Genomic DNA, 72,089 nt, shown 5'->3' on the forward strand with positions numbered 1-72,089 from the left:
GCTTAAATTAAAAGACTTTTCACATACCATTTATCAATAACCATGGAGTCTTTCATTAAGGTATTTCTGAATTGGTATCATCATACCAATAGACTTACATGCTATTACATTTATGCCAAAAAAATAACCATATTTAGACTCCAAATTATGTTTTAAATCAAAATCGTATCCACCATGGGCATTTCAAAACCTTTTTATATTTTTATTAATTAATGCAATGCAATACTTCAAAAGATGAGTTAAACTATGTAAAATCCTTGTTTAAATCTGAGTTAACAAAGTGGGTTGACGTTCATGTCTATAACTTCATCCAAAATCTATAACCATTATGAAACTATATTTGCTAATTCCACCATTACCATGAAACACCAATTCAGTCCAAAATTCACCATTAAAAATCATGAATAAAACCATTAAAATAAGGAAAAATAATGCAAGTGTTCAACGCCCCCAAACCCCCAACCCTAATTTAATCAAACATTCATAAACACTTAAATAACAATTGAATTTTGTAATAATATAATATTTAAATTAGGGAGTATCCAACATGTCTTTTTGATGGGAGAAATACAGAAAAAGCTTGAATCCTTAAATTTGAAACTTGAACCCTAGCATGAAATCAATATAAATACTTGGATTCATTTTCGGTCCCTTGATGAAATTGGTGAGAAAGCATTAAGAAGAAACCATAATCTTTGACTTTTTCTTGAAAACTATAGAATAGGAGCTTGGATTTTTTTAGGAGAGAAGATGAATTAGGGATTTGGGAGAGATTATCATGCTTTGGACGAATTTGAGGATTAAAAATGGATAAGGGAGTTATATGGCGTGAAAGGACCATTTTTCCCCTAATTTAATTAGATAATAGCTATATTTTATGTCTGAAAAGTGGGTTCAAGTTGCCAATCGTGCACCTGGACAACATCTCACTAAAACGCCTATAACTTTTTACTCCGAACTTGAATTGATGAACAATCGATGGAGTTCAAAAGAAGACTCGAATAGATTTAATTTGGTATATAGTAGGCCAACCAACTCATTATAATATTAGAGTAATAGTCATTAGAAGGTGACCCAAGTAAAACATATACTACAACTCAATCGGTAGGAAAGTTCTCAACCCAACTTTGAGCTAGGAGATTTTTGTTACTTTAATTAATATTCAAATATGTTCCCACATGAAAATAATTGATCATACCACTTATATTTAGATAGAAATAATTGGCATTGAGTTTATACACATAGGAATGACAGTTCAAATTCTAGTCTGTAAATGTGGGGTGTTACATTATCTCCCCCTTGGAATAATTTATCCTTGAATGATGAATAAGAACTTGTTGAAGCTCTAGAAGTATGGAATAAAGGATGTATCTTGACATTAGTAATCCTCCCTCAACAAAACATACATGATCATCAAAAGAGCTTCATGACAATACCAAGTTAATCCTGTAAGTACGAATCATGAGATAACGAGATTCGACCTAGACATGATCTTGGACATGAGTTATGTGGAACATGATCATAACAACGTAAGGAATAAATTTTTAGGAACCATTGGCCTTATTAAGATTGATATAAGACATAATATAAGATTTTTTTGGGACATAAGAATAGGAACTTTCTTTACCTCCAATGATTCGTCTAATAGACCCTTAAATTTAGCACCGCTTCTCAACCAGGATTACAGCTACGAATACCATACTTCACCATTCCCAATCTTATAATTCCCCTATGAAACACATAACTACAAGAGCGTGAGTCTAACTGCATATTTCTTCCATGTTGAAGCCTAACCCAGAGTTAAAAGGTGCTAGCTTAAGTTATGGGACCTACACTCTACATCCTCCAGGAATACTACTCCATCTTATCACAACTATCAAACAACCTCATGTCTTAATCAATGAGTACTAACAATATAATACAATGATTTATGTATCTATCTATCACAAAATTCAAGTCTATCTTTGTTACACCCACTTTATGGATCTCCCCACCAAAAACCCATCAACTCCAATCACTATCACAAAGATTTTCACCACATTCCTAACTATTTTACATAACAAAGGTGCATCCCACTCTCCGCTCTTCGTCTATAACCTTAGCTCGAGTTGTCATACCACAACTATCACAATAATAAAAAACACTTACTCTCTTATCTAAAACATTACTATGCTTCTGTAACCACTATTATCCTATCATAAAGATGGACATTGAGGGATTAGAGTACAAGCAACAGAAAAGGGGAGTAACACTATTTAATTATAATTTATATTTATTGCACTACTCAAGGTGGAGCCTGTGATGAAAGATATGATCAAATAGGCACAATAGGCTTCATATACCAAACACCTAGATCATAAATAAAGGGTAAAAAAAGGATATGAGAGAATTCGGACCTTAGGCATATGCACTATTTGAATACACGAGACATTGGTAGAATGTCCTCTTAAATCGAAGTAGGAGGAATTTTCTAGAATAAGAATAGATTTATCATGACTCTTCCCTAAAACTCTCTACCATGAGAAAATTTAAGATCTGCATCATCTCCCCCTTAGCTTAAAGGTCACTATCCTAATCTTGCAAATATATTCCCTCATTAAATATATAAGCACAACACTCAGCACCATGGGGGTATCACTATACTCATGAATGCTAGATTCTCCCTGATACTATAATATGAAAATACTAAATTCTTTCTTGGACATCCACTTCAGGGATACTAATCTTAACTTCCTTCAGCCTCCAAAGTCATCATCTTATAAATAACACTTTCATGGAATACATATCCATGCTTCCTACTACATAACAATATATTTTCAACTCCTTAGTTACTAGCACTACACCTCTAACATCATAACTTTATAATTTAACAAAATTATAAACTATACCAAGAGTTCACATAGTCTATTTATATCTTCCTCAATTCAGCCCTAAAGAACACCACATAACAAATCCCTAGACTTCTCCATACTACGAAATTCAAGAACATGAACTAGGTACACATGGAACTTATAACTCAAGAAGTACACCTCATTCTTATAACCTAAGGCTCTCATCCCTCTAATGATTTATCCATAATTTCTACTTTAACACTAGACCTCATGTATATATCACAATTATCCACTCCAATATTTCATAAGTTATCAACCTAATATTTTTCACACGTCAAATCAAGCCTATTAATTTACTCCCACAAATCTCACATCACTATCTTCCTCAAGATAACATTCTTGTCACCACAATCAACATCTAAAGTTCAAACTTAGTGTCTAACAATAATTATGTAGCACCGGTGAAATATCCCGCATAATATACTAATCCATCAAATAGAGAAATCAACCTAAATTCCTTATTTAACTTAACTACGACCCACAAGCACATTCTTCTTTACAACGTTACTACTACACCTTAACATTCATCACACGTCTTCTCATATACTATTCTAGTTTACAACTATTAGAAAAAAAATATATCAACAGATATAGCCACATAATAAGGATAGTCAATCTTGATCTTATAACCCATTATAGTCTATAGAACTTCACCTCCCTCACATCGCATCCATTTACCCATGCCTACATCCCAACTACCTTTAAAATTCTATAAACGCCACTGAGTCCCCTTTTCTAAGATCTCCCCAAGTAAACGCTAAATTTATAAATTATTAGATGATCAATCCTTCCATTCACAACCTATGATTAATTTTACCACTACAATATCTAATCTTCATGAGCTTATTTCTTATTCAACTAAAGATGAAAATATTTTAACCAACCGCTCTTTTTCTATCGACTACCATAAGTTTGTTAATCTTGGTACACCTTAAACAATACCATAAAGAAATAACACCCCCAACACTCACTTAATGATTACGCAAATGAACTACCATTTTCCACTGAAAAGTTACCCTTACTTTGACTTCTAAAAATATGACTTCATATCGCTAACCTCGGGATCATCTTAATACTAATAGGTCATAACATCCCAATTTATATTACCTCTAGGATGGAAATACTATCCCAATATTCAGATACATATCTTTCCCCTTAAGCGAGACATCTGAAATAAAATTTTTGAAAAGGACTGAATACGTCTCTTACCTTGGGCTAAAGTGCACGATTCATGAGAATAGAGGTATACGCTTGAATCAATACACTTTGACGCACTAATAGACTCTTTTTAAGTCCTTGATCCATTTCATACTTTTGATAACTCATTCGAAAAAGGTCACATCATTAGGAAGCTAAGCCTTTGCACTTATATCGCCTAAATAATGAGACACAGCCTATAATTAGAGCAAGGAAGGGAGTTGGATAACTTTCATATGGACAACGTTATTGCACGATTGAGAGTACGAAAAAATGAAAATTATTTTCTAAATGCCTCATAGCCTCCCCCTTATAAGTGGAGCGTGCTACATACTCATAAAAGGGACTCTACTCGACACGACTTTGTGGACACCCAGTGACCCTGAACCATTCTCTGACACCAAGCTCATCATGATCCAAACCATGGCCTAACCATGACGGACATCCCAAGACAACAAGGCCGAAGATGACCCCCTTAACTGTATCCCAAAAGCACAATAATTAAATAAACTGTGGAAGCTAACCAAAATAATAAGAGATATATAATAATTAAAAGAACAAGTCTGTGAGTCAATATCAAATCCATAAGGAAATACCCCACTACTGTCCACAAAGCCTCTAAACTAAGAAGTACTAACCAACTCAGGACATTACCCCAACAATGCAAGAAGAAACCCAAAAAGAAGTACTGAAATAATAAATGAATAAAAGAAACCAGGCCTCCCGAATGAGGGAGGGCTTACCACTTCAAAAACTATCCAACAAGAGTACCAAACCACCTAATGTTGCACAGGGTCACAAAAAAAAATCCTTGAAACCTAAATCATGAAATGATGTACATTTGGGACGGTCAGTACAGCGAGTACTGACATGCAACCCAAGGAAAGGGATAAAACATATATTTACCAAAATTCAGTCATAAACCACATGCACAACAATTTATACATATATATAGAATGACGAGATAGGTCTAAGGGGCATGAAACATGATTGTTTGAAAACTTAAGCCTGGACTGTGTAGCTCGTACCGACCTAAAGACATCCACGGACTATATGGGTCTGGCTTCTCCTTTCGGAAGGGCTCCAGTCCATGTTATCTGCATGTAACAGAGACTGGATAAAGATACCAAGGCGATAGCCGTCCAAAACTAAACTGTATAAACCATTATACGGTGGTCATATAGACCCCCCAATGTCAAACATGATTTTCAGTGTTGGTCCCTACGAGACTACTCTTTCTCGCTAAACTACACAATTTTCTTTAAGCCCAAATTAAAATGCTTTTCACATACCATTTACCAATAACCATGGAGTCTTTTATTAAGGCATTTTCGAGTTGGTATCGTCATACTAATAGACTTGCAAGCTGTTCCATTTATGACAAACCATAACCATTTAATCATTTAGACTACAAATTTTATTTAATTCAAAACCATTGCCACCATAGGCATTCCAAAATCTCTTTATATTTTTATCAATTAATGCAATGCAATATTTCAAAAGATGAGTTAAACTATGTAAAATCCTTGTTTAAAGCCAAGTTAATAAAGTGGGTTGAGGTTCATGTCCATAACATCATACAAAATCCATAATCATTGTGAAACCATATTTGCTAATTCCACCATTACCATGAAAGACCAATTCAGTCCAAAATCTACCATTTAAAACCATGAATAAAATCACTAAAATAGGCAGAAATAATGCAAGTATTTAACACCCAAAAATCCTCAAACCTAACTTAATTAAACATCCATACACACTTAAATAACAATGGAATTATGCAATGAAATAATATTTAAATTAGGAAGTATTCAACGTGCCTATTTGCCGGGAGAGATTCAGGAAAAGCTTGAATCCTAAACTTTGAAGCTTGAACCCAAGATTGAAATCGATATGAATACTTGGATTTATTTTCCATACCATTGATAACGAAATTGGTGAGAAAGAATTGAGAAAAAGCTATAATCTTTCACCTTTTCTTGAAAACTATAGAATGGGAGCATGGGATTTTTGGGAGAGAAGATGAATTAGAGATTTGGAAGAGATTATCATGCTTTAGATGAATTTTAAGATTAAAAATGGATTGGGAGAGTTATATGGGATGAAAGGACTATTTTTCCCCTTATTAAATTAAAGAATAGCTAAATTTTTACAGCTTAGAAGTGAGGTCGCGTCGCCATTCGCGCACCTAAACAACATCTTACTAAAATGCTCATAACTTTTTACTCCAAACTCAAATTGATGAACGATCGGTAACATTGGAAAGAAAACTCGAAGAGATTTAATTTGCTATATAGTAGGCCAACTAAATCATTATATTTTAAGATTAATAGTCATTGAAATTTATCCAAGTAAAAATGTATAGTAAAACTCAATCGTTAGGAAAGTCCTCAATCCAACTTTTAGCTAGGAGATTTTTGTGACTTTAATTAAACACTCCCATATTATTAAAAGTTTCAAGTTGGAGAAAATCTTTTCCACAACTCATATGAGGTCTTGTCTAACTTTTTATGAGCGACTCTATTAAGAATATAGCTTGCAGACAAGGTAACTTCATTCTCCCCCCCCCCCCCCATATAGTCAGGTAGACCCGAACTTAAAAGCATACAATTTAGTATTTTTAAGGGTTCTATTCTTTCGTTTGGCTACATTATTTTATTGGGGAGTATAGAGAGCACTAACTTCATGGATAATGTCACTTTTTCACAAAAATCTTTAGAACTTTAGTACTATATTCACCATCCCTGTAAAATCTAAATCTTTTGATTTTTTTGGCTAATTAATTTTCTGCTTCTTCTTTAAATTTTAAAAATACACTTTCAGCCTCATCTTTAGACTTAAGGAGATAAACCTTAGTGTACCTAGGAAAGTCATAAAAAAAGATAATGTAATACTTCTTTCCACCTTTGCTAACAGTGTTCTTGAAATTTGCTAAATTTGAATGTACTAGTTCAAGCAATTCAGTCTTTCTACTAGTAACATATTTAAAAAGTTTCTTGGCATTCTTTGTTTTTACACACACAAGACATTTAAAATATCGTCAACATTTACTATATTATTGGTAGTAGTCTACCATGTCACAAATTAATAGACTCGACAATATAAGAAGAATTAAAAATACTTGCATTATTAGCAGTCTCTTGAACAGTGTCCAGTAGAAATAAACCCCCACTAAAGTAATTCTTTCCAACAAAGTCTCTAGCACGAGAAATAATTATTTTATCAACTTCAAAAATAAGTTTAAGGTCTACTTTATTAACAAGGGTTCCAGAAATTATGTTTCTATAAAAGGAGGAACATATAGAACATTCTTTAAGAATAATATTTTACCAAAAGTTAATTTATTTGAAATTTTTCCTTTACCCATAACTTCAGCAGTAGTGGAGTTATCCATATAGACGCACTCACCATCAGTGGATTCGACAAAATCATGAAACAACTTTTTATTGGTAGTGCCTTGAAGCGCCTGTGTCCAACACCCAATCAATCTTGTTAGCCACCATATTCGCCTCAATGACTACGGCAATGATCGCTTCATCACCCTCAACAAGATGAACTTGAACATTATTTTTTCTTCACTGTTTTGAGTTTTGCAAACTATCTCCTATTTCTTTAGCAGATTTGTAAGTAACAAATAAATCAAACAAAGTATTAGTCATATGACTCAATAAATGTCCACTAGCATTTTTGCTATCCTTTTCAAACTTCTTTTTAGCAGATTCATCAACAACCATAATAGTGGTCAAACCAATAGTAATTTTAGAACCATTAGTAGAAGGTTCATTTAACAAAACATAATCAACTTCTAATTGTTCTAAGAAAATTTAAAAAAATGTGACCAATGTTTAAGAGAATAGTCATTTATCAATATTGCACGTAAATAAACACTACAATGTTAATATAAAAATAAAATTAATAATGGTAAAAGAATAGTCACACATACTATGTCGTGGCAAGCCACTGCGTTGAAAGTGATTTTGGTGCAAATCCTCTAACCTGTCGCTCCCCAAGGTTCCGCAGCTACTTCCAAACACATGTAGTTGTGCTTAGAAGTTTGAAGGTTGCCTAAACTAATTACCCAGAAGTTGACAAAGAATAGAAAATCAAGATTGAGGCAGAGAATTGATGAAAGAGAGAGTATTTTATTTTCTATGTTTTCTACATATTTAGCTCACAAATAATACTCCTTAAATAGGTATATCATTTACATTTTATCCATCAAAAGAGTTAATGAAGACAAACAGAGTTAATGTACATAATGTAACATTACTTTTGAATTAATAACAAAGTCATAAAGGAAAGTAACTTTCAAGACTTCTGAATGTCTCTTCTTCACAAAGTTACATTTATAAGAAACTGTCATTTAAATGAATGTATTACATTTATGAAATAGTAACTCTCCCATCCTACAAATTCTTATGACTTATGGATGTTTACGCAGATTTATTTCAAAGAGTTACAAGATATTTTTATTCTTTGTATTAATTAAGAAGGAATTATCCTTCACTAGTTATTCACTAATTACTCACTATTTTTTTAAAGAAATTTATTAAGTAGAAACTACAAGTTTAAAGGTTCATTATTCAACATAATCTACTCTTTCAAATGAAAAAGATATATTTATATTAAGGAAATAAAGAAGACATTGTCTTTTCTATAATGTTGCCTTTAATGAGACAAAAGCCTTGTTTGATTATCCTCTTTGTGAATTCTTAAATTTAAGAGGTGGCCACTTGCACAAATGAATAGTGCTATTTATATTAAAATTCACTTCTCGCATGGTTGCACCCTTAAAAGTATTCCTATACGTTATATGTAGTTTATTTTTCATTTTCAGCTATAAATATAAGACTTTATTTGCTTATTCAATGATTTCGCACTCAATTTAAGTTATACATAATCCACTATGAACTAAGTTCAACATGACCTGTCAACTTATAATAAAATGATAGGAACCAAACAACAAGAAAGAGAATAAAGAAAAGGAATGTGAGAATTAACTCTCAAGCTATTGAAATTATGGGCAACAAGGGGCTAAAACACACACCTTTTAATTGATTTTAACAATTTAAAAATTAATCCTGTAAGAAATCAAAACAAACAAGATAACCATAAATGGGCAACTTTCGATTAATCACACCAAAAAGTTCATCAACAGTTTCAAAATTTCACACTAATTAATACCTAGTATCTACTGACTGGTTACTTACTAATTTTCTTAAGGAAATTTACTAAGAAGAAACTACATGTTTATAGGTTCAATATTAATTCTAATCCAAATGAAAAAGATCCTATTTTGATTTTTTTTAATGATATTGCCTTTAATGAGACAAGAGCCTTGTTTGGTTGTCTTCTTGATGAATTTTTGAACTTAAGAGGTAGCCACTTGCACAAATATATTTGTACGTCATTAACTTACCTAGAAATTAATTGATTGTCATACATCCCTCATCATTAAGGTGTTTATAGCCATCAAAATCGACTAACTTTTCATTTTGTATGTACATCTTCAAACTATGGGTAAAGATAATAAAAGAGTCTGCATATGAACAAATACACTAAACCAAGACCCACACCATCACTCTACGATCTCAATACTCGTTTCGTTGAACTAGTGACTTTAATACATATTGTTGCAATAAAATAATCGAAAGATCAATACTCTCACATGATATGTTATTGTCTTCTTTAGGAAAACAACATACTAACATTTTTATTCTTTACATAATTAAGAGTATCCGAACACCCTATTTGTCATTTATTATTTTTAAACTATCAATAAAAAATTTTGTTCACACATCTGACACTATAACCTCTCTCAGAATTTTCCAACAAGAAATATTACACACTAATTAATTGGACTAGAGGAGTATTAGGTAAATTTAGTCCATGAAAATATAATGGCAAAATTTCACATATAGTCTTATTAGAGTATCTATAACTAACTTCCTAGTCTAAATTTCATATTTACAATTTATAGACAAAATAAATGACAGTTTTATGTATATATATACAAAATAAGGAAAAGTCCATAAAAACAAAAAGAGTTTAAAAAAGGAATTTTAATGTAATAAATATCCTTAATTTTCTCCAACTTTTTATTTATTTCTCTGATATAACAAATCAATAAATATGAATTTATGCGTTAATTACTCCCTCAAAAGTTGATAATTTTTTTTAAAAAAAATTGTGATCTACAGGAGAAAGTTGGTAATTCGGACATAAAAAATTCCGGTATATACGATTTACGTAAATTATTTTTTTTACTTGAATTTATTTACTGAAATCTTTTTTTGAATCCAATACGCAATAAAAATTGATTCAGTTTCAACATAACGAAAATCGATTTTATTATTGGTTTGAATTAGGTTTTCGAAATTGAATGCATAATATAAACTTCAAACACTTTCAAATTGTCAATTTTGTAATTACTATTATTTTTGTATACAATAACTTCAATTGTAATTTTGTGTTTCAATTTTCGTATTCAATTTTTATTTTCATAATTTTAAAAAAAAAATTCACAGAAGTTGTTAAAAAGTTATAATCCTTGTTTGTGTTAGTTTTTTTTTTCCTTTCTAAATTCCATTTGTAATTGCAATTTGTGTGATATATTCATTCATTACTCTACTGCATATTTCATAATATACGTATTAACAGTCTTTTAATATTTTTGTATGTATATCTATTAATAGTATATTTGAATTTCTATATATCTGTTAACATAAGTGTATAATTGTATTTGTATATCTGTTTTAAAGGTTACAAAGATTGTTTTTATTATTTGTATATCTATTGTTTATATATCTATATATTAGTTTACATAAATTTGATATTTGTATATTTGATGTTTGTATATCTATATATACATATATGCAAATGAAGTATACATATATTCAAATCAAAACTGTTGTTTATTATTTGTATATCTATTGTTTGTATATCTGTATATACAAATTTGAATGTTGTTTGTAAATGATATTGCAAACGAAATATACATATATTCAAATCAAAATTGTTGTTTATTATTTATATATCTGTTGTTTGTATATCTGTATATACAAATTTGAATGTTGTTTGTAAACGAAATATACATGCAAATGAAATATTCATATTTGTATATCTGTTGTTTGTATATTTGTACATACATATATGCAAACGAAATAAACATATACATATATGTTTATTATTTGTATATCTGTATATACAAATTTGAATATTTTACATAATAACAAATTTGAATGTATATACATATATGCAATCTAAAACTGTATATATCTGCATATGCATTATTCTTCAAAATGTATATGTGAAAGTAAACTGTATATAATATATGTAAATTGTATATACATATATCAAAAATATAAACTGTATATACATACATACACTCTAACTCTGTATATATATGCATGTATTATTCTACAAAAAAAAAAAAGTATACGTATCTACATATATTGAAACAAAAATGTATATTGACCAACAATTCTGTTTCATGAGAATATATACAAGAAAAACCTCGTAATTATTGTCAACTTCATTGCTCCCCCTTTTAGATTTAGATACCTTAAAATATTTTTTCCTTTCCGCTTTGCTAGAAGATGCAAAATTCTTTCCTTTTTTTTTTGATAAATCATCCATAAAAAAAATGGGGGAGTGACTTACATAATATATAAAAATTTATATTATAAAATAAAAATCCGCAAAAATGAAAAAATTATAAAAATGGAGGAGTGCTCCCCCTTTTCTATTTTTTTGTAAAATATATAAAGAACAAAGAAATTTAACGACTAATTGACATAATATATAAAAATTTTAAAAAAATAAATCTAATGTCAATAAATATCCTAAACTGATTTTCTGTGGTGAAAAATCCGCAAAAATGATTTATCACAGAAAAATCAAGGATTATATTTTGTGATATTAGAGTGACTTTGAGAGAAAAATAAGGAGAAAAAAGTTGAAGAAGATCTCTTGAATAATCATGTATTATGATGTTGCCAATATTGTCATTTCTTTAATTTAAAACCAAGGATATTAGAGTGATTTTGAGAGAAAATTAAGGAAAAAATAGTTGAAAAAGATATCATAAAAAATGTTGTATTTTGATATTCCATTGTTGTCTTTTTTGAGTCAATAGGATAGAGAGATAATAGAAAGAAAATACCAAAAATAAATATATAAGAGAGAAAATTGATATATATACAAATCTTAATATATTTGTATATATGGCCCACAAAAAAAATATGACTTTTAACTATCAAATGACTATGAATTGTAATTTTTTAAAACATTAACCATATCATGTAATTAATATAGTATTTTGTCTATAATATGTAATTTTTTCAAATATAATCCTCCTAACTCATCGTATTGGCCCACTCATTTATTAGCCCAACTCATCAAAAATTAAATTTATATATAGCTAAAATTGATTCATAAAAAAAAATTTCAAAATATTTTTGAAAAGACATTTTTTATTTGATATTATATATAGACATAATTTTAAAAAATTATTAGATATTGAAAAGATAAAAGAACAAAAAAATAATTATAACTCAGTAACAATCGAGTGGGTTGGATTATGACTCAATTCAACTCAAGTCATTTCCAAGCAAGTAAATTCTGAACATTTTAACCAATTTAAATTCAACTCAACATTCATCTAATATCTCTAAATTTATTCACACAAAAACTAATAGAGAAATAAAGAGATAACAAATAAGCATGCCATTTAACTTGATTTAATTGTTATTTATGTCTTTTGATTTTGAATGTAGACAAGTAAACACTTTAAATTCATATAAAGTTAATCCTATGTGACATAATGAACATAGAACTCTAGGAAAGACATGAATTACCACGTAGGCGTCACATAGGGCGAATGTATCTTCTTATTTATCTTTATGATAGTTTAAGTGACGACTCCCTCCATTTTGTATAAGTTGACCTTTATGAACTTGGCACACCCATTAAGAAATTAATAAATAAAGATGCATTTAATTTATTTACCTTTTATGTCTTTTGTAACACCCTGGGACTACACCTTGGGCGTCACATGGTGCTTACAATCTCGAAGGACCACAAGCTAACTCATGACTGGCACCTGCTGTGAGCATTGGGTGATAATACTGAAAAACATATGCGAAAGTAAAACTGAAATGCCATAAGGTTCTCTAAATACTGAAATAATAATTGAGTGTAACTGATAATAATATCTGAAAACTGAAAAAAACTGACTGTGCTAGTCTGAAAGCCTCTAACTGTCTGAGTATGGAGTTGATGGGACAAACCCTCAACTAACTCTGACTGAAATAACTACTGAACTGCTGAAATACTAAAATAGATAAACTTTTTCCTCAAAATATAAGGACTCACCACTATATCTGCTGCTGATATCTTGAGCTGCTAAGTACGGTTAGGACCCTGAGCGTCCGAACCTATGATATGAGACATTATAGGATAAAAGAGAAAGTATGCATCGGTACGTAGAATATACTGGTATGCTAAGTGAGGTAAGGCTGATATACATGGGTTCATATGCATGAGATGATAACTGAATGAATGAACATCATGAAGTAACTGAATAAGAGTACATGCAAAACTGTAACTACTAAACATGCTGAATATATAATACTGCACATATAACGTCGGTTTGAATTAGACTGAAACTGAAGTACTGAGTTCTGATAACTGAATACTGATAACTGAAAGTTTAGACTAGAAATGAAGTACTGAATTCTGATGGCTAAGTAACTGATAATTAATAGCCATGGTTCTGCAGAACTGTCTGAGCTCTTTACTGAATACTGAGACAGAAACTGTAACTGTGGGAGTTATCATCTAATCGGCATACCCCAATTATAGACTGAGTTAGGGTCCAACCTGTGACCCAGTTGTAAGAGTGTTAGAACCTTGCCATGGGATACTAATAATTTTGGGTCAACCCTAATCTGGCAGAAAGACTTTATATATATATATATATATATATATATATATATATATATATATAGTCAACCCTAGTCTGGTAGGAGGAGGACTTACCCTACACTGGCTACGTAGTTCTGTAACACAGGGACTACTACTAAGGGTCAAACTCTCTGCTGACAGGAATGCCCCCATCTCTGAGTTTGCTCGGTGCTGAATCCAACTCCCAATTGAATCGACACTGAACTGATCACTAAACTGTACTAGGCTTAAGTGAACTGACACTGATCGTGTTGACTGACTGAACTAGACTGAGTTTACTGAGTACTACTGTTCTTGACCTTTATTGGGACTATTCTATAACCACTTCAACTAAGTAAACAGCTAGATTTCGGGTAATAAATACCCCCAGGACTCTACAGCATTAATAATGAAACATGACAAGCCTTGGAAACATAGCAATAGTCAATTGTTCACAATTCATTCATTGAGATATCTTGTCAAACACTTGGGGATCATGAACTTGTACATAAATGAGAACACATGGTAACATGTCATGATTACACCATTCAATTCATATGGATATTCTATCAAATACTTGGGGAGCATATTTAATGCACATGATAATGAGCAACATGTAAGCATCATGACTACAACTTAAATTTTTAATTTCAAGGGTTTTGACATGGGAATTACATCAAACAACATACATTCTATCTTATGTTCATGAAAATTATAATTAAATCTTGAATTGAAACCCATACAACAACACAAATATGAATACAACCTAATTTGTGCATGTAAATCATGAATATGAAAACTTGTAGTTTTAAAAAGGGTTCTTGAACTCCAAGTGTGGAAGAAAATCCAAGGATGAACACCTAACATACCTTGATTGTTGATTTTGTAGAAATTGTGGAGGATTTCTTGAAACTTGGACTTGAACTTGAAGAAACTAGAGTTTTGTTCTTGAGAGGATTTTGTGAATAATGAATGTAATTTGCCATTTTGGGGGCTTAATTTCATATTTTGGATAAATTGGGTGAGAGAAAAGGGACCTAATTGTCCTTTGAAAGTCAGATTTTAATGAGCAAAATATGTCCAGCGATGCAATAATTGACGTGCCGCATCGATGGTGTCGATGTAATTGCCGACGCACCGCGTCGATGCTGTCGACGTGATTACTGACGCGTCACGGCCTAATTACGTCGATGCACTATTTTGGGCATCCAAACATGACTTTAACGATGTCCGAAAATTCTAAAACTCACTCACTATGATCTATTGACATCCTTGAGCATGAATCAACCTAAAAATTGACATCCTAAGGTCGTAAGAATCGAAAATAAGATCATCTAATTATGAAGGCTAAAAAGGCTTCTAAGTCTTAACACTTAGCTAAATTTTTCTAAGTCTGGGACCTCTTTTAGCATGCTATATAGGACTGAAATGAATATAACTTTTGCGGGGTCTTACACTTTTAAAGTGCAATAATCAATACAATGATTAAAATTAAAGTTTAGTGCACATTACTTCATCCCATGTATTACGTCTAGAACATTGGATATTTATAATTGAAAATAGTAATAATCATTTAATTTTGATTTAGAGAATTGAGATTATTTATGCACCATTCAATAATTTTGAAAACTGTAAATGTATTTAGTATTCCTATCAAGGATATAATGGGAAACATGTGTATAAAATATTCTTGATTTTAGAACTTGAACAATTAAATTGAAACAAACATTTTTAGAAAAAAAGTCAACTAATACAAAACAAAAAGAGTTTTTCAGGACACCAAAATTAAAGTGCACAAATATTAATTGAGCCCAAATTAATTAACACATTTATATATTATGTGGAAATGAAAAGAAGATATATCTGTAGGAGTGTTCATGTCGGTTTGGATTGGTTAAGGTCAAAATACAAATCAAAACTAAAATAATATCATTATATTTTTAAAATATCAAGGAAAAAATCATAAATAACATATTTAAGACCATAATTATCAGATCCATAGCAACACTTTCATAATTGCTTAAAATAGCAACTAGTATTTTATATTTGAACAAGTTATTGCTATATAAATACATATACAAATCATTTACTGTCCCCTTTTAACTCAAATTAGTTGAGTTAAATATGGTATAATTATCATGAATTAAATGTAGAGATTTCCTTTCCACTAATACCTCTTAGTTAACGTGATTTTCGTTATTTATTACCAACCGATATCAAAATTCAAATTTCAGTTTCACATTATCATTTTCATCCAAAAAAAAATTAAAATCAAATTTAACTAAAGCTTCTTCTGTTTATTATCTTCAAAAATTCAAATTAAACCATTACTATTGTTGAAGGTATTGAATCGTAATATTGCTTTCTTATATAAATTTTATCATTTTTTTTAAAATCGTTCAAAAAAATTTTGATTTCGAATTTTTTTGAACCATTACTGTTATTTTGTTCAAATTTTTTATTTGCTCATTAAGTTATTTTTGAATATATTGTAAACGAATTTTGAAAAAAAAATAATGCAACAGTAAATTGAACTGATCGAACAATATAGTGATCAAAATTAATTTTTCAACCTGCTCAAACACTAATTTTTGGAGTTCTGATTCTCAAAATGTAATATATAATCGAATAGTATATTTGTATTTTCGTAAAGTTCGATTATGGATATTTTGGTTGTGTTTGAATATGGATGTTGTGGCTGTGTTTGTATTTTACGTTGTACAAATATATTGTAATTATATTTTTGGCTGGACACTTTGGTTGTGTATGTATATATTGCTTACGTTTATAAATGTATATGTTTGTTTGAATTTTTTATGTGTAATTGTATATTGTAATTATATTGTACTTTCGTTTGTATATTTGTTTGTAGAATTCTGTATTTTCTGTGTGTAGTTGTATAATTATAATTTGAATTATTTATTTTTGATTGATGGTTTTATATTTTTGTATTTATACGTAATTGTATATGTATATTATAAGTATTGATTGCTTACTTATATGTATTTTTTTTATTGCTTACTTATATGTATTTTTTTTATAACATTTTTTAGTTGAAAAAAGATTGGCAATGGGAAGCATTCTAGTTCTTGCGAAGCACTCTGGAAGATGGACATATGAAAAAAATTATGAAAAGTACATTATTGATGCAATATTCTTGAGCAGACAGCATCGTACAATCAACTATACAATCTTTTGGTATCTCACATTAATGTAGATTTGAACAGCAAAAGTATTCAAATTAAATATCAAATCACTGATAATGTAGGGCAAATACAAATACATAATGATATGAGTTTAGAGGTGTTTATTTTGCAAAAAGAAAGAGATGCAAGACATGAATTATCTTCCTTTATATGTAAGCATTTTGGATAAAGATGTTGTGAGCATCTTTGTAAGTTTATTTGTATGTGTTGTTGAAAGAAGAGACGTCTGTCACAATTTGCATCAAGTGGTAAATATAACTAATGAAGGTGCATTGGTCATTACTGATAATCCAACATCATTAGATGTATTTGAAATGGATACAGTTCAGGTGATTATCTCAGACCTACATCATAAGAATTTTGAGGTAGATCAGGTATACTTGTCGAAAAGTCAGTCATGAAGATTATACAATTAGGGAGAAGTTTCAAACACGAAGTGAAAGGTAAAGTAAAAAATGGTAAGTACATTCTAGATTAATTTGTTCACATTTAAAATGAGTTTAAATATGTATTTTGATTGTATTTAAATTTGTTGGATGCAGTTATACATTGGTGTGAAAATCAGGTAATTGTGGATTCTTAAATCGTGTCTCCGATATGAGAGATTCTGGGATGTTCAAAATTAGAGAATTCATAACAAAACATACATGCCCGATGAAGGACAAAGTTTAGCCCAGGATGCATGCTACAAGTATGTTGATAGATGGTATGGTGAAACAAAAACTAAAAAATCACAAATGAAAATACAATGCAGCTGAAATCAAAAGTGACATGAAGAAAGAGTTTGATATTGATTTGACATACAGTTTATGTTGGAGGTCCAAAGAAAGAGCGTTAAAAGAATTGAGGGGGAAACCATCAGCATCATACGATAAATTCTAGCATATTATATATATTGAACAATACTTATCCTAATTCACATATAAGAATGAAGAAGACGGGTGAAAATAAGCTCTTATATGTATTTATAGCTCTCTGTGTATTCATCAAAGGATTCGAACATTGTAGATCTATCGTAGTTGTTGATGGTAGTCATCTAAGAGGAATGTATACTGGTACATTTGTAGCTGCCAATGGAGCAGGTAAGCAACATTTTATAATATATTTGATGTTTCAAAAAAAAAATATATTCATATCTCTAACTAAAATGCTTGTGTGCTTATATGTATTTTTGCAAATGTATGTAAATAAAACATGTAGAGTTGATAATGTATATGTGTGTTGTACAGTTAAATTTTGGTATATGCATTTGAAACTCTGTTTGAAAAATATATACATATTTGTAGCTATATTTGTAATAAATACATATACAATTACTATATGTATTTATATATAACTGCACAGAATGTGTTTATATATGAAGGGCATATATTTTTTTTGACATATGGTGTGCTTGATTCAGAAAATGATGCATCTTGGACTTGGTTCTTTGAGAATCTGAAGGAAACATACGGGGGAAGACTACACGTGTGTGTTGTTTCAGATCGGAATGCAAGCATCATAAATGTTGTTGGTGATGTGTACAAAGATGTACCACATTATGCATGTATGTGGCATCTATGGGGTAACGTGAAAAAACTTTATAGAAAGTCGCATGATGCATTATCGGAGATCTTTTATACAATGGCAAAATCATATTCAAAGTCTAAATTTCACAAGTTAATTGAAAATATAAAGGCAGTTGATATTAGAGTGAAGAAACACTTGAAATTGGTGGGTTACGAAAAGTAGGCTAGGTCCTATGCAACAATTCATAGAGGATGGACTTTGACATCAAACATTGTTGAGTCAATAAATTTTGCACTTGTATCGGCCAGAGAAATAGCGATATATAATTTTCTAGAATAAGTTCGATTGATGTTTGGAAGATGAAACTCAAAAATGGACAGAAGGATTTATATACATTCACAACTCTCATTGAAAAATTTAATGATATACTTAAAGAGAACGAGACAATGTGTACTCATATGACAGTATGATCATTTACATTTGTGACATTGTATGTATAAATAGCTATGGACGTATGTGCTTTAAAAAATACAAATTTAAGGTAATCAATGTTCTCTGTTATGCCAAAAAATACATGTGCAGTAAGCAATATGCAGTAATCAATGTTCTCTGTTAAATACATATGCATTAATCTCTGTTATGAAAAAAATACATATGCAGTAAGCAATATATATATTTGTGGCATTTGTTGGCATGAATGAATTTATTTGTAGTTGTGTTTATAAGCAAACATATGCAGTAAGTCAAAAAATACATATGCAGTAAGCCATATGTCTATTTATATTTTACAGTTGTGTTTTCAAAAAAATAAATATACATTCTACATCTGTTTGTAGAAATACATTTATATATTTGTGTTTGACCTTTTTTAATTTATTTTTTAAAAAATAATACCAGGTTGTACCAGCCAGAAGTATGTCTACACGGTGTATGATAAAGAAAAGCATTTTATTATTTGTTTCAAGAAAAAAACATATTCATGTCACGTATTCCAACTGGATGAAATACTATGTGCACATGCTTGTGCAGTCTTGGATAGCAAGAATTTCACCAAGGGACCATATTAATGTGATCTGTATAAGCCAAAAACAGTCTTGAAAATGTATGATGTTTCAATTTATCCTTTACCACACAGATGATTGGATAATTTCAAATAGCATACTTAGTGAAATAGTACCGCCTCCAAAATACAAACGACCTCTTGGAAGACCTGCAAAGAAAGATCGTGAAAAATTAGGAAGGGATATGTTTGAAAAGAAGAGTATTAACTCATGTAGTAGTTGTGGGTCTAAGGGTCACAATAGACATTTGTATAGGAAATATCGTAAATGATATATTTGTTCTAATATTTTCTTTCTTTATAATTTCTTTTACACTTTTCATAATAATGAACTCATTTGTTAAATGTGTTTAATTACATTTATCTTCCATTTACTATAATACATATGTCTTTTTTCCATTTACTATACAGTTATGTATTTCTAATTTTTTGAATGAAAATACATATGCTTTTGACATGACTCCTAAATACTATAATGCATTATAAATGACAATACAATTATGTATTTCTAAATTTTAATGAAAAACTTCAGATGCTTTTGCTTTGAACAACAACAACAACAACAACAACAAACCCAGTGTATTCCCACCTAGTGGGGTCTGGGGGGGGTAAGATGTACGCAGTCCATACCTCTACCTCTGAAGAAGTAGAAAGGCTGTTTCCAATAGACCCCCGGCTCAAGACACGAGATACCACACAAACACATAGTAAAGCACAGCACAAGATTACATAACATAAATACGACACCCATAAGTAATATAAAACAGAGGAAAGCACACAGATTTATAATAAAACATGGAACACGGACTCCTAACAAGAAAAAAAACCCCACCAAGTAATTCCCTACACTAGCGACTCAAACTGGCCCTAGTCCTCTGCCCTAATTCGCGTCCTCCAGACCTTCCTATCTAGGGTCATGTCCTCGGTGAGCTGTAACTGCTCCATGTCCCGCCTAATCACCTCACCCCAGTACTTCTTCAGCCTATTCCTACCCCGCCTAAAACCATCCAACGCTAGCCTCTCACACCTACGGACCGGGGCATCCATGCCCCTCCTCTTCACGTGTCCAAACCACCTCAATCGGGCTTCCCGCATCTTGTACTCCACTGGAGTCACACCAACCTTCTCCCGGATGGTCTCATTCCGAACTCTATCCCCTCTAGTCAGCCCACACATCCAGCGCAACATCCGCATTTCTGCCACCCTCATCTTTTGGATATGCGAGTTCTTAACTGGCCAACACTCCGCTCCATACAACATGGCCGGACGGACTACCGCCCTGTAGAATTTGCCTTTAAGCTTGGGCGGCACCTTCTTATCACACAGCACCCCCGATGCGAGCTTCCACTTCATCCATCCCGCCCCAATACGGTGCGAGACGTCCTCGTCAATCTCACCGTTACTCTGGATCACGGACTCAAGATACTTGAAACTCTCCCTCTTACCTACCTCCTGTGATTCCAGCTTTACTACTACCTCATTCTCCCGCCTCACGTCATTAAACTTGCATTCCACATACTCTGTCTTGCTTCTGCTCACCCTGAACCCTTTAGACTCAAGGGTTTGCCTCCACACCTCTAATTTGTCACTCACACCCCGTCGAGTCTCATCTATCAGAACTACATCATCTGCAAAAAGCATACACCACGGCACCTCCCCTTGAATACGCCGCGTCAACACATCCATCACCAATGCAAACAAAAAGGGACTAAGAGTAGATCCCTGATGCAACCCTGTCCGGACAGTGAAATGCTCTGAGTCTCCTCCGGCCGTCCTCACCTTAGTTTTCGCTCCATCATACATATCCTTGATTTCTCTGATATATGCCAGCGGTACTCCACTCACCTCCAAGCATCTCCAAAGCACCTCCCTGGGGACTTTGTCGTAGGCCTTCTCCAGGTCGATAAACACCATGTGCAGGTCCTTCTTCCTCTCCCTATACTGTTCCACCAACCTCCTTACCATGTGAATTGCCTCCGTCGTCGAGCGGCCAGGCATAAATCCAAACTGGTTTTCTGAAATAGACACTATCCGTCTCAGCCTCACCTCGACCACTCTCTCCCAGATCTTCATAGAGTGGCTCAAATATTTTTGCTTTGAAAAATACAAATATTTTTGGGTAAATGTATTTAATAGATGTGTTGTTATTCAAATATGGTGATCTAAATGTATTTACTTAAAACGGTATTAACTCTTAAATCATAATCGCAATTTCACATAATTATTTACAAAAATTATCTATTCGAAAATACATTTGTCGCCTCTATGTATTTCAACCTCTATTATAATATTTACTTGTATAGTTGTCTATTTTCTTTAGGCGTCACGGTACCACATTGTAAACTATATAGTATATGAACACAGAGTAAAATAGATATATGACGCAACTTAAAGTACATATATAAAGTGCATAAGTATATGTGAAACCTTATATGTATTAAATATGTGTATGTAATGTAAACTGCATATGTATTTTGAAGAGAAATTTGAAAACTGCATATGTATATCTTGAAATGTAAACTGCATACATATATATATAACTGTACACTTGAATAAAAAACATACAATATAATTATCGAAAACATATGCAACATAAAAGACAAAAATTAAATAACTGTCATTCACTTCAAAATGAATAACTTTCAATCACTTCAAAACAAAAAATAAGTTTCAAAACTACTGCACTAAATTACTATCAACATCCAGTTAAATCTTGTCAAATATAAAATAGTATAAAATCATCAACCATCAGACCTCAAATACTTCTGTGACACTTGTTATCTTGCTTTCTCTAACAGGCCTCAATGGTGTTTCGTCGTCACTTTGAGCTTTTGCTTCTTATTTTCCCATATCGTAGTTTCACAATAGTGAAACATATCTTGTACGAAGTATACTGAAATTAAACTCAACCAAAGGAACGTCTTTACCATGAGAAAGGCACTCTGCATATGTAACCATATATAGTCCACAGTTCCTACATAAAAATATTAAATAATAATTAAAATATATTTTGAACAAACTTACAAACTTTATATATGTATAATTAAAATACTTACATGCTTTCACTTTATTGTTGAGGCAAATCCTCTAAAAACACACATAAAAAAGGTTTTGCATATCTTTATCTTTGTATCTTGGATGATTATCAAGAACAATACCTTTATTTTCATAGAAATTACAAGCCTAGAAACATAAAGGGATAATCTTGATTTCAGCAAGAACAACAACATCATGATCAAAAGTGGAGTATGAATCATACATGAATATGCACCTCTCTGAGAACGTTAAACTAGCAAGCACCCAATAATGTTTGTCCTTTAAATTGACAAAAATAAGAACATTATCAACTGTATGCCATGACACTGTAGCATGCATACAGAACACATTAATGTATTCATTAAGATGATACTCCTGTTCTCCTGCATTAAGAGTTGGATCATTCAACAAATAAACTGTCATCACATTCTTAATTATGTTCATGAAGTTACAATCTACTGTGTTGTATTTGTATGTGTTGTGGGGATCATACTTTGACTTCTTCCGCAAGTAGTAAAAACAAAAATTAATTTGCTGCAATAAATAATACTACAAATCTAAGAACACTTATACAAGTTATATATAAAATAATAATATGTATGTAATGTAAACTACATATGTATTTTTAGGTTTAATCTGAAAACAGCATATGTATATATTGATATGTAAAACTGCATCTACATATATACATACAATGAAAAATAGATATATGAAACAGTATATGCATTTCTAAAAGAGCATATGTATATTTAGAAAAATATTATAAAATACATATATGAAACAACATATGTATTTTTTAGACGGTATATGTATTTTAGGTAACATTATATATATTTTAATTTATATTAGAACTCTAGACGAAAATACATAATGACAATCGACTTACTGATTCTGTCCATGACTAGCCAACAAAATTCATAATGTAGAATCAATTTTTATCCTCAACTGTCTGAACTCCAAAATGCATAATTGGTATGATTAACTTGCTCCTCTTGTAATGTTCCTCTTTGTCTTTCCTGTTAATTTACTCAATACATTGTTAAATCGTAAACATAAAAAAATTAAAAGAACAATATAATTCAGTTGAACAGAAATACCTTTTTGCATGACCTTTAAGAAGGTCCATTGAAATCCACTCTAAGAACTTGTTGACAACTTTAGTGTCCTCTATTCCATGAATTGGGTGAGAAATAAAAAGATGCTTTTGAGAGAATGTATATAGTCATCCTGCTGAGCTTTCTTTGAAATTAAAGAATACAAAAAAATAAATGAAAAAATGTATTTACAAAAAATTCTACCTTTTATTTAAAATATAAAGATAGTACAAACATATGACAGTAAAAAATATATATATAAGTTATCGTACTTATCAGCTGCTGAACCAAACTTAATTGTGTATGGGGACTCCTTGAATCTATACGATCGTTTATTCCTTATGATTAATTGAGGAGTTTGTTTTTCACGATTTGCTGATGGATGTACGATGATGTTTTTTCTGGATTCAGGTAGGCATTGAGACTAGGTAGCAGCTCATCGAAAATTGTGATTTGTAAATCAGACAAAATTGATTCATTCTTTTTTCATCGCTGGTAAACAAATGAGTTTGCGTTGGTGTCCTAATTTGCTCCTCTGAATAAGTTTTAGCCACACCATGATTCGATGTATTTGCACTCATACCTACATTCTCTTTATTGGTCTACAAAAAATGAAAAAAATAAAAATTAGATTGTTCTAGCCATTATAAATGACATAACCTCAAATATATATTCATTATACATACTCGACAATCATCTTAAACAACCGGATTAGAATGTATATAATTCAAATTAATGCTTTAGAGAAGCTCATCAAGTATTAAAAATTGAGAATCAGGTGCATCTTTTCTTTGGTCTAACTGAAAATCAGTAAATCCCTTGCAGACAAATAAAAAAGATAAAATAACATTAATCAGTCATGAAATTGTATATCTTTACATACATATATATAAAAAAATATATAATAGAAGTATAAAAATACATATGTACACTATATATGTTTTTTACTATATGAAAGTGTAAACACATATGCATATATTCATATATATAACATATAAAATAAAACAAACATAATGAAATTAGATTCAAGAGTATTTATAAATAAACATATGGAAGTTAAATATTTTATCATTTTACCATCAAACTTCTTATCCGAACTCTGAACCACATTGGGACTGAATCGTTGTGGTGGTATTTCTACACCAGCATCATGCGTATGTGGCTGATCAGGTTCTTTCTCTTTAGTTTGTTGCTACAAATACATATACAAGCACATTCAACTATTAACATAAGCTTCACATTTGTATACTGCATATGTATATGTCAATCCACTAAAAATATATATTTACATCAGATATGTATTTTTAAGCTTATTTGAATAATAAATATTTTATCTTTCTTTGATCGATTGCTTTCATAATCAGATCAAACTTTATCTCCACTAGAGTACGAATTTCTTTCAACACTTCACAAACCCGTTTTCAAACAAAATCAATTATTAATTTATTTTTAATATGCACACGTATTTATCAAAAAATTTACCTCACTGCAGAATGATTCAAACACTTTCTTTGAAATAACTGCTTCTTCGTCTACAAAACTCTTTGACTTTGACTAGATCAGAGTAAAAATTATCCTCGTTGGTTTCTTTATATTCTGTCGATTTGAAGAAGTTGTGTGTCGTGTTTGAACCGATCTAAAAAATGGTGTTTTCAAAATAGGTACCTTTGCAGCATGAGGTGGTGGTGTCCTCTTTTGTGTATGCTTATCAACAACATTGTGTGTTTATTTCTTCAACGATTTCTTTACTGGTGAGGTTGATGAATCAACCTTTTATTTTTTTTTGGAGCTTTTATAAGTTTGTTTTGGTGGTGGATCCTGAAAATCATAATCTGAATCAACTGAAGGTTTAGCTACAACTCCATCCTGCTGTGGTATTTCAAACTTTGAAATTTCCCTTCAGTTGGCTTAATGTTCTTAAATACAATCTAAGAATATACAAAATGTATGTTAAAGTATTTGTAAAACAATTGTAAAGCAAATGTATATATGTAGACTATATATGTATATGGAAAATACATATTCATAGAATACATATTAATACATTGTATTTATTCAGTACAAATCTTGTCATCTCCATTAAACATAGCGGCCATTAGATGCTCAAAGCGTGGTCGAGGTGTATTTATTTTTCAATTTAATAATCGAAAAATTCGATTGTCAACTTTGGAAGCAACCTTTCGTGAAACATTCGAACAACACTCATAAAGTCGCACTTGAATAGCAAGTGGCATTCCTGTAGCAAATAAAATTGTCCACCTGCTTTCAACCTATTGTTCAAACTTTTAGCTACATCCTCGAATGATAAAATTTCCCACAAAAATTTCTTATATCGACTACTTTTCATCAAATCAAAATGGAGTCGTGGTATAACAATAGTATCAATATTCGATAAAATAAAATAATAAAGGAAATACAGAATTGCAAACTTCTCTGCATCCTCATCATTGTTCTTCCCCCAAACTTTGTCCGAGACTGCTCTAAACAAGTATCTTTTTTGTATACAATTGGAACCATTGAAATACTGCTCAACAATCCTATTTGGTACCTCCTCGTCAAAAATGAAGTCGTACTTATTACCAACACAATTCAACCTAGTAATAATAGCAAATTCTCTAGGAGTGAAACATAGAGAAGTGTCATTAGCCCGAATAACTATTGCAGTAGTAGAACTTCCCTTTGTCTCGAGGGACATAACACATCTGCATTTATGTGCTTGAACTACACAGTGTTTCTTCCTAATGAAATAACGAAAAATTTTACTGTCACAAAAATATTTGTACTGCTCCCTGATTAATATTGTCTGTAAACTTCCCTCAATATCATTATCACTATGGCAGCACATACGTGGTGCCAATCTTGAAAGTTTTTTTGCCATGAATATTTCATCACACGGAACCTATACAACAAAAAATTATACCTTATTACACTGTAAAAAACAACAAACACAATCAACACATCACAAAAATACATATAAATATACATATGTATATTGAATAGAACAAAAATACAAAACCATCACTACAGATAAATACATATGAAATTAGATATGTATGTATAAAAATACAAATGTTTTCATATACATTAAATGTATATTGAACTGAACAAAAATATAAATGAGAGCGCATATGTATATATAAAAATACAAAATACTTTCATGTACCTTAAATGTATATTTAGTCAGTCAATTTGTATATATGCCAAGCCTATATATACAGTATTGAAAAAATATTTGAAAATGTATTTGTATTTCAAAAAAATACAAATACATCAATAACCCCAACTGAATGTTTAAACAAATAGAATATCCAAATGTATATTTCAACATTTCAATATACTGAAAATACATAACAATTATATATAAATATATTTTTTACACATGTAAATTAGCATATGTATTTAACATACAAATACAAATGAATACATATTACCCCACAATGTTTATTTAAACTATCAACTTCACCAAAATACATATCAATAAATACATATTAGCTTCACCAAAATATATATTAACCCAAAATGATATCAGTTTTACTGAAATCCCTAAATACATATCAATAAATAAAAATATCTCTTCTTCCTCAACCTCTTTCGACTCATGACCAGAAGAGTTTTTACCATCATCATTTACAATATTGCTTGACTCTGCAATTTCTTTTGCTTTCCCTTTCTTCTAATATTTTTATAATTTTATGGCTTTGGGAGAAGAAGTTTTTTTCAATAATTTTTTTTAAATATCAGTCATCTTCGTTGGATCGTTACGAAACTTGAATCTAAGCTCCTTCGTACTCACTGATTTCTTCGACTGTATAGGAGTAGAAAAAACTTTAAATATTTCGTCTTGAGTTAATACAAGACTAAATGATGGCGCATTATCAGATAACAAATTAATAGGTAGTATCCCTCATTTATTCGTATTTTTGATGTGTGTTCTACCATTAGAGTATAAAAACCTCAAACTCGAAGTTGTTAATGATTTACGGTGCAAAATATAAAAAATAAAAAATTATGAAATAGATAACATGCAATAATTGAATTTATTAGTTACCTGAAATTGTGGAACGCTATCCTTTTCAAGTTATGAAAAAAAATGAGAAAAGAAAACGTTTGAAAGAGAAATCTGAGAGATTTCAAATAATAAAAGATAAAGTAATTTTTAATTAAAGGAAAAAGAAAAAGAAGTGGCGTGAAAAAGACAACCTTATATACGGTAACTTTTAACCGGCGATAAATGAGAGACCCCATTTAAAAAAATATTATTTTTATTACAATATAATTTTATAAAAATATTGCTATTTTTCATAATTTAAGTCTTAAAATGCTATTTGCTTTAGCCAAATATCAAACCAAATATAAATGGATTCGGATCATTTCTAACCAAACCATGAAGACCCATACGGTAAAAATCTGATGCGTAGTCCACTTGGTCGCCACATGGGCACTTTAAGATCTGAGGAAAATATCATCGCCACGTTTGCATTCCCAAACACAGAGTTAAAGATCTTGTTTCTGCTCCATATCTTTTTCTCTTTTTAAAACCTCTGTCCTCCTCGTATTATTCTTCTCCAAAATCTTTTTCCTTAAAAAAAATAAATACTCTTCAATTAATCTCACTCAAAATCTATTACCAGATTTACACACAGTTTTCAGAATTCCCATCTACGGTAATTTCCTAAAAAATGAAAAATCTTTTTCCCGTTTCTTCAAATAAATTTTCTGTAATAATTTTTTTCTTCTTAATTTTGCTTTAATTTTAGAAAAAAAATTATGCCCATACTCCTATGTTTATTTGTGCTTATGTTTGTTGAGCTGTATTTTTTTGGTAAGGTTAAGAACTTTTAAAAATTGATAATCAGTTTTATTTTTCTATTTTCGAAGTGCTTTTTTTTTTTTTCAGGAATAAGAAACAGTAAATAATTGGATAATTAGCTGCACTTCTAATTTTACTTGATAATACTCTTTTTAAGGTTAATTTTGGATTTTTTTTTAATGATAATCAGTTTTATTTTACTATTTTTCTAAGTTTTTTTTGTTTCTTTTAGTAAAAAAAGGTATAAAATCGGAGAATTGGCTGCACTTCTAATTTACTTGATGATCCCTTTTTTTAAAAATTGATAATCATTTTTATTTTACTATTTTCGAAGTTTTTTTTTTATTTTAAAAAAAGTATATAATTGGAGAATTAGTTGCACTTCTAATTTGCTTGATAATACTTTGTTATTTATTTATTTTTGAATAATTTGTGCAAGTGATAATTTTCTAAATGAACTGCAAACGTTTTTTCTGTTTATGAGAAAAAAATGAAGAAAAGTTATTTTTTGTTAACCCTTTTTATTTATAGTTTTCAAAAGGTACTAATTTCGTTGTGCATATTTTTAACAGTTTGAATTTATTTATTTATTTATTTTGTGTGTAGGATCAGGGGGTATATTACTATTGTCTTCTTATTTTTAAATAGCGAAATTTGGTGTGTTATCATTGTTATATTACTGTTAAAATAGTGAAATTTACAACCGCCATAAGCTGGTTATAGCTTGGAACTCTAAGGTGATTTTTCTTGATAAGGGAACGGGACAATCCTCGGATTGGGATCCAAACTAAGTTGCAGGGACTCTTCATTTTTGATGCTGCACCTGGATTCTCCAAAAATATGCTACTTTTGGAGAATCCGACACAACACTCACGTTGATATTTTTGAAGAGTCCGAGCAACGTAGGATTCAAATGTGTTGAATTACAGTATTTTGATCCTTGAATGGTAGAGGTTGTAGTGGTGTTGATGGTCAGTAGTTTCTCATATCAATAAAATTCTTGGATTGTCAAACAGTTATATATGGCTTCTGCAAGCGAAAGGTGGATTGATGGTCTTCATTTCTCCTCATTATTTTGGCCTCCTCCACAAGATGCACAGCAGCGGAAGGTGTGCGCTCATCTGCTTCACTACAATATCTTTGTATATTTTTATTTTTTTTTGGGTTTGTTAGGGATATTTTAAACTAGCTATTGTGACCTTTTGCGCTAGCAAAAGAACAAAAAAGAGTGGCCTCTGGCTTATTAAGAAGCATATAAACAACGTACTAAGCAGAAGTAAGAGTTCCGCCTTCTAGGGAGTAATAAAGATAAAATGACTCTGATCTTTCCTTCTATGAAGTTGGATGTGAGCCTATTGCCTACTGATCTTACTCAAAAAGTCAATGGGAGTAAACTCATCAATAGCAGCAGACCTAGAGGAAGAAATCCTTGCTCCTCAGGCTAAGGTGCTAACTTTGCCGTGGAAAAAGTAATGAGAGGAAAGCCTTGACCTTTCGACTTTTCTTTTCCTTTCCTGTGAACGTGTGGCTATCATCAGTACTCTGTGAAGAGATGCTCACTCCTTAAGAACTTGGATATAATATGGATAACAAAGTAAAAAAGATAAGCACTTCTTCTACGGAAATTTGGAAAAAATATCATCTCGGCTAATACTAAGTTGCTGAACTCTCATATTTGTTTGGATATTTTGATAATTGAAGAAAACGTATGATTAGGAAGAAGGGTATACAAAGGAGGAATACAATGTTGCCGAACCTGTAACGTACTGTTGCATGTGACAAAAAAGACCCTCCAATCTAATTAAAGATAGATTGAGGGAATATCATGTAAAACGCCTATTGGTTTGCTCCATTATAGAAGATGGACAGATTATTTTCCCCAAACATGTTTTTTTTTTTTAAACAAATGGCTCTCAGAATGTTGAGGTTTTACTCTATCCATAGACCACACCACAACTAACGGACCATGCAGCCAAATAATAACACTCTGAATGTGATTAGAACCCAAATGTTTAACAATCACAAACTAATGAGGTATAGATAAAGTTACAATAGACTCCTCAAACTGTACAAATAATCTTTGCTGCAACTCTCATCCGAAAAAACTTGCACTTAGTGCTACTATTTGGATTTATCATTTTGAAAGACCTTCTTAGTTGAATTTATAATAAACGTTATCTCTTGTTCCAACACCAAGTAAATGCCTGGATACTTGGTGGAAACTTTATCTAAAGGGATTCTCTCCAAAGGTGGTGACAGAATTTGGTTATAAGATTTGAACTGTTAAGAATGTCGATATGTCGATGATATTGAGAAGGTTTTGCATGTGAAACTTTTTCCTGGAGTTGGAGACAATGACGATATATAACCTAAGAGCTTGGGGTAACATTTACTTTTTTATAATTAAAGCCCATGAAGAAAAGGAATCTGAGAGAAAGAGTTACTTTTCTGGTGCTTAAGTGATGCAGTGGGAATATAATAAGTCCAATGCTATTTGTCTTGACTTGGATGGGTTGAATTAGTCTCACTGCATTATCATCTTGAATCTTTGATGTCTGAAAGACTTCTTGCTTTATTTGCTTATTTTCTACAGATTACATTTTGTATTTTCACTCATGACAAACCTTCTTTTATATTCTCTTTATAGGCTCAAATTACTGCGTACGTTAAGTACTTTGGCCAGTTCACATCAGAACAATTTCCTGAAGATATAGCCGAGGTATTCAGTAAACTCTGTAACTATCTCTGTTTATAGTTTTTCTATATCTGCACTAAGTTTTGTCATTCTTCCCCCTAAACTAACTGCATGTGTTACAATTGGCAGCTCATACGGAACTGGTATCCATCAAAGGAGAACCGACTTTTTGATGATGTTTTAGGTATTATTATTTTTCTCACTTATTATTTAGCATTTATAGTATTACTTCCCACCTACTTGTGATGCTTGATGAGTTGTTTCTATTTTTTGTTGTTTGTTACAATTGCCAGCGACTTTTGTTCTTCATCACCCGGAGCATGGGCATGCTGTAGTTCATCCAATTATTTCATGCATCATTGATGGTACACTGGCGTATGATAAAAGTAGTCCACCTTTTGCTTCTTTTATATCATTGGTTTGCTCAAGCAGTGAGGTATTCTGATTCTTTAACCATTAATTTAACTAATCTTATCATGCTTTTTTACTCTATGATTTGTTTAAAGCGCAGCTTGAATATGATCCGAGTGTCCCTACTAATTATTAACCCTTAAACACAGAAGGAATATTCTGAACAATGGGCTCTTGCATGTGGAGAGATTTTACGAATCCTAACACACTACAACCGCCCGATTTTTAAAGTTGATCGTCAGGACAGCGGAGCAGATAGAAGCACCAGTGGAAGCCACACTTCAACAAGTGAATCTGCCTGTAGTGAACCTGGTGTGCCTTCTATACAACATGAGAGAAAACCCCTGAGACCATTGTCTCCATGGATCACTGATATATTGCTTGCTGCACCACTAGGGATTAGAAGCGATTACTTCCGTTGGTAAGCATCTCTCAATGTTTCTTATGGGTTAGATGTTCCATTACACTTCAAACTTCATCAGGATTGCAACAAAAATTCATTAGCATTAGTTGATAGGAATATTCTGTATCCGCATTTCTTGTACTTCAGGCTTTCTGAACAGTGGGCGTTTGCATCTGGTTGTCTTTGTTTTAGCGCGCTGTCCATTGATTACTTTAAAGAGTTTCTGGACAATGTTGGTTTTGGTTAAGTTAGGAATAAGACGAATTTTTGAAAGTGCAATTCACTTCAACTATGTTTTTTAACTCTATTCTGGCAATGCAAAATTGTTCTTTATTTTTTGATTCCTTTCGACGAAGCTTCGCAATTTGATCATTCTTGTCTTCTGCTGTTTTGTTGTCTTTCTTATATATGCTTGGGCTTGAGGCCATATTCCCTGTGGCCTATGTTGCTCGGACTCTTCAAAAATATCATCGGGCATGTGTCGGATCCTTCAAAAGTAGTGCTGGTTGGAGAATCCGACACGTGTGCGGCAACATTGTTGGAGAGTCCGAGCAACTTAGCCTGTGGCTGGTATGCAATGTCAATCAGGCTCTTTCAGTATTTTTAGCTATTACCATTTAGTGGGGACGTGTTTTGAAATGTACCTTGTGCTCAGTTATGTACTGTTAACCTACATTGCCCCTTAAAAGACCACTTAGAATCTATGTTTACCTTTGTTTGTTGTTTCTTCTCCTGTTTCATCATGTATGGTTCCTTTTCGATAGACATACCACATTGGTTGATGCTGGTCTGTGCATAGATTCAAGTTCCTCAATGGAAGGCATGCTTGCCAATGCTTTTCCTGTTATGAATAACCTTCATAAATACTTGTATTCATTCCTTGTGCATGGCTCATTAAACTACAACAACGACATCATCAAACTCAAAAGACCCACATGGATCTAAGTAGTACCACAAAAACAATGGTGGCTTCTGCTTTTGAGTACTGTTGTCAAAGACTTGCTTGCAGAGAGCTAAGCTCTAAAACTAGGTGCAAAATAGGTTGTGCGCTTCGCCTCACTAAATCAGCGCTTCGGTGCAAGCTCCAAGGCATGCGCCTCATCACCCATGGGCTCTGTCTGGAAGAGAGCAGTTCTAAACAATAAAAAACTTCACCTAATTGCATCTTTTTCAATTCTTTTGTCAAAATAATTGTGGTTTGGGTTGTCTTGAGTGTGTGTGTGTGTAATATTTCCCTTTTTTTTTCTCCTTTCTTTGGTAAAGCCCACACTTTATCAGTGCCACTGCTTTGTGTTCAAAGCCACTTGTAGACTTCAAAAAGCTTCTTTTTTCTTCACTTTTCTCCTTTGGAAACACTGCGTTTGACTCCATTTGATTCCTTCAGAACTTGCCTCAGTGCGAGTCAACATTTATCTTCTTTTGGTGCCCTTCAATCTACTGAACTTCAACACTGTCATATTTTTCATTGACATTCTCTAAATTGGTAACCGGAAACTACACTATCCTGCTAAATGCTGTTAAATCTTTCATGTTTCTACAGGTGTGGTGGTGTTATGGGAAAGTACGCTGCTGGAGAACTCAAGCCCCCATCAAGTGGTATGTCGACTTTCATTTCCTGAAATATCTGCTTCTGTTTATGGCTCTAGATCTGCGCTTCCAATTTTTAGTTTTTAACACCAAGTGGTGCAATTGCTATGGACACAAACAACATGCTTGAAAATCAGTGTGACAAGTCTTTTCTTACCCAGCTAATTAAAAATGGTTATAGATTATTGACATCATTTTATTTACTTTGTTGTATAGTCATCATCTAGCTAGTGAAAATAATGCTCTGCACTCGTGTTTCTTACCAAGTATTGCAAAAGAAATACAATCTTCCTCACAATAACATTATTTCCTTTTCTTTCTAGATTATGTTTCTTGAAAAGAATAAGAAAGAGGAACAGTTGTTCCTGAGCGCCACTGTAATTCTCTACTAGTTTTGATTATGTGAGAGAATCTAAGCTTTCATCCCTAAAACCTTAAGGCACTGGGATGGAACCTCCAAAATCTTTGTACATTTTGGGAGCCATATAGCTGAATAGTCAGTACCTTTCTGCCCATATAAGATTCATACATCAACTCTAGCGCGGACTCAGTAGTGGGTGAATTGGCTTACCAAAGAATGTGTTTTATACTATATGTGAATCTGAGTATCCAACTCAAACTCAAAATCTTAAGGCTATGGGTTGAATAGCTAAAAACCATTATAAATTTATTGGGAAGCTCTTACACAATCTATGTTCGAAAACTAATATAATTCAAACATAACTCAACAGGCAACATACATTTGCTTTGCTCCTCTTCATTTTCTTCCACTTGTCCCTCTTATCATTAATAAGAGGATGGTCATTTTTAAGTGTTTTCGTATGTTGGAATTGCAAGAAAACTGTTATTGACTTGAAATTTTATTTTAGCTGCTTCTCGTGGTTCTGGGAAGCATCCACAACTATTGCCTTCAACTCCAAGATGGGCTGTTGCTAATGGTGCCGGTGTTATTTTAAGTGTTTGTGATGAGGAAGTTGCTCGCTACGAGACTGCTACCTTGACTGCAGCCGCTGTTCCTGCACTTCTGCTTCCACCTCCAACAACGCCTATGGATGAGCACCTCGTTGCAGGACTACCGCCACTTGAGCCATATGCACGTTTATTTCATCGGTGAGACTAAGAGCGTGAAATTATCTTATAGAGCTTTGAATTAAGGAACTCATTTTAACTTCCATTTTCTGGATTAGATATTATGCAATTGCTAGTCCAAGTGCAACCCAGAGGCTTCTTGTTGGACTTTTAGAAGCTCCACCATCTTGGGCTCCGGATGCACTTGATGCTGCGGTACAACTAGTGGAACTTCTGCGAGCAGCTGAAGATTATGCATCTGGATTGCGTGTAAGTTAAAAAAAAATTCGTCGAAGTATTGTCATATGTGAGAATCAATCTGCTATATGTCTAACATCTTAGCCATTCTACTCATTTTTATTCATTTGTCTGTTTTCTATGTGGTTCTTTATACAACTGTAAGCTGTACTGTTTAACCATCTATGCTACGTTGGAACACATAGGAGGAGTAAATGGAAAAGAAAAGGAAAATGGTGGACTGGTTGAATGCTGAGTTATTACCCAAAGGAAAGGGTTCAAATCCCACTTAATAATCTTGATCAAAAAATTATTAAGGAACTTTATTGATTCTGTTGCTCGAGTACACCTGTCTATCCTACACTAGTGGAAGTTCTTTTTATCGCTCCCTTTCTTAGAATCTCCTATAGAATTCCTAACATTTTATATATTGCCAAAGCTTCCTAGGAATTGGATGCATTTGCATTTCTTGCGTGCAATTGGAATTGCCATGTCCATGAGAGCAGGAATTGCTGCCGATTCTGCAGCAGCTTTGCTTTTCCGAGTACTTTCTCAACCTGCTTTGCTTTTTCCCCCCTTAAGGCAAGTTGAAGGAATTGAAGTTCAACATGAACCTATGGGTGGCGATATTTCATGTAATAAAAAGCAGGTACTTCTGTCAGTTATGATTGTTGAGCTTATCAATGTGCTAGGTCTTCCGTTCTGTGGATTTCTTCTTTTTATTTGGATATATATGTCTGGCATATGTGATTACCATTGTTCGTATGCTTCAGAGAGAAGTGCCTGCTGCAGAAGCCACAGTAGAAGCCACTGCCCAAGGGATTGCATCAATGCTTTGTGCACATGGTCCGGAGGTTGAATGGAGAATATGTACCATCTGGGAAGCTGCGTATGGCTTGATTCCTTTAAGTTCATCTGCAGTTGATCTCCCTGAGATTGTAGTTGCGACCCCTCTACAACCACCCATTTTGTCATGGAACCTGTATATACCCCTTCTTAAGGTTCTAGAGTATCTTCCTCGTGGGAGTCCATCTGAAACTTGTCTTATGAAAATATTTGTTGCAACCGTTGAAGCAATTCTTCAGAGAACGTTTCCGCCTGATTCGTCTAGAGAAGAAACCAGAAAAACAAGATATGTTTTTGGCTCTGCCTTCAAAAATCTTGCTGTGGCAGAACTGCGAACCATGGTTCATTCATTGTTCTTGGAGTCATGTGCCTCTGTTGAGCTTGCTTCTCGACTTCTTTTTGTTATTTTGACAGTATGCGTCAGTCATGAAGCAAAACCAAAGGGGAATAAAAGACCTAAAGGTGAAGATTCTCAGCCACCTAGTGAAATAAGGGTAGATACGCTGGCAACAGTCAGAACACAGAGACAGATTGAAAGTAAAAAAGTGAAAAAACAAGGACCTATTGCAGCATTTGATTCTTACGTTGTTGCTGCTGTCTGTGCTCTTTCTTGCGAACTTCAGCTCTTCTCTCTGATTTCAAGAGGGACTAATCATCCAGATCCAAAAATCATCATGGACGAAGCAAAGCCTGCAAATGATTCATCTATTGAGCTACGAAATGGGATTCATTCTGCCGTCTCTCATACTCGGAGGATATTGGCAATTTTAGAGGCACTTTTTTCTCTGAAACCATCGTCTGTTGGAACCTCATGGAGCTACAGCTCAAATGAGATAGTTGCTGCAGCTATGGTAGCTGCTCACATTTCTGATCTGTTTAGACACAACAAGGCCTGCATGCAAGCTCTTTCTATTTTGATACGGTGTAAGTGGGATAATGAAATTCATTCCAGGGCATCGTCACTTTATAACCTAATTGATATTCATAGCAAAACTGTTGCATCAATTGTCAACAAGGCTGAACCATTGGAAGCTTATCTAATACATGCACCAGTTCTAAAGGAGCGGCCTAGATGCTTAAATGGGAAAAAACATTATAAATACACAAGTCGTAATTGCTTAACATCAGATCAACCATCAGGGCCTCTGTGTAAAGAATCCTATGATTGTAAAGCTTCACTCGTGTGTGAGAAAGCGTCAGACTCAAGTTCACTCTCACGGGAGGTTGCTGGGTGCACCATCAGCAAAGTGTTTGCAAATTTCTCCTTGGATGCTTCAGATTTGGCCAATTTTCTGACAAAGGACAGGCATTTTGGATTTAATTGCAATGCACAAGATCTTTTAAAATCAGTACTTGCGGAGAAACAGGAATTATGTTTTTCTGTTGTCTCATTGCTCTGGCACAAGTTGATTGCATCACCTGAAACACAACCCAGTGCGGAAAGCACTTCCGCCCAGCAAGGATGGAGACAGGTACCTTGTTACTTCATGTTAATTGCTTTTAATGAATTAATATTTGCTGTGGCAATTGTCTGGTAAGAAACAAGATAACATCCTCAAATAAGAGGCAACATACTTGAAGCATATGCTACGTGCAATGCCAATGCATAGCTTGGTATCCCAGTTTGATAGTTTGAAGTTGAGTTTTCTGTAAGTATTCTCGCTTGAAGTTTCAAAAGTGGTTGGTCATTAGTTTTTGCGCTGAAGATGTGAAAACCATTTTTCTTGCAGAACAAGCACCCCTTAAAACAACATTATTTGGTCACTCGCCTTCAATTTGAGTACAGGGAGATTTTCCTCTTCTTTCCATCTGCAGTCCAATGCGATTTCCTTTCCTACAACATCCACCTACCCTCTTTCTCTCTGTACATGGGATATTGGTCTTTGCTAGGAGACTCTTGTTTGCTTAACTTACTCTGCTGGCTGAATTTTTTCCTTTACAAAAAATATTGGCAATTCCAACTTTACCTCCCTCAACATTTTTGTAAAAGAAAAAAATTAACAAATGCCGCCTCCTTCAATTCATGTTTAAGATTATGCCAAAGGAGACTGGAGAATGATACGGACTTCTCTTGTTTGGTCGTGGTAGCACCAATCTCTTCTTCTATTTAGGTTTCTCTATGAATATGAATTTGATACCTCAAGCCATTCACTCATAGCATGGGCAGAGCCACCTTAGGCAAAGGGTAATCTGGTGTGCACTCTTCGCCGGAAAATTATGCGGTGTACAAAGTTTAAATGTTAGTTATTATGTGTAAATATTTAATTTTTTACGTCCTGAACACAACTGAAAAGAAAATTTGCACTCTCTTACTAAATTTCTGGCTCCGCCACTGCATGGGCGGAGCTACCATGTAACATAGGACGAACCCAGTAGCTTTTGTGTGGACCCTGTATTTCTATAGAAAATCCAGTATATATACATAATATTTTATGTGTGAACCCAGTTACAAAAACAAGTGGATGGTTCAGGGTAAGGAAGAGAAAACCAAAGCCCTCTGATTCCCGAGATGTGGGTCGGAAACTCACTTGTGTCAGTTTCTTTTCCTTTTTAGCTAGAGACTGGTCTCTTTTTAAAAGAAAACGTAAACCTGCATTAGTTTTTCCCTTTGTTGCATGAGTTTTTTCCTTTTTGCTATATGCAGATTTTATTTTAGTAAGTTTAATTTTCAAAACCAAACATAAAATTAACAAATGAAAAAACCAAAAACACTTCCTCTCTAAAACAAGAAGAGACTATTATTTCTTCAACTGTCTCACCAATGTAAACCCAAAATCAGATTTCAAAGAAAGTTGGGGTTTGTCCCTCTTTATAAATATATGTTGAATATTGGTACTCGTTCCGTAGTTTGTGGTTTTTATAGCCTGTGGTCACTTTCCTAATTTCAGAACCCATGAAACTCAAATCCTAGCTCCGCCTATGCTGATGCACTCCATCCATAAAACTATGTACATCCAAATTGGCAGAAACTACCAATAACCTTAATGAGAGCTGTAAAGGCAGTATAACAAGCAAATCATTGAACTGTTTTGATTAAAGAGGTGGAAAATGTTATGATAGTAGAAACTGAACTTGTTAGGTTGGGAGTCAAAATGAGACAAATGTTGCTTTTACGATTATTATGCAGTGATTTTATGATAGCATGAAGAATGTCCATAGAAAAGTTGATCAGATGTTGCTTTTGCATTATATATTCGAATTCACAAGATATTTAGTAGTTTTTTATATGGTGCTAACAATATTTCATCACTACAGGTGGTTGATGCACTATGCAATGTCGTATCAGCGTCGCCCGGAAAAGCTGCAGCAGCCATTGTTCTTCAGGTCCAGATTTCGCTTTAACTGTATTTGGTCAAAACAGTAGTATGCAAAGTTTCTATTTATTTGGATCCAAAAGGTTTAACAGATACACCTGCTATTTCAAATAATCACATGATTTTCTAGGTAAAAGGAACAAGTTTGTCCTTGTACTATCCGAAATTGAGAAACTTCATCCTCAGAGCAACCTATATACCAGTTTCAGTGAGTACACACAAATGTTACCTTCTCAAAATAGAAAAAAAAAAAAAAAAACTTCACCCTCCGTTAAACTTTTGGTCTAATATTACCCCTGCCATTAGGAAAAAAGTCTCATTTTTTTCCTCGAATCCTAACTAAACTCCAACTTGAGGGTAATTTTAAACAAATCGTAAGACGAGGGGTTGGACCTTTTTTCTCAATGAATTTGGACACGTGAAGTCCACCTATTTCATGTTGGAGCTCCATTAATGGAAGAGCAAACATAAGACGATTTGCTTACAGCAAGGATATTAAATACTAATTGGACCCAAAGTGTAAGGGACAAAATTGAGCAATTTCAAATAGTATAAGGGTAAATTTTGAAAGTTCTCTTTTTTTTTCTGTCATATTTTTGGCCTCATCACATGAGAAATACATCTTTATAAGTTTATGGGTACAGTACTCGTCTAGGTCCAGATCTTCTTAGACTTGCATGCATTAAATGTTATCATAACTTTGCTTCTAGGTGTAAGTAGATCTTCATCACCATATTTGTTTGGTCACTTTCTTGCCAAACTTTACTTGTCAGGCTGAGAGGGAATTGCAACCATGGATTGCTAAAGATGATGATCTTGGTCAGAAAATGTGGAGAATTAACCAGCGTATAGTAAAATTGATCGCAGAACTGATAAGGAATCATGATATAGCAGAATCTCTGGTAATTCTGGCTAGTAACCCAGACCTTCTCTTACGGGCCACAGATGGGATGCTTGTCGATGGAGAAGCATGCACCTTACCACAGCTGGAGGTAATGAGACTTTTAGATTTATGGTTTATAGGTAACATCTTTTATAGTTCTCGTTTTCTTACCATGATGAATCTATGATTCAGAAAGCTAAGACTTCCTGTATGTTCGCGAGTGCTTGAAGATGTCCGAGGATGATTGATTCATCATATTTAATATCTTCTGCATTTTCTGATAAACTTACATACTTGCTCTTTGAAAATGTCGAGCAGCTTTTGGAAGTGACAGCTAGAGCAATTCAACCAGTGCTTGACTGGGGAGAATCTGGACAGTCAGTTGCTGATGGCCTCACAAACCTATTGAAGGTGATACTCTTTGCTAGACTTGGTTCAAATTGGGGAACAATAAGACTCAGCAAAAGTCATACTATATTCTTGAATTTTACTTTAGCACTTGATGACGATAAGACAAACTTAGTTTACAGTATTAACTAGGTTCCTTTGGGTTGATACATTGCAGTGTCGCTTACCTGCTACAGTTCGCTGTGTTTCTCATCCAAGTGCACACGTCCGTGCTCTCAGCACATCGGTTCTTCGTGACATTATGTATGCTGGTTCAGTAAAACCAGGTGCTAAACAAGCTGCAGATTTAAATGGTATCCATAATCCTGCTTATCAGTACCTAAGCATAAGCATCATTGACTGGAAAGCGGATATTGAGAAATGTTTGATGTGGGAAGCTAATAGCCGGCTTGAAAATGGAATGTCTGCTCAATTTCTTGATACTGCTGCTAGGGAATTAGGCTGTACTATATCAATCTAAAAACTCACTTTTCTGCGGCATATATTAGGTCTCTCTCTACCTATATTGTAGAAGTCACCTTTAATTGGCTCGAGGATGAGGAAGGGACAGTAATATAAATGCGTAAGATATTTAGTTAGGAAAATGATATTTTATAGTGTCCTTTTAACCCATCCATGATTGATGTATAATTGCATGTAGATAGTCCTCTTGTTTTGTTTTTCATTTGGTTCAGATTATGGTTGTTGTACGTCCGAATACAAACATGATTGTGGAAATAAGTAGATGTAGCAGTATAATATTTGAGTGAACCTACAAAAGGCTGGCTCAGCTTTAGAGTTTTTCCTCCAATATAATAACCATGTCTTACTTTTGTATTGTACATTCAGCAGATGAATCATCTATGCAGTTTTGTATTTTGTTTACCTTTCATTTCCTTGTTGATGTGGTGTCTGATTTAGATAGCTGATGGTTAGGTGAATGGCCTTGAAATCTGGTCATGGGAGTAACTTTTGTGCCAACTAGTCTAGCTGATTTAACATGTTTTTGTGGGTGCTACATTCTTCCATTTATTGATGACCTAGGAGTCCCTCCCCCCTGGTTTATGACTATAACTGAAATCCTTTTTATGTGGCAGTAACTTGGAACTGCATGTATCTAAAGCACCTTTTACCAAAGCCAATGTAGTTGTAGGTAAACCAAGAGCAATAGCATGGAATCAAAGTGTCTTCAGGATCTGTTAAAAATAATGAATTACTATCTTCATTTACTACATTTAACCAAACAGTTGCTTCAATTTGCGTTGAATGCAGGGTCACTAATTGATGATAAAAGTACATTGAACTCCGAAGTTTTACCCTTCGAGGATTGTATCGATTTAGCAAATTTGGTTCAATCAAGGATTTGCTTCTGCGGATTCCATTCAATAATGCAATTTACATGGATTAATGCCAAGCGCTCATCATTTTGTGCATCTTGAATCATTTTTTTCAGAATTTTTTTAATTTTTTTTTACCATTTGATATGATAATGATATACAACAACAAACCCAGTATATTCCCACATAGTGGGGTCTGGGGAGGGTAGAGTGTACGCAGTCCATACCACTACCGCTAACGCGGTAGAGAGGCCGTTTCCGGACCCCCGACTCAAGATAAAAGGCAGTATACAAAAACATCAAAAGCATAGAACATGATAAAATAACATAGATACGACATCCACAAAAAAGAACATTGCCAAACAAAGGACACCACAATTCCCCTATCTACTGACTACAACTCAACCACACCCTTAGCCCTCTCTCCTAATGTTTTTCCTCCATATCTTTCTATTCAGGGTCATGTCCTCAATCAGCTGTAACTGCTCCATGTCACGTCTAATCACTTCTCTCCAGTATTTCTTCGGTCTACCCCTACCCCGCTTGAAACCTTCCAAGTCCAACCTCTCACACCTACGAACTAGGGCATCCGTGCCCCTCCTCATCACATGACCAAACCATCTCAACCTCACTTCCCGCATTTTATCCTCCACTGAAACCACTCCCTCATTCTCCTGAATAATTTCACTCCTAACCTTGTCTGCCCTTTTAAATTCACACATCCAACGCAACATTCTCATTTCCGCCATCTTCAACTTTTGGATATGAGAATTCTTAACCGGCCAACACTCCACTCCATACAACATAGCAGGTCGAACTGCTACTTTATAGAATTTGCCTTTAAGCTTGGGGGCACCTTCTTATCACATAAAATTCCTAAAGCGAGCCTCCATTTCATCCAACCTGCCCCAATACGGTGAGAGACATCCTCATCTATCTCTCCATTCCCCTGAATCGTAGACCCAAGATACTTAAAACTATCCATCTTGCAAACCGCCTGAGAATCCAACTTTACTACCACCTTCTCCTCATGTCTCGAGTCATTAAACTTGCACTTCAAGTACTCCGTTTTGGTCCTACTCAACCGGAAACCTTTAGACTCCAGGGTTTCTCTCCAAATCTCCAGCTTATCATTAACCCCTTGTCGCGATTCCTCAATCAAAATAATATCATCCGTGAAAAGCATACACCAAGGCACCTTGCCTTGTATATTTCGCGTCAGCACATCCATCACCAAAGCGAATCAAAACGGACTAAGAGTTGATCCCTGGTGCAACCCTGTCAAGACTAGGAAATGCTCAGACTCTCCTCCCACTGTCCTTACCTGAGTCTTCACCCCTTCATACATGTTCTTAATCGCTCTGATGTACGCCACCAGAACCCCCCTCGCCTCCAGGCATCTCTAAAGAACCTCCCTAGGGACCTTGTCATACTCTTTTCCAAGTGTATAAACACCATGTGAAGATCCCCTTTCCTCTCTCTATACTGCTCTACCAGTCTCCGCATAAGGTAAATTGCCTCAGTCGTGGAGCGACCAGGCATAAAACCAAATTGGTTCTCCTAAATCGACACAATCTTCCTTAACCTCCGCTCCACCACCCTCTCCCAAATCTTCATCGTGTGACTCAACAACTTAATACCCCGGTAGTTGTTGCAACTCTGAATATCACCCTTGTTCTTATATAGAGAAATCATCGTGCTCCATCTCCACGCCTTGGGCATCTTTGCTGACTTGAAAATATTGTTAAACAAGTTGGTCAGCCACCTCAACCCTGACCCGCCAGAGAACTTCCAAAAATCCACCGGAATCTCGTCGAGCCCTGTCGCCCTGACCCTTCGCATCTTGCGAATAACCTCACTAACCTCCTCTATCCTAAATCGCCGACAAAAGCCAAAATCGCGACACTCCCTGGAATACTCTAACTCTCCTAACACAACCCCTCTGTCCCTCTCATCATTGAAGAGCCTATGAAAATACGACTGACATCTTTTCTTAATGAGGGCGTCTTCAACCAAAACTCTGTCATCCTCCCTCTTAATGCACTTCACCTGATCCAAATCACGACCCTTCTGCTCCCTAACCTTGGCAAGCCTAAACAACCTCTTCTCCCCGCCTTTCTCCTCCAACCTCTTATACAAACTCTCAAAAGTTATTGTCTTAGCAGCCGTAACAGATAACTTAGCCTCATTTTTAGCTACCTTATACTCTTCCCTGCTCACTCGCTTCTCTTTCTTCATCCTTACTCTCTACCAACTTAGCTTAAGCCGCCTTCTTCGTCTCCACCATTTTCTTAACATCTTCATTCCACCACCAATCCCCCCTATACCGGCCAGACCAGCCCCTCGAAACACCCAACACCTCTCTAGCCAACTACCTGATGCAACCAGCGGCCCTATCCCACATACTATCCACGTTCCCTCTGCACTCCCACACTCACACACCCCCATCCCGTCCAACTTAGCCCCTATCTCCAAAGCACTAACCGGAGTCACCTAACACTAGGTACCCCGACGCAGCTTACCCTTCTTGATAACTAAGTCCATCACCAGGAGTCTATGCTGAGTCCCAAGATTCTCACTCGGATATGATAATGATATGAACGGAGAAATGAGGAGTATAGTCGACTCCAGCGTGTTTGGGCTCAGATTTACTAAGCTATTAGTCAGCTTACCGATAGTGTAGCTGGGACTCAACGTCGGAATCTCCACGTTAACAATGGTAAATGTTCTGCATTTCAATAAATGAATGGCTGGTCTAAAAACAATTTCTTTAGAAAAATAAATTTCGTAAAAATGAGCGAAAATAACTTTCATGCAAAAAATTAGAGAAAACAAATTTCGTAAGTTCTTTCTTATCCTCCAACGCACCACCTTCCCATCCACCACCCCACACCTCTACCCTCTGCCCCATCCTCATTTTGTGTCTTCTGGGACTATTTTCTGCTTACCTAACGACCACCAGAAAACAAGTAAAAAAATCACTTTTTTTCAAGTAGTAGACATTTTCCTTCCAACCAAACACACCCTCAATGTCAACCATACTAATTAAGAAATCCCTTTCGAGGAGAAGTTGTTCAAGGTACATACTGAACTAAATGTAGATATTAGCTTCAGAGAGAAAAATGCATATATATACTGAACGATATTAGCTTCAGAGAGAAAAATGCATGGAAAGAAACTCACCACTCACTATAAATTATTAATCAAATAAAGAAAGGAGAATGAGAGAAACCAAGCTCTATACCCAAGTCTCAAATCTCTTTTGACTGATGTTATATTATCAAAGACGAATTATAAGATATAAGAAAAATCTAATTCGATTGAACGAGGTGTGTATGTAGAGTCAGCTGACTATAAAAGTTCCTGTTTTTTTTTGCTATCTCTTCTGTTCCAGCTCCAATGCTAGAAAATCTTACACCTTATCATTGAGTTGTGACGAATCTGATCCATGCTTAATTGAATGGCTACGACGCTCTTTCCCACCAGGTTTAGACGAGGCATTTCCATACCAGATCATTCCGAAAACTGCTATGATCATGCCAACGACCACTTGTATATTAAGACCTTCTTTCCCGAAAAACAAAAATCCCAGTATCAAAACGAGGATCGTTTTCATATGGCCAATAACTTGGAATGAAACAGCAGTGAATCTGCCAATGCATATGAATTGGCTGAGATTGGTGCCTACAGCTATAGTGCATGAAAGAATTATGAACACCTGCAGAAAAAAGAGAGCGAGTTAACTAAGTGTAAGCAATAGTGCTTTGAGAAGCTGACAACTACACCTACAAATGCTCACCATTTTTTGATAGAATAAAAGGTGCATGAATTAGAACCCACACAAAATATTGCAACCCCCAATCCCCCCACCCCACCCCACCCCACCCACAGTCAGTTTTCTATCAAATCATATGAGGTCCATCATCCACTTTCAGAAATAAAGAGATGCACGATAGACTGGGAAGAAAGGGAGCCCTAGAGTAACTGGTTAAGTTGCTGGCGTGTGATCACTGACCAAGAGATCACGGGTTCAAGTCATGGAAACAACCTCTTGCCAAAGGTTGCATACAATAGACCCTAGTGGCCTGGCCCTTCCCCCAACCCTGCACATAGCGGGAGCTTTAGTGCACTGGGCTGCCCTTTTTTTATGATAGACTGGCAAAATACGATGTTTGAATTGATGGCAAAAATTAACTATAATGCTCGGATCACATGAAACTAAGCACTAAAGCCTTTTTTTTAATAAGGTATACATTGGTGACCACTAAATCCTATCACTTGAAAACAAAACTAAACACAATAAAGCAAGTTAAGCATGAGATGAACATTGTTCTGAAAGTTCTATATCAGCTTTACAACAGTACAAAATCTGGAACCTGTTCATACAACTTCTTTTTGGGTTGAAATAAACCAACTCATATAACAATTAACATCGGACAGAAGCATCCTAAAGCCGTAGTTCATCAATACATCAACGTATCGTACAAGAAAAGCATATACCTAAGACTGTTCAAGCTTTCGAATTGTATCAAATCCAAGGACTATAGAAGCATTTCAGCGCGTATTACCAACAACATAAGAATTCATTTTTAATGAAAAACATAAGAATCACTTCTCAGCGCCATTGATTCCTGAAGAACTAACAAATCACCAGAAATTCAAGAGCGAAGTACTAACCAAAGCTGGAAAATTGAAGGCAAATTTATCAATCCTCTTATTCGTCAACCAATAATCCACAAGTGGGCCTAATATCAGCAGACTTCCAGCCTGAACTGGTGCAGTATGTCCCAGCAGATTGAAAGAATTAAGGGAGTATTTCCTTTGAAGGTAATGAACATACTGCAGATACAAAACCAAGTGAAATTTCAGGTTTTAACCATGTGCAATTACATCCAAAGAGGAGCTTCAGAAAATTAGAAGACTCAAAATATGGTGTACAATATTATTTTCAGATCTAAGTCAAGTACAGAAGTGACGAGTTGTATACAATTTCTCAGAAAACAAGTTTTCCATTTCTAAACAAGGCTTCGATTTTGTTTGATTTCCTGACAAACTTTGTATTATCAATAAAAACGTCTCATTTTACTTATCCCAAAAAAAATTGACTAATATAGTGTGATTTCCCACTTTATATCACTAATACCACTCCGCATTGCTAATTTGCTAATATAACCTTTGACTTGAGGACTTTATGTCAAGTTTAAATTTTTTTTAAAAAAATGAATAAAAACAATGCTAAGAATTCTTACAAAATTTTTAGTTTTTAAACTAAAAGTCCATACAAGTATACTATTTAATAGAAGTAATCTTGAATTCAGTATGTATGATTATTGTTGCATACAGTTCCATTGTTATAATCCTTGCATGACTATTTTTTTACAATGGTTGTCTCCACCTTAACTTGCATGCAACACGACTAATCCACTAACCTGCCTGCTACAACCACAAATATAGTTTCCAAGTAAACCTACGCGCTTAATAAGACAAGAATAGATGGGCTCACACCTAGTAATGTAACTGGATTTGAATCCTAGGATCTCCAGACTGTAACTCTTATACCTCAAATACTCAACCGACCCCTTCTGCTATAATACCTGGATTACTAGTCTGGTAATCAAATGGCACCTTATTGATGGCGCATCTATTCCCTTGGTCTATTATTTAGCTGATCTGACAAAGCTTTTCAAGATGGCGTAAGATATTAAATTGCTGAGACAACTTACATACTGTTGCAGAGCAGTGCTCCATACAGCTACAAAGGCAGCAATGAAGCCCTTGGTATTAACACTCACGTCCGTAACTGTGCAAACAGCAACACCTAGGAGTACCACAACAATGCTCAGCTTTGTGTCCCTTGAGTAACGGATCTTGTCAAAAGCCACTTCTAGTAAGCAGGAGACAGGGATCATACTCAACTTTGCAATCTGTGAGGGATAATAGAGATTAGTATTTGTAGTCCTCAGTAGAATCAAAGAGCAGGGTGAATGTGGTGAGCATAGAATTACCTGGTAGAATCCCACCGAGTTCCACATCAAACTGATGTTCATCCCGACAATAGAGAAGTTCGCAAACAGTACAAATTTTAGAAGATCTGGAAGGGGTAAATGAGAAGCTTGGATGTACCCGAGCCACCTGAGAACAATTGTCATCAAGGTTGTTGTGACAAAATGCATCCCCGTTAATGTTGTTGCTGCAAAGATTGTCGTAATCAAAAATTAGAATCACCATATAACACAAAGACTGAAGAGAATGTATAGTAATGTCAAATCTTCATTGTCCACCAAGCAAAAAACACCATTTATCAGTTTTAAACATGAAAGTGACAATGCTGCAAACCCGATTAGGTTCAAATTCGTCTTAGAGTCTCTTCTCAATGATACAAGTATTAAATTCACACCGAAGCAATTTTTTATTTCCAGTAAATTGTGAGTTTCAGTTAGAAGAAGCATGAGTTTCTCTAGTGCTTCTCTTCACGCTAAATGTCACATCAAACTGTCATTTTTATTGTTTTTCCTTTTTAAAAAAGCTATGCATATAGCTATGACATTGTAGACATAGAGTTATCATAATACCCATGATATATCCTGCCTCCTAATTAAAATAGTAGATCTAACCAATGTATCTTGAATCTTAATACAAAGGGAATGCTGTTCTGAGAAATTGATTGACTATCGCGGAGAAATTTACCAAAGAAAAACCCGTAGTTAGCCATTAAGGCTTTGTTGACAATAATGATTCCAACTGAAGTGACCACATTGAACGTCCATGCCGCTACATCACCTACAGCCTTCTTATCAGCCTTGCTTGCAGGAGCCATTTTGCCTTTATCTTTTGCTGCGCGAAACAAGTTTTGCCCTCCAAGCAGCAAATAGAAACATTCACACTTCTACATCAAAATTTCCAAATCTTCTATTTGCTCTTCCTGCCTACAATACATAGAAGATAACCTTATAATCCATAACAGATCAGGCAAACAGAACACTTTCCTTCTACAACCCGATCACATAACTAAGAAAGTGAAGTTAATAATACCATTTCCTTAATGGAAATGGTCTAATAGGCTCTAAAGCAAAGTAAAGGTAGAAACAATACCACAAGCAAAGAAAGAAACAAGTCATCATATGATCCAACTACTAAATAAGCTTTTTAGTGAAACTCCACTAAAAAGCATCTCTATCTCCCAAGGTAGGCAGGGACGGATCTAGATGGGTGGGAGGGTGTACACCGGAACCCCTTCAACAAAAAAATTACACCATATAAGGTAATTTTTAAATTTTTATGTACATATATAGATTTTGAATCCCCTGAACACGGGACTAAAAGTTGGCTCTATGGTTTAGGGATTCAAATTTCACCTTGTGGTTCCAAGTTCAAGTCCCAAGCACTACCATTTTATTTACCGAACCCCCTTAGCGAAAATCTTGGATTCTCCACTGAAGGTAGTGGTAAGGACTGCGGACATTCTACCCTCCCAAAACCCACTTGTGGGATTACACGGGGTATGTTGTTGGTGGTGGTGGTGTAGTGAAACTCCACCGGCAACTTACCTTCCTTAATCAAAACTCTTTTTTTCATTTTTCTAGTCCAAAATTCAGCGTGGCAAAGTAAAAATTACAACAACAACAACAAACCCAGTGTATTCCCACCTAGTGGGGTCTGGGGGTAAGATGTACGCAGTCCATACTTCTACCTCTGAAAAGTAAAAATTACAAATTACAGAAAAAGATCAAAGAATTCTCAAGCCAAATGAACAAGCAAAATTTACTCCATCACTTGTGAATACAACATCAACACCTCAATCCCAAACTAGTCAAATTTAACTATAGGAATCCTCATTATCCATTTCGACCCAAATTCAACATTCCAATAACACGGTAAAATTAATTTGAGAAAAATCACATCAATCAAGATACAGATCCACATACTTTTTACGTGAACGTTGCTTCAAATTTAACAAGATCTAATTTTAAAAAAGCCTAATTACAATCAGTGAATAAAATCCTCATAAATCATTCAACAGATCTAAAAGAAACAACCCATATTAACATTCACATTTGCAACCAATTATCAAAAATAAAAAAATATAAAATTGACACACCAGTTGAAAAGATGAAAGTGACCAATCAGATGAATTGAATTTCAGATCTTTAACGTGTGAACTGGGGGTCCTCCTATACGTATATGTGTATGTGTATTAATTTGGGAGTGTATATTTGTGGGAATGTAAGAGAAAACAAGAAAAGTAAAATGGAGTTGGAGGTTGAAGGGGAGTTGTGTTTCTTGATTTGTGTCACCTAAGAAGTTGAAGAAACACAACTGTTATGAAGTGTATGACATGTTAATGTTAAGTGTACAATCTCCCTACAAAGATGATGAGGGGGTGCGGGTATAGTGGGGGAGTCATGGAGTGTACTGTTTTCCTACTTGGTCCATGTGCTTCATTGTGTGTGTTTTTGAGGTTTTAATACATAACTACTACTTAGCTTTTTAGTTTTAGCAGGTGTTTGGCACAAAATCAAAATTTTTGGGAATCGGATAAAGTCGTGTTTGATCATAAATATAAATTAACGAGAGTGAAGGTGAAAAAAGTGGTGAAAATTCTTTTCACTTTTTTAAATATAATTCTAAATTATATTTGAAATTATTATGGTCAAACACTACAATTTTTATTCAAGTGAAATAATTTTTTGAAAAAAAAAGTAAAAATTTTCATGGCCAAACACTTATTAAATATTTTGTTGAATACTCGAATTAAATTATATTTCGATTAGATATCTCAATTTTTAATAAAGTGTTTTAATTAGATATTTTTTATTCAAATTTCGGAAAAAAAATTTGTGTATGTTTTTTATTCGTCTAGTAGATAGTTAAGTGAGTCACATAAAATATGTCAGTTGCTTTAAATATACGCATCAACATTAAGTAGGAATCACCTAGTGTTTTGCAGACAAATCAGCACACACAAGAAACTAAAATTTGGACAGAAAGTGTCTAGTTGAAATACTTTATTAAGAGTTGAGAAGTTTATTGAAATATAACTTAGTTCGAGTGTCTAAATAAAATATACCAACAAATTTAAAAGATTGGTTACGCATTAAGCCAAAGTGGTATCTTGTAAGTTTAACTGTTTAAGGGATTGACTATATATAAGACCTTTCTTTTGTAACTTGTTAAAATATTTTATTTAGATATTTGAACTAAGTCTTATTTCAATTAAACAGCTCAATTCTTAATACATTGTCTAATTATATATTTTTGTTCAAATTTTGAAAAAAAAATTGTGTGCATTCACATTCATCTATCACATAGTTAAGTTAACCGCATAAAATATGTCATCTTGTTTAATTATAAAGGATTAATGCCAACTAGAAAATGTTTAGGATTTTACAGTTAATTGAGGCGAATGAGAACATACACAAAAAATTGAACCAAAAGTGTAGAATAAAAACACTTTATTGAAAGATGAGGTGTTCAATTAAAATATGACTTTGTTTGATTATTAAATAAAATATCCTAACAAATTTATAGAATTAATTAGGTATTAAGTGGGTGTTTGAATTGACTTATTTTTAGGTGCTTTTAGCTTTTAACCACTTTTTTATGGTGTTTAGCAAAGTAAAAAAGTGCTTTTAAACACTTATTTTTAAGTCAGAAGTATCAAAATAAGCCAAAAGCTAAAAGTACAATAATACCAACTTATGACTTTTGACTTATAAGATTCTTATTAAAAGTTAATACAAACACCCCCTAGGACTTTTTTCTCATTACAATGGATGAAGGTAAATTAAATTTATTAAATAAGCTGCACCTATCCAAAATTGGCCTGGACCTGATCGAATTAGTTTTCGGTGGAACAAACTGGCCAAGTAAAAAGTGCTAGGCTGGGTTGGGCTTAATCGTACCATCTGACACAATTCAAATTTCCCAGAAATTGGCTCGGGATCGATTGAGGTCGATAAAATCATGTTAACCATGAATTGGGCATCTGACCCTCTCCGGTTCAAAGTTAATATAAGTTATATTTCTGCTTAGATATTATATTATTTTAATTATATTTTCAGAAAAATTAGTACAATTTGGCCCCACATAAAACCCTTTAAATCTAGATCGGTTGGAATTGGTCCTCCCTACTAGGATTCACTGAGCCCAACCCGACACCTTGACAGGTATATGGTAGATACATATTTGTATTTTTATTCATATCAAATTAAATAATTTAATTTTAGCAGTTACAAATGAAAGTGAAAAAAATGTATTACTTAGCTAGCCTTTGGCAATAAATTCGGATCAGATTTTGAAGATTTATTTTTTAAAAATGTGTTTGATATAATACCTGATCAAATTTGAAAATATGATCTTAAATATTTTCAAGTTTTCAAAAATTGACTCAGACCAATTTTTAGATTTTTAGAACTTTCAATCATAAAATTTAAATTTCTTCCAAGTAATTGCATGTCCAAAAATAATTTCAAGCCTAAATTTTTAAATTTTACCTTCAAAATTTATGAACAAATGAAGCTTAATTATGATTAGTAGCACGTATGGTCAAATTTCTAACTTATTTTGACAAGTACTTTTTTCAATATTAAGCAAAAATATGTGTTTGATCAAGATTCTACAAGTGTCTAGAGAAAAAAGTTGCTTTTTCCGTTTCTTATAAACAAACTTTGCTATCACTAACTTTTTTTTGCTAGAAATTTGACCAAATATTCCAACTCTCTTAAATAAGAATTTAAAAAAGATAGATTTTACTTCTTAATTTCTTTTTCTTGATTTTAAAATTAAGGAGAAAAAGGAGAAATGAACGAGTAGATTATAAGGTGAGAAATCAAATTTTCACCATTAAGATGAGAGTTCACTTCCCACAAGTTTAAAACAGATTATAAAGATTAAATGTGGAGTATTTGATTGCTTTTGTATAACATCTAAAGCAAGTTCTTACCAAAAATGAGAAAGGAAAGGAGAATGGAATTAGTTGGAATCAAACTCGCACCAATTATATGAGAAAGGGTGAAAATCATTTCCGTTACCTAACTTTGTTTTAAGAATCAAACTGCACCCTCAACTTTGAATAATAATTAAACGTCACCCTTAATCTTATGAAATGTCCATTTTGCCCTTATTATATTAAATGTATTTATGTAATGCCTCTTATATTATATATAATTTATTTCTTCAACCTATATATTTGTAACTTTTTATTTAAGTTCATTAACATTATAAGTAGAATAATACTTTTATGAATTTGTCACAAAATTTAATGTTATTTTTATGACTGTTATTTCAATATTATATGCATTAAACGTGTGTAATGTATGTAGATATATGTGTGTTATTTTTGTCTTTCTCCATGCATTTTATATTGACCTTTCTTTATGTCACACCCCTCAAGAAACTTTTTTATTAGAATGTATTTTACTAAACCAACCTTATTAAATTGACTACTATTACTCTATATAGTTATTTAAAATATAAAAAATATATAAAAAATTTTCTTGATTTCATAAATTGGACAAATAATTAAACATAACTATTTTTAGTATGAGGATCAAGTAAGATAAAAATGGTGGCGATATTGCCTATTGTCTATATAAATAAATAAGTTTTGATGTCATTAATGGAATATTACATATATTATAGTTTAAAAAATTTAAAATCTAAATAAATACAATATTTAAAATTTACCATAATTTAATTAATATTGTTGTATCCTGCATCAAAATATATTTGTATAATTATTATTAGTTGCTATTTTATTAGAGTTTTAATTATTATTAATAAAATTAATTTTTTCATTATGCTAATTAATTTCATTATAGAACATCATTAGTATTTTTCACTTTTTTCGTTCAAAGATAATGTTTATGTTTTTATGAAATTTTTGTTACATGCTTTTTAAAAATAATAAAAATATCATGTTTTTTAAAAAGGAAAAAGAAGAAGTTGATAATGAAAGCGTACAATAGGTATTTTAAAGATTTTATTAGGATAAAGGGGAGAGTTTGATTATTATTCAAAGTCGAGAAGAAAATTTAATTTTTAAAGCAAAGTTGGGGATGAAAACGATTTTCACCCATATGAGAAATTATACCAATGCCCCATTAGGTTCATTTTGCCTTCATATTGTTATTCACAACAATCCATATTCCCTATAACTTTGTTTAAAACTTCACTTAAATATTTCTCAATTATAAGATTGAACAGATGACATCTCATTTATTTTACATCTTATTTTTTCAAAAAAGATTTCAAGAGGCAGAAAAAGGGAACAATAAAAATTGAACATACATTAATGTTAATTTTGATAAAATATACTATTAGTCATATGGTTTAGGCAATAATTTTATGTTTCATTTAAAGTAAAGTCTTAATTTAATTTATTTAATAAAGTTTTTGAATAAGATTGTTGTTTTTAACATGTATAACTTAACTTATATAGTAGATGATTTTGTGCATGGAGTCATTTAACTTGTGCACGAAAAGATTAAAATTGTCGGTTCTTATAAGTTATAAATTAATGTTCACAATCAAAGAAGAGATAGGATAAACATCTTCATAATAGTATAGCACGAGATTAAATATAATTTGATCTTAATTATGGGAGTGGTAATATTTTCACTTCTTGTGTTAGTATGCTTAGTATGTATTGAACGGACCAAGTAGAGATGTTTTGTTTAAGTTTTGAATAATAAATAACTTCTCTAGTCCATTATATGTACTTATACTCTTAATCTTGATATAATCTATATCTATAATATATTAAAAGTGTAAAGACCCTTAGAAAAGTGATTTAAACTTTTTACCCTTCATTAAAAGACTCCAATTTAGATAAAATCATCTTTTTCCTTTTTTCGATAATTAAATTTCTCAAAATAAATACTCCATATTAGATTTTTTTTCTGTAATTAAAATATCCCAATAATTTCTTATCTAAATTTGTTCTATTTGGTCTTTCCCAAATTTGTGTCCTACTTGATTTGTTTCAAAAAAAAAACAGTCCATTTTTTCAAGTTTTTTTGTCATAAATATGACTTCTCAAAATAAATATTAATTAAAGATTTCATGTGTCACTTTTGTTTTAAAAAAACTGTGTCCTAGTTGATATATGTGACAAATAAATTTCAGTCGTGCCTTTATTTTTTTTTCTTTTTTCAATTTTGTGACCTATTTAGTTTTTGGTGCATTCTCTACTTCTATATAAACGTTTATAGTTTTATATATTTTTAATTATTTTTTTTGGAATACTCCCGTACTTTTCTTAGCTTAGTTCAACTCATAGTGCATGCATAAGACTTATAACCTGAAAAATTCGCTAAGTGTTGTAGACTTAGTTTTATTTTTGGCCTCTTAACTTCGATGATTTTAAAGTGACCTTTCCAACCCCAAAACATAGTTTCTAAGTTAATTCATGTTCAGGGGTGTAAGTAGCACGTCTCGGATTGTTCGAACGAGGTTTGGACCATGCTTGAATTTCCAAAACAGCAGCTCACCGCGTCGCGGTGAAGTCCAAAATGACAATTGTCAGCTTCCAGCAAGTCACCGTGATTTCATCGCATCGCGGTGAAAATCGCGATGATAGCCTTGGCGTGTAGCGGTGAGGGTCAATTTCGGGTTCCAGTTACGAATTTTAATTTCTCAAGGGTAGTCTTGTCATTTTATCCTCACCTAAATTCATCCAAAACATGAAATTAAAACCCCAAAGGGGCATTGTATGCCCCATTATTCATAATTTTTCTCTAAGAAAGTAATTCTCTCTCGAGAACAAACCCTAGCCCCTTCAAGATTCAAGCTCAAGTTTCAAGAAAACAACCAAGAACCTTCATAAATTCTTCAATCAAGGTATGTTAGATGTTCATCCATGGGCCCTTTTCACTCATGGAGTCCAAGAATTCATCTTTTATGTTTTAAATTATGAAATTACATGTTTATAATGATTTATCTCCAGAAAGCTTTTATGAATTCCGATTATACATGATTTTTACAATCTATTTTCGCTGAAAGCAGCCTTACAAGTTTGAAGCATGAAATTTCATTGTTAAATCCCTAAGTATGGTTTTAGTATTGCTATTATGCTATTCCCACATGTTTCACTCATTCTCATGCTTAAGTCCATGAATTTCTTACAATTTAAATTTCAAGTTAAGATTATAAATTATTTTAAGTCGAGTGCATTATAGAATATTTTAAATATGGTGGTTTCCATATCATGTTCATGAGAATTCAGAATAAATCCTCAATTTTTTATCTTGTCATGTGATCGTGCTATCTCATCGTGTTTAAAGATATTCCCATATTTAAATTCACGTCTCCCATGTGTGTGATGAAATGCTTAAGTGAATAATTGTGAACAATGATTTCCCTTCCATGATTTTAAATACTTCCATGTATCCTTATTGTTATTGCTATCGAGTCCTGGGGGTTATGAATACCCGAAATTTAGCTATTTACTTAGTCTTAGTATTCCTAAAATGGTTTCATACACGTATGGGCATTATCAGTTCAGTCGGTTATCATGTCAGTCAAACTTAGACCAGTTCAGTAATCCGAGTCAGTTCCTTCTTCAGTTAAACTTAGTTCAGTCCCGTAATTAGTGTCAGTTTAGTTGGGAGTAGGGTTCAACACCGAGCGAACCCAGGGATGGGGGCAGTCCTGTTAGTATAGGGTTTGACCCTTAGTAGCAATCCCTAAGTTACAGAACTATGTAGCCAGTATAGGTTTGAGATGTCTTCTTGCTAGTTTAGGGTTGACACATATCTCATTAGTCTTCTTGTTAGTTTAGGGTTGTCACCACCATTATTAGTATCCATGGCACGATACTAGCACCCTTCCAACTGGGGTTACAGGTTGGACCCCGATCAGCTCAACTTTGGGGCATGTCGGTTAGATGATACCTCCCATAGTTTCAGTTTCAGTATTCAGTACAGAATTCAGTTCAGTTTTGCTTCACCATAGCATACAGTTTATCAGTTTTTAGTTACCAGATTTTAGTATTTCAGTTTATAGACTATTTCAGAATCATGTTATATGCTTGGTCATGCATTCTTAGATTTTACAGCATTCATGCATTTATATCAGTTATTCAGTTACCTCGTGCTACTCATTCAGTCAACTATTACTCATGCACATAACCCATGTATAACAGCCTAACCTCATCTAGCATACCAATACATTCAAAGTATTGATCGCATGCTCATTTCTTGCGCTATGATATTTCATATCATAGGTTCAGAAGCTCAGGTTCCTGATCACACTTAGACATTCCAGTGTATTAGCAGCAGCGGTTGTGGTGAATGGTGAGTCCTCATACTTCGAGGATAAGTTTATTTTTTATTCAGTTATGTCAGCAGTTTAGTTATTTAGTCACTCAGAGTTAATTGTGGGTTTGTCCCTTTAACTCTACAATCAGTCAATTTTAAAGGCTTTCGGATACTTTAGATAGTCAGTTAGTTTGTCATTATTTTTATCAGTTTTCAGACAGTTGTTTTTCGGCAGTTGATTTCAGATTTATGACTCAAAAATATTTTAATATTTAAAACCTTATGGCGAATTCAAATATTTCACATATGTTATTTTGTTATTATTATTCAGTACTCAAAGCAGATACTAGTTCATGGGTTAGCTTGTGGTCACTTATGACCGTAAGTACCGTGTGACGTCCAAGGTGTACTTCTGGGATATTACAAATTTAGTATCAGAGCCTAAGGTTTTAAAGTATCCTAGAGAGTCTGAAAGCCTCGTTGAGTAGAGTCTTGTGCATGGGTGTGAAGCGCGCCACACTTATGGATAAGAGACTACAAAACATTTTAGGAAAAGTTTTCCTTCTTTCAGTATTTATGTCATACGAATGATCATGAACTCAATTTAAACTCTCTTTCTAACTCAATCTTCTTCTCGTTTACAGAATATGCCTCCTAAAAAGACTAACAAAAGGAGAAATGAGAATCAACCCGCACCTTCACCTGTTCAAGAAGATCCCTTGAATGAGCATGTTTCTCATGCCGAATTCAGAGTTTCATTCACCACTCTAGCTCACTCAGTAATATCTTAGAATAATCAAGAGGTTGTTATCCCATCCAATCCAGTGGCTAATTCTGCCGGATCTAGGATTTGAGATTTCACTCGAATGAATCCTCTATTATTTTCAAGATCCAAGTTTAATGAGGATCCACAGGAGTTCCTCGAGATGGTTTACAAAGTAACTGACATTATAGGTGTGACTTCTAGTGAGAGTAAAGAGTTAGGTGCTTACCAGTTGTAGGATGTAGCTTACACTTGATATAAGCAGTGAAAGAAAGATAAAGGCACAGATGCATTACCTGTTGAGTGGGAGGAGTTTGCTACAATGTTTTTAGATAGGTTTTTTCCCTTGGAGTTAAGGAAAGCTAAGGTACAAGAGTTTATTAATCTGAAACTACGTAGTATGAGTATGAGGGAGTATTCGCTTAGGTTTACTTAGTTGGCTAGGTATGCTCCCAATATGGTGTCTGATAACAGCTCTAGAATGAGTAAGTTTATTTTTGGTATAGCTGATAGTGTAGTAAAGGAGTGTAGGACTGCTATATTGATTAAGGAGATGAACTTTTCTAGGCTCATGGTTCATGCTCAGAAGATTGATGAGAAAAAAGCTAAGGAGAGGCAAATGGAGACTAAGAAGACTAGGACAGGTAGTTTTAATTTTTATCAGCCAAGGTGAGAGGGTGGTAGCCATTCTCAATTCAGCTAAAAATTTTCAACCTCAGTTTCGTCTTCAGCTAGTGTGCCAGTACCCAAGTCCAGAAATAACAGCCGGGATGGGGCGCTAGGCTCCAAGACCCAAGTTAGTGGGAATAGTGGTTGTACCCATCCATTTTGTGGTGAATGTGGTAGGAATCATAAAGGTGTATGTAAAGTTGGCAGTGATGTGTGTTTTGGATGTGGCGAACCAGGCCACAGAGTTAGAGAATGTCCAAAGATTAGTTCACGGAGTTAGCACAGTCGTCCTCTAGCTCCAGTAGGTTGCCCAACTCAGCAGGATGCCACTTCTAGTGCCATTAATGGTCAACGCTAGAACAGACTTTATGCACTCCAGTCCCGACACGATCAGGAAAGTTCTCTTGATACGGTTACGGGTACTTTATAGGCCTTTCATATTCTTGTGTGGGTTTTAGTAGACCTCGAAACTTCACTTCCTTTTTGTGACCCCCTAAATAGTGGTTAAATTCAGCGTCAGTCCTAAAACTCTAGTAGAGCCCTTCTCAGTGTCTAGTACCACAAACTTAGAGTGATGGCTTAAAGCTAAGGGGGAGATGATAGAATAAGAAAACCAGGTCAGGCTCTCAGATTCTAGTAGTGATGCAGTATGTTATAGAACAACACCAGGGAGGAAGATACCTGACCCTTGCTTATTTCAGTTTTTATACTTTAGTTATCACAATATCTACTCATGCCTTACATGTCAACTCTATGATCATAGCTCATACTTGTGTATTTTATCGAAAATCATGTGTTCTTCCAGTTCTTAGTATAAGGAGTTCCAGTTTGCTCAGCAGTACGGATCATGTTCCATAAATTTATGAACTCCAAATTTAGGTCATGCATCTTATGACTCATGTACTCATACTTTACAGTATGTTTAGTTTCGGTACTCATGCTACACTCTTAATGATCAACGAAATTTAGATTCATGTCATGCATGTCCTCAGTTCAAACCACTTTGATGAATTCATGTTATTGACCCTATATTCCTCAAATCTCAGTTTCAGATTCCAAATATTCAGTCATGATTCAGTTCATAAGAGTCCCATGAATCATCTTAGTCATTTCTTAGTATTTCCGTCAAGCCAGTATTATTCGGGGGACGAACTATCCCAAGGGGGAGATGTTGTAACACCCTCAAGTTTTTCATGTACTAAATCTCTCAACTTTTCTTCATGAAAACAGATCTAGCCTGAGGCAGTGGTTACTCATAAGTTGACTCTCTTGTTTATCACAATCATATACTCACCTTCATGTCATTACATATTCATGAATTAGTTCAGTCAGTCACCATATTTCAGACTCAATCATGTAATCTTATTCCAGTCAAGCATGTTCAGTATGTGATCTCAGTTCCCTTAGTTCAGTACTCTTAGTCTAACCAATCTCATGCCTTAGTTCAGTACTCTCAGTCTAACCAGTCTCATTCGAGGACAAATATTTCCAAGAGGGAGATATTGTAATACCTCATACTTTTTTTAGCTTAGTTCAGCACATACTGCATGCATAAAAGACGTAAAACCTAAAAATTTAGCTAAGTGTTGGAGACTTAGTTTTATTTTTAGCCTCTTAACTTTGATGATTTTTAAAATAACCTTCCCGACCCTGAGATGATGGTTTCTAAGTTAATTCATGTTCAGGGGTGTAAGTAGCACATCTCGGGTAAGTTTCAGATTTTTCGAATGAGGTTTGGACCATGCTTTGGTTTCCAAAACAGCAGCTCGCCATGATTGCACCGCATCGTGGTGGCTATAGTGGTCATTTCACACCATCGCGTTGAATTTCAAAATGACAATTGTTAGCTTCCAGCAAGTCACCAAAATTTCACCGCGTTTCTGTGAAAATCGTGATGACAGCCTTGGTACGTCGCGGTGAGGGTGAATTTTAGGTTCCAGTTATGAATTTTAATTTTTCAAGGGTAGTTTTGTTATTTTTCCCTCACCCAAATCCATCTAAAACAGGAAATTAAAACCCCAAAGGGACATTATATACCCTATTATTCATAATTTCTCTCCAAGTAATTCTCTCGAGAACAAACCCTAGCCCCTTCAAGATTCAAGCTCAAGTTTCAAGAAATCCACCAAGAACCTTCACGAATTCTTTAGTCAAGGTATGTTAAATGTTCATCCATGGGCCCTTTTCACCCATGGAGTCCAAGAATCCATCTTTTATGTTTTAAATTATGAAATTACATGTTTATAATGATTTATCTCCATAAAGCTTTTATGAATTCCGATTATACAAGATGTTTATAATCTATTTTCGTTGAAAGCGTCCCTTACACATTTGAAACATGAATTTCATTGTTAAATCCCTAAGTATGGTTTTAGTATTGCAATTATGCTATTCCCGCATGTTTCACTCATTCTCATGCTTACGTCCATGAATTTCTTAGTATTTAAATTTCAAGTTAAGATTATAAATTATTTCAAGTGGAGTGCATTATAGAATATTTTAAATATGGTGATTTCCATATCATGTTCATGAGAATTCAGAATAAATCCTCAGTTTATGATCTTATCATGTAATACTGCTATCTCATCATGTTTAAAGGTATTCCCATGTTTAAATTCATGTCTCCCATGTGTGTGATAAAATGCTTAAGTGAATAATTTGAACAATGATTTCCCTTCCATGGCTTTGAATGCTTTTAGGTGTCCTTATTGTTATTGCTATCGAGTCCTGGGGGTTATGAATACCCAAAATTTAGTTGTTTACTTAGTCTCAGTATTCCCAGAATGGTTTCAGACACGTATGAGCAGTATCAGTTCAGTCAGTTATCATGTCAGTCAAACTTAGATTAGTTCAGTAATTCGAGTCAGTTCCTTTTTCAGTTAAACTTAGTTTAGTTTCGTAATCAGTGTCAGTTCAGCTGGGAGTAAGATTCAGCACCGAGTGAACCTAGGGATGGGGGCATTCCTGTTAGTATAGGGTTTAACCCTTAGTAGCAATCCTTGAGTTACAGAACTCGTAGCCAGTATAGGTTTGAGATGTTTTCTTGCTAGTTTAGGGTTGACACATATCTCATGAGTATTCTTGTTAGATTAGGGTTGACAAGATATCTTCCTTCTAGTTTAGGGTTGACACAACCATTGTTGGTACCCATGAAACGGTACTAGCACCCTTCCAACTGGGGTCACAAGTTAGACCCTGATTAGCTCAACTTTTGGGCATATCGGTTAGATGATACCTCTCATAGTTTTAGTTTCAGTATTCAGTACAGAATTTAGTTTAGCTTTGCTTCACCATAGCATACAATTTATCAGTATTTAGTTACCAGATTTAAGTATTTCAGTTTATAGACTATTTCAGAATTATGTTATATGCTTGGTCATGCATTCTCAGATTTTACAGCATTCACGTATTTATATTAGTTATTTAGTTACCTCATGCTACTCATTCAGTCAGCTATTACTCATGCACATAACCCATGCATAACAACCTAACCTCATTTAGCATACCAGTACATTCAAAGTGTTGACCGCATACTCGTTTCTTGTGCTATGATGTCTCATATCATATGTTCGGACGCTCAGGTTTCCGATCATACTTAGACATTCCAGCGCATTAATAGCAACAGCCGTGGTGAGTCCTCATTCTTCAATAATGAGTTTATCTTATATTCAGTTATTTAGTCACTCGGAGTTAGTTGGGGTTTGTCCCTTCAACTCCACAGTCAATCAGTTTAGAGGCTTTCGGACACTTCAGACATTCAGTCAGTTTACCATTATTTTTATCAGTTTTTAGACAGTTGTTTTTCGGTAGTTGATTTTAGATTTATGACTCAAAAATATTTTAGTATTTAAAACTTTATGGCGAATTTAGATATTCCGGACATATTATTTTGTTATTATTATTCAGTGCTCACAGCAAGTGCCAGTTCGTGGGTTAGCTTGTGGTCACTTGTGACCGTAAGCACTGTGTGGCATCCAGGGTGTACTTTCGGGGCATTACATTTTTCCTCAAAAAGGTCAATTTGTTTTCTATATTAATTGTGATATACATTGGTAGGTTTTCTTTTATATATGTCTTATTTTCATGTACTTTTATTCAAAAAATTTAAACTAATTGTGATTTAATTTTTATTTATTTGATTGAAATTGTTTTCAACAGATTCTGCTTAGACTAATTGTGATTTAATTTATTTTAATTATTTATTTATTTGTTTGAAATTCTGTAATAAGTTGTTTTGAGCAATCTATAAGTTTATCGTTTGAAATAGCATTTATTCACTGAGTGTATAAATTCTGTTTTATTATGATTGTTTAATGGTGTGGTTGTAGCAGCTTTCACATCCAAGAAAATTTGCTGCTCCGCTCGTGCCAACCTTGGTAAGAAATCTCACAATGTATTTACTTCTTCCTTCGTCTTTTTTGTTTGAATTATAACAGATATTTTGATATAGAGCTATTTTTGTGTTATTTGGAATATTGACCTATTCTTACAAGTATTTTGATTATGGTATTTGATTATTCTCTCGTAAATGCAGCTCCTTTCATACTACCATTTAGCTCACTTTTCATGCCTACTGAAGTTACCTGCTTACTATAAGAACATCACGATTCGATTGTCATAATAAGAATTTACAGCTCCATATCAGACATATGGAACATGCATGTCAAAAGTCTATTATGATGTAGAAAGTTGAGATTTAATGTCACTATAGATTAAATTGAGGTAACATTATATTCATGGACTCTATACTTACCAACATCCTAGCATTGGCAATTCCAATAACCATGGACAAGATATACATTACAATGTTCACATTTATTCGCATGCAGAGTACCCCTGTACTATAGAATAGCCAAACTAGAAATCTGATAGAAAAGATGATCTTCAACCCGTGACTGCTCTATTCGAGCTCCTTCAACCTATTTTAAAAGTGGTGACATGTTTTATGTGATTAAATTTACTATGTAATACATGCATGAAATTATGATAGGTTTTTCCTCCATGGTGAGCTTTTCTCCATGTTGGTAGATTTTCTTTTACAAGTACAAGAATGTTGATGGCACCTCTTCTAAATTCTTTTTCTCTTTAACTATTTTCCACTTCTTGCATGTGTACATGAATGTTTGAAGGCTTTCTATTTTTTTTTTCCAAATTTTGTTGTGATTGGTGAGTTTGCTTTTCTTATGGCTACCATGCATTTATGTTCATTAAATCTTATCGAGTTTCTTTGTATAGTCCTTTTCCAATTGGTATTTAAATGAAGAAGGGAAACTTTCAACCGGTGAACTACACTTACACTTGATGTTGGATCAAACTTAAAAAATAAATCTAAGTTAACATTATCGTGAAGATCAACAAGTGCAAACTCTAACAATTGGGTTATAAAAATAACGGTTAGTATTAATCGAACTGCTAAAGCTTTCACTTACCTAATCCATATTTTTATATTATCAACATTATTAAATTTTTAATTTAATCCTTGACTTGTGATACAGCTGAACGACCTAATATGCAAGTCACAAGGATGCACGATCAAAGCTTCAGTCAAAGAAAACTTTTTAAGTTTTGAACACTTTGATTTAACTAGAAAAATTTATTCAAATATTTAGTGTTGGAATGCTTAGCTTTATATTCTACTTCTTTTTATGATATGAAATATTTCTTTTGTTAATTTTGATGTGAAATCATGCACATAGAACACCATTTGTGGAGATATATAATACAAAATAGAAGTAGGCAAATAGTATTAATTTTGCTCCTTAAATATTAGTGTAACGTGGATTATCATGGTGTCTCTTTTAAAATACATTTCTTATCTTAAATATAACATACAAAATATAATTTTTCTTTTTATGTATTTTTATTGTCAATTAATACTGACTCACTTGCAAAGTACGTACCCTTGACTAGTTATTATGATATATGTAGTTTGATTTATTATTTTAATCTAGGCTTAAGTCATCTGTGAACCCTTAAAATTGTTTAGAGAATTCACTTCGGCACCTCAATCAAGACTGGTGGTACCTATTGAACACTTCAACTATTAAAAATATGTACCTATTACAGATAAGTAATTTTGTTCCTCCTAAAAATTAATTTTTACTCATTTACATCTCCCTACCCTACCCTACCCCACCTAATCGTTACCCACTAACTGACACAACACAATAAATACACTCCTCCACCTTCATAATTCAAGGAAGACACACTCACCAGTACACAAGAAATCAACAACAATAATACACTTTTTCTAACTCACTATTCGACTAACTCCAACCTAACACACCCACTCACAGTTCATACACTCACACGCCACATACACAAATACAAAGAATTATCTTCTCCATCCATTTTACATAAGACAACACACACATACTTACATATAGACAGATGCAAAAAAGAGAAAGAAAAAATGGGAAACAGAAAGGGGAAAAGACAAATTAAGGAGAAAATAGTAGCAAATGGAGCAAAAACATCAGTGAAAAATCAACGGAGAAAATAGAGGGAAAATTGAGAGTGATCAAAAAGGGAAGAGAGAATCGAGAGAGGGAGATAGTGATCAGAAAGAGGGAGAGAGATGCGAGAGAGATTGAACGTGGGAGAATTACGAAAGAAATTAGAGAGGAGAAAATTGAGTCGCCATTATAAAGCTCACCGGAGCTCCGACGATGCGAAAATAGTCTCAAAAATGTTGATGTACTAACTTGGGTTCCGGTCGAGCCATCACTGGAAAACAACGACTAATTCCACTAAAACCCAATTCGGATGATTCTTCATTCTCGTTTCTCGGCAAAACCCGCCAAAAAGTGATCGAACAGTAGTGGGGTACAAAATTCTCGCCGGAATCAACATTGTTCCAACTCCAAAATAGTTCGTGAAGTTTGAGTTTGTTCAAAGTTAAGCTTACTCGAGGTTTCGAATCCGCGAAGCTTCTCCATCCAATTGAAAATTAAACATCAAATTGAGGTCCAATTTTCCAACTCTATTTCTCTATATTTTTATCTTATTGTGCTGTGTTGATGTCGTGATTTGTGTGATTTGAGGTGGTTGATAATATAATTTTGATAGTGTATTTGGGGTCCTCTAATTGCCGCGGCTTGATTGGTGATTTGTGTATTGAAATGAGTTAATCATGTGGTTGAGAATGGATTTGGGGGTGAGAATTGAAAAATGGATAAAAATGAATGTGATTAGTCAGTGTTGATCCGTTGATGATCGTTTGATGTGAAATAGGCATTGAATTTGTTAAATTTAATAATTTCATATTTTAGGTCGAAGCTAGAAGACAAATGCTAGGTTGGGTAGGCAAATTTAGGAACTGTGGATTGTTGAATATTTTGAGCATTTGTGAATGTTTTTGTTTTATCGCATTTGAAAAATGTGTTTATTTTGTCGGGGAATGCCCCGAGGCACATTGTACTTATTCACTGGAGAATGCCCCGAAGTTCATGTACGTAAAGGAGACTCATGATCAAGGCCCAGGGAATTGGGTAAAGCATAGCTAGGATAATTAGAATAGCTTAGATTTTTATTTCAGTATTTTTATTTTTGGTTTGTGTTAAATTGAATTGGACACTATTTTTGAATTTTTGATTGTTTTGGTTGTTTGTTTTCTTGTTGTGTGTTTAGTTGGTTTATACATTTCATAGTGTCATACTAGCTAATATACACCACGAAGAGAACGTGGTTGAACCACAGGACCAAGGGGTGCCCAACACCTTCCCCCGGTCAATAGAATTCCTTAATCGAAATTTCTGTTTGTGGACCAGTTTTAAAGAATCAAATTATTTTGAATAGGATTTTTAAAGGTGACTTGGCACACCCGATTTATGTCAAGTGGTGACTCTGAGTTTAAATGTAAAAGAATCCTTTTAAAAAATAATTTTTTATTCTTTGTCACTTAATAATAAAAATCCTTTCAAACTTAAAGCATATCTTTTTGGTAAAAAAGGGATGTGATATTTCTGACGACTCTGCTGGAGATTTTTAGAATTTGAGCTTCATTTTGAGTTGTATCGGCTTAGTTTGACACTATAGGTGTATAGCTATTTTGTTTAAGTTATTGTTTGTGTTACTGTATTATCATTGTGGATGTGTACGTGTTACATGTTTACTGTTTTCTCTTATGTGTTACCGCTTTATATCTGGCATCATATGTATTACCTCGAGTTAATTCTTTTGCAACAAGTCTCGGAGTACATATTAGTTACACGAACTCTAGCTGAGTCACCCTTAATTTAGGAGGGGGAGCCATCGGACTATGGAGTGGGTGGAAAGCTCTCCCAGCCACTATTGACCATACACTCCCCGAACAGACGTGTTAGTGGATCCCGTTGTAGGTCAGCCTTTAGGTCATACTTATCTGCTTCATATTGACACCTAGTGGGACCCATTTGATTCTTTATAGGAGACTCACCTTAAAAGCATCTCTACGTGCTAAATATTGCATCTTTGAGGGTAATGAGGTCATTTAACAAACTGATTTAGGAAAAGCATGTGCTAGAATTAAAGAAAAGTGTGTAGGAAAGAAAAGGTTGGAAAAAAGAAGAAGTCAAAAAGAAAGTGAGTCGAAAAAGAGTTTCGTAGGTTTTTTAGAGTTCTTTATGGCTTTTATTTTCCCCAATTCAAAAATGCAAAAAGATTTTTTTAATCTTTTGCACTCATTTCTCGAAAAAAATTAAAAAGATTTTTCTTTTATTCTCTTTAGCAAACATTCATAATTCAAAAATTTCAAAAAAAAAGATTTTTTTTTCAATAGGAGCTTTTCATAAAAGAAAAATTCAAAAAAAAAAAGAAGATGGTAAAAATTATGTACATTTAATATAACGAAAATACCAAAAAAAAAATTCTTTCATAATGTTGGAGTCATTTTTATGTGAAGTGTAAAATTAAAAATTCAAAAAAGATTTTATTGACGTTTTTCATCGTCTGTCTTGGTCGTGTCTCTAAAGTCGTGATTTCCTCTGTCCTTATTGTTTAATTGTCCAATCTGGACGAACTATGCACCTCTGATTCTCCTCTTTCGGGAGTGAGATATGTAGGCAGCCCACGCTGGGTTCGGTGATCTTATTTTTTAAAAAAAAATTCAAAAAACTTTTTCTTCATGCTTTATTTGGATGTGGATGTTTCACATACGTCTTTGAAAAAGTACAAAAAAAATTTCCTTAATAGTCTTAGGTTTCATTTTAGGATGAAATTCAAAATTGAAAATTCAAAAAGACATTTTGTCAGCATCTTTTGAAAATAATAATTTAAAAATAAGAAAAAAAGACTTTCTTTTCATTTTAGATTAATTGTATGCACGTGTTACTTTATCTGAAAAAGATAAAAAGATTTTTTCTTTGATATATTAGGCTTCACCCCAAAAGATTGTGTAAATATATTTTGAAAAAAAGAAGAAGAAAGTAATAGATTAGTTAAGTCATGCATTTCTCCATATGAAAAATATAAAAAGATTTTTTTCTTGGTAATCACAGGTTTCATTTTTGCATAGGGAATTTAAACCTGAAAAATCTAAAAAGATTTTCGTCAATTCTTTTGACACTTTGTTATTTTCTTTTCTTTTAAAGTTTCAAGAAAAAGAAAAAGAGTTTGACTGACCATTTTGTGGTCAAACTTCACGAACTACGCACACTTGATTTTCTTCACTCGGGAATGAGATACGTAGGTGCCCTTCTTGGGTTTGGTGATCTTTTTCAAAAGAGAAAAAAGAAAAAAATTTTGAGAAAGTGTTGAACTCTAACACATTTGTTATCTCTTGTTCAGTTAGTTTAAGACGATTGGTTTGTGGCATTGTGGCTTGTCTTCCATATTACACCAAGTCCTGGGAAGAGAGTCATGTCCTACATGAATATAGAGAGTGATATCATGGATCAAACAAAGAGTCATGAAAATGAGAGTTTAAAGCAAGAAATTGTGAGACTAAGGCAACAAATGATGGAAATGTATCGGGCTTGGGACAGTGGGCTGCCTCCTCCTCCATTCCCAATTATTGATCCTGCAAATACCTTGAGTTTTCCATCACAATTGCGAAGTCTGTTTTTGTAATGCCCCGAGTCTGTACCCCAGATGCTACACGTTGCTTACGATCCCAAACGACTACAAGTTAACCCATGACTGATATCTGCTGTGAGCATTGAATAATAATCATATAATAAAATGCGGAAAGTAGGCTGAAATGTCATAAGGTTTAAATATCTGAAATACTGAATAAGAATATCACTATAATAAAAATCTGTAAAACTGAATACTGTCTGAAAATCTAGTCTGAAGAGCCTCTAAATTGAACTGTCTGAAAGTAGAGTTGATGGGACAATCCCCTAAATAACTTCATCTACTGAAATACTGAGTCTACTAAAACAATGAAATAAAAGAATATCCTCAAATGATGAGGACTCTTTGCTAAACTACTGCTGCTGGCTGAATTTGAATCTATCTATGTGCGATCCAAACCTATGATATGAAACATCATAGCATAAAGAAAGAGTATGCGTCAATACGTGGTATGTACTGGTATGCTAGATGAGGTAAGGCTAAATGCAAGGGTTTATATGCATGAACAATAATTGACTGTATTATATAGAGTAACTGAATATGAGAGTACATGGATAACTGATACTGTTATAAATACTGAGTATGCACTACTGTATATATGAATAAATACTGTGACAAATCTTATCTGAAGCTAAGTCCTGAGTTTTGATACTAAGTAACTAATATCTAAAGTTATTGATACTAGTTGACTATATCTGATAGTCCTGATTCTGTAGAACTGAACTGAGTTCTATTCTAAAACTGAGGCTGAAACGGTAGGAGGTAATCATCTAACCGATATGCCCCAAATAAGATAACTGAGTTGGGGTCCAACCTTTGACCCCAGTTGGAAGGGTGTCAGTATCATGCCACGGGTAAAGACACTGAAGAGTTACCCTCATCTGGCAGGTACTCTAATTAGAACGGTGGAACCCTCATTTGTCAGGTAAAAACACCCCATCAACCCTTAGCTGGCAGATTTTGATGTCTCAACCTACACTGGCTACATAGTTCTGGAATGCAAGAATTGCTTCTAAGGATCACACCCTCTACTGGCAGGTGAGCCCTCATCCTTGGGTTTACTCGGTGCTAAATCCTACTCCCAACTGAAAGACACTAAACTGATTATACTGAACTGGACTAAATTGATACTGAGTTTACTGAGTTTTCCTAAGTTCTGTAACTGACTGAGTTCTACTGAGTTCTGTAACTGACTGAGAGTACTACTGATCGTGACATGACTAAAACTATTCTGTATCTGATACTGGCTCTAGGCAAACAACTAAATTATCGGGTATTAAATACCCCCAGGACTCGATAGTATGTAAATAAAGTATAACATGATCTTGAGATACACAACAATGTACACTTGTCCATAATTTATTCATCAAGGCATTTCATCAAACACTTGTAAGGCATAAGCTTGTACATGATTGGGACCACATAATGACATGTCAAGATTCCACTATTTACTTTACATAGGCATTTTAGCAAACACTTGGGGAGCATGGAATATTTCACATGATGATGGTCAACACATACAATCATGAATACAACATTCAATTTCAAATTTAAGCGTTAAGCATACAATTCATATAATTCACCACATAACTATCTTAATTTCATGGAAACTTATAATTAAACATGTATTAGATCCCAATTACTATCATGAATATGAATACATTTAATTCCAAGCATGGAAATCATAATTCATAAATCTTGAAGTTTTAAAAATGGATTCTTGGACTCTATGGGCGAAAGGGAACCATATATGAACACCTAACATACCTTGGACTGCTAATTCTTTAAAGTGCTTGAAGAGATTCTTGAGTTTTGACCTTGATTCTTGAAGTTAGGGTTTGTTTCCTTGAGAGAGAAAACTTTGATTTGGGGGAAAGATTGAATAATGAATGAGTTAAAACATTTTTAGGGCTTAAATCTCTCACCCGGGCGGATTAAAATCATGGAAAAAGACCAAATTAACCCTGGATGTCACTTTTAATTTTCGTGAAATTTTCCCGACCTGGACCCCTGGCGCGACACGGCGCTATCGCACCGTGTCTCTGGAAAATGATAACTGGGAACTAAGGGCTTGGCGTGACGTGGTGGTATCGTGGCGCCCCTTTGATTTTGAAATCTGGACTCATCGCGATGCGGTGAGATCGCGTTGGTACATTGGAAAGTGACAATTATGAATTTTACTGGTGGCGCAACACACCAATATCGTGGAGCAACACTGGAAACTAACAATTGTCATTTTGACATACTCCGCAATGTGCTACTGGCTTGAATGATGGTACTTAACAACTGAAACTTAAAATAGCCATAACTTCTTATCCGGTTATCGAATTTAGGCAAATTTTATATCGTTGGAAAGCTAATTCAATTTCCTATGCAATGAAAGGCTCTAAACTGTAAAATACTAAGTATTTCAAAAATTTATATCAGGTAACTCACGAACTGAGAGTTAAGTTAAGCTTGAGAAATATAGGGTATTACAATATCTCTCCCTTGGGAATATTCATCCTCGAATGAGACTGATTAAGCTGAGAAACACTGATATACTGAGCTTACATATGAAACACGCATATCTCATGCATGACTACATGACTAAACTACTGACAAACTGAGTTCTTATACTGAGCATGCATATCTGATGTATGGAATACATGACTGAAGCTACTGATAAGCTAAATTTTTCATACTGAACATGCATATGTAATGCAAGAGTACATGACTGAACTGATTCATGAATGCATGATTGAATATGCAACACTAATAGATACCAAGTTATAATTATAACTGAACATGGAACTGAATAAAGCTAAGGAAGACTGTTACCTTAAGATAGATCTGAGTTTGCAGAGAAGAGGTGAGGATACTTGGTCCGCATATCTGCTTCTGCTTCCCAAGTAGCTTCCTCTACGGACTAATTCCGCCAAAGAACTTTAACTAAGGGAACTTCTTTGTTCCTAGTATGTGAATCTGGTGATCGAGGATCTGGTCTGAAACCTCTTTGAAAGAGACATCATTATGAATAATTACGTCCTCTAAAGGAACTATGACTGCTGGGTCACCAATGCATTTATTTAGCAAGGAGACGTAGAATACTGGATGCACTGAGGCTAGATCTGAAGGCAACTCAAGCTCATAGGCTACCTTTCTGAAATGACTGAGAATTTTGTAAGGACCGATATATCGAGGACTAAGCTTTCCCTTCTTGAAGAACCTCTTTACCCTCTTCATGGGAGAGATTTTTAAGAATAAAAAATCACCGATCTCAAACTCGAGATCCTTTCTCCTCAAATCTGTATTTTTATCGGCTCTGGGCAGCCCTAAGTCTTTCTCTAATTAACTGAACCTTCTCTAAGGCATAGAACACTAAGTCATGCCCTACTACTGTGGCGTCACCTACCTCGAACCAACCAATTGGATTTGATAGCTGGAATACT

The 72,089-nt window shown here is 33.7% G+C and overlaps 2 protein-coding genes across 4 annotated transcripts; one reads left to right on the forward strand and one right to left on the reverse strand.

The window, feature by feature from the left end:
• The first annotated feature begins 28,415 nt into the window (after positions 1-28,415).
• Positions 28,416-41,464, forward strand: LOC107850365 (protein GIGANTEA). Of its 2 annotated transcripts, none has more exons than XM_016694844.2 (15): positions 28,416-28,602; positions 29,765-29,857; positions 31,396-31,467; positions 31,573-31,627; positions 31,737-31,879; positions 32,004-32,275; positions 33,798-33,853; positions 34,714-34,954; positions 35,032-35,182; positions 35,589-35,798; positions 35,923-37,467; positions 39,251-39,319; positions 40,083-40,301; positions 40,511-40,603; positions 40,758-41,464. In XM_016694844.2, exons 2-15 carry the CDS (start codon positions 29,771-29,773, stop codon positions 41,058-41,060), a joined length of 3,516 nt encoding a protein of 1,171 aa, XP_016550330.1. In that variant the 5' UTR covers positions 28,416-28,602; positions 29,765-29,770; the 3' UTR covers positions 41,061-41,464. The 2 variants fall into 2 exon arrangements, with proteins under 2 accessions (XP_016550330.1, XP_016550331.1); XM_016694845.2 differs by having other exon boundaries at positions 32,007-32,275.
• A 3,616-nt stretch (positions 41,465-45,080) lies between these two features.
• Positions 45,081-50,369, reverse strand: LOC107851190 (UDP-rhamnose/UDP-galactose transporter 6). 2 transcript variants are annotated; one of them, XM_016696123.2, is made up of 6 exons: positions 50,015-50,369; positions 48,604-48,842; positions 47,922-48,106; positions 47,640-47,840; positions 46,594-46,755; positions 45,081-45,634 (listed from the first exon to the last, which is right to left on the reverse strand). In XM_016696123.2, the coding sequence occupies exons 2-6, from the start codon at positions 48,731-48,733 to the stop codon at positions 45,329-45,331; spliced, it is 984 nt and encodes a 327-aa protein (XP_016551609.2). In that variant the 5' UTR covers positions 48,734-48,842; positions 50,015-50,369; the 3' UTR covers positions 45,081-45,328. The 2 variants fall into 2 exon arrangements, with proteins under 2 accessions (XP_016551609.2, XP_047256855.1); XM_047400899.1 differs by lacking the exon at positions 50,015-50,369 and adding an exon at positions 49,842-49,986.
• Between the last annotated feature and the right edge of the window lie 21,720 nt (positions 50,370-72,089).

The sequence above is a fragment of the Capsicum annuum genome, chromosome 12, assembly GCF_002878395.1.
Source record: "Capsicum annuum cultivar UCD-10X-F1 chromosome 12, UCD10Xv1.1, whole genome shotgun sequence".
Classification (NCBI taxonomy): Eukaryota; Viridiplantae; Streptophyta; class Magnoliopsida; order Solanales; family Solanaceae; genus Capsicum; species Capsicum annuum.

Excerpts from the sequence above, each read along its gene's own strand:
- LOC107851190 (XM_016696123.2), bottom strand. The coding sequence starts at position 48,733 with ATGGCTCCTGCAAGCAAGGCTGATAAGAAGGCTGTAGGTGATGTAGCG. Across the intron at positions 48,107-48,603 it reads TAACTACGGGTTTTTCTTTG|CAACAACATTAACGGGGATG; the intron begins GTAAATTTCTCC and ends CAATCTTTGCAG. Across the intron at positions 46,756-47,639 it reads GCACTGCTCTGCAACAGTAT|TATGTTCATTACCTTCAAAG; the intron begins GTAAGTTGTCTC and ends TTGTATCTGCAG.
- LOC107850365 (XM_016694844.2), top strand. The coding sequence starts at position 29,771 with ATGGCTTCTGCAAGCGAAAGGTGGATTGATGGTCTTCATTTCTCCTCA. Across the intron at positions 35,183-35,588 it reads ATTATGCATCTGGATTGCGT|CTTCCTAGGAATTGGATGCA; the intron begins GTAAGTTAAAAA and ends ATATTGCCAAAG. Across the intron at positions 40,302-40,510 it reads GCACCTTACCACAGCTGGAG|CTTTTGGAAGTGACAGCTAG; the intron begins GTAATGAGACTT and ends AATGTCGAGCAG.